General features: G+C 32.8%; 2 protein-coding genes and 1 long non-coding RNA gene across 4 annotated transcripts; 2 read left to right on the top strand and 1 right to left on the bottom strand.

The window, feature by feature from the left end:
• Positions 1–915: 915 nt before the first annotated feature.
• Positions 916–9,960, top strand: LOC132731281 (uncharacterized). Its single transcript, XR_009625860.1, has 2 exons — positions 916–1,875; positions 9,725–9,960. It is a non-coding gene; the product is annotated as an uncharacterized LOC132731281 (long non-coding RNA).
• An 8,859-nt stretch (positions 9,961–18,819) lies between these two features.
• Positions 18,820–31,477, top strand: LOC132731282 (uncharacterized). Its single transcript, XM_060717435.1, has 6 exons — positions 18,820–18,975; positions 19,468–19,578; positions 22,352–22,646; positions 30,552–30,718; positions 31,079–31,156; positions 31,345–31,477. The coding sequence occupies exons 1-6, from the start codon at positions 18,915–18,917 to the stop codon at positions 31,350–31,352; spliced, it is 720 nt and encodes a 239-aa protein (XP_060573418.1). The 5' UTR covers positions 18,820–18,914; the 3' UTR covers positions 31,353–31,477.
• Positions 31,478–34,312: 2,835 nt separating this feature from the next.
• On the bottom strand, positions 34,313–59,361 carry LOC132731279 (GPI ethanolamine phosphate transferase 1-like). Of its 2 annotated transcripts, none has more exons than XM_060717434.1 (27): positions 59,234–59,361; positions 55,953–56,214; positions 55,326–55,447; positions 53,218–53,316; positions 52,348–52,451; positions 51,696–51,820; positions 50,948–51,078; positions 50,441–50,560; positions 49,986–50,026; positions 49,668–49,727; positions 49,108–49,256; positions 48,341–48,362; positions 47,869–48,005; positions 47,067–47,242; positions 46,379–46,451; positions 45,736–45,829; positions 45,229–45,321; positions 44,321–44,412; positions 43,917–43,964; positions 43,094–43,163; positions 42,633–42,741; positions 41,918–42,020; positions 41,050–41,290; positions 40,459–40,607; positions 36,943–37,018; positions 36,006–36,122; positions 34,313–35,562 (listed from the first exon to the last, which is right to left on the bottom strand). In XM_060717434.1, exons 2-27 carry the CDS (start codon positions 56,177–56,179, stop codon positions 35,416–35,418), a joined length of 2,925 nt encoding a protein of 974 aa, XP_060573417.1. In that variant the 5' UTR covers positions 56,180–56,214; positions 59,234–59,361; the 3' UTR covers positions 34,313–35,415. The 2 variants fall into 2 exon arrangements, with proteins under 2 accessions (XP_060573417.1, XP_060573416.1); XM_060717433.1 differs by lacking the exon at positions 40,459–40,607 and adding an exon at positions 39,130–39,278 and having other exon boundaries at positions 59,234–59,357.
• Between the last annotated feature and the right edge of the window lie 12,728 nt (positions 59,362–72,089).

The following is a 72,089-nucleotide window of genomic DNA, read 5'->3' on the forward strand; positions in this document are numbered from 1 at the left end:
AGGGGTCGTATCGCATTGTCGCGTTGTCGTTTCGCATTGTCGAGTGTCGTGGTATGCACTTCTACCAACCTCGACACTCGACAATGCGAAGTGACAATGCGACAACGCGAAGTGACATCGCGACAACGCGAAGTGACATCGCGACAACGCGAAGCGACGCTCGACAATGCGAAGCGACACTCGACAACGCGAAGCGAAATTTCTTAAATGTCGCCCTTTTTTACCGCGACATTTCTTGGCGACAGTGCGACATATCGTTTGACACTGTCGAGCGTCGCTTCGCATTGTCGCATATCGCTTCGCGTTGTCGAGCGTCGCTTCGCATTGTCGCGATGTCACTTCGCATTGTCGTGTGTCTACCCTTAGACGCGACGGACGACATTCTAAATGGCACGATAAGGACACCGTAGATTTTCTTTTCTTTTTTTCATGCATTAATAGGACTAGTTTTTGTAGAATTCTTTTTTCATTTTCGGAATTTGATACAACGTGTTTTACATTAAGGGTTGTGGTAATATGTATATTCTCTACCATGTTGTACAATGTTAAAAATTATGGAATATGCTACTATTTTGTATTTCATAACTTGTGGCACAATCAGATGTACATGTATCTTTCTGTTATTGTATTGTGTATTTGGGCCGATGGCCTAGAATTACATTGCAATAAACTTGATAAGCTTGATAGTGTTAAACAACAGGTTTATCGTGAACAAAATATATCGAACTTATTAAGGGTTACAAACCCTAATTTAGAATAATATGGTTTTCTTCAGGCAGGCACTTCATAACTTCCCCGTGGTCGAGTGGTTTACACGCTCGCTTAGAACATGTGACGATATCAACAATGCATGTATACATATATTAAACGTATTAAAACAGGTAGTTAGATATGCTAAACTTATATAAATCAGCACTGAAAATAAATCGTTATTCATGTTCTAAATTTAAAAAAGGAAGTTTCCCAGTATGGATTTCCTAGTGAAAGTGAGTGGATATATAAAGAGAATCTTCTGGACAAAGAGATCATACCTCTCTCAGCTGTTAAAAAGTTAACAATTATTTATTGAACGAGTTATTGTGAATCAATTCATAAAAAAATGAATCAACAAAACATCGTGTACTGCTCTAAAGTGAGCGAACATGATGAAGCATTTGGTGAGGATGTTGAAGCATCTGGTGATAATGTTGAAGAATGTGTTGGTGACATTGAAGAATATGGTGGTGATGTTGGGGAAGTTATTGATGAGGTATTGGAACGTCGTAGACAGTCTCATCGTCGTATTTCTATACAACTTCAACACATAGGTGACACGCTTGTGAAGGATTACGAAGAAAGGAAGGCGGCTAATAAGATGATACCATTCATCAGCGATGCTATTGTAGAAATATTTAAGATGTTGAACAATAGTTCTGTATTGAATCTATACAGAGACTATTTCGTGTGACTTTTATGACTGAAGTTTGCCCCGGATTGATTTCTAAATTATCGAAAACCAAAATCGACAATTAAGTTGCCCAAGGAAAAGAATCAGCGCCACGGACGATTGTGTACAGAATGATTGAAACGGGAGACCAAATATGTAAAAGGGAATAATTTTAGGGAGATCGAATATGATTACATGATGGACATTACGCAAGTTTAGTGGTGTGAGGAGGAGAAAAACATTTTTGATTTGACATAACAATGTTTTGGATGACATAATGCGGCTGTTTTCCTTGTGTACAAAATGGTAAAAAAGAAAACAGTTATGCTAACTTGACACTACCTGGAAAAGAATGCGAGTTGCAAGAAGACAATTGAATTGCTATGATAATTGAGAGAACCATGACTGACGAAAGAGAGAAAAGATATGTGAGAGGAAATGATTTACTAGTATGTGTTATGGCAAACTTTGGTGACATTATTTTATTGTAACGCCAGAGTAAACATTTTAATACAATATTGTACAAAACCTGAACTGATCAGAACAGTGTGTTTTATATAACGGTAATTATTTTGACAATACAATAGCTATATTTATATTTTGGAATATTTTTTGAATAGTTTTGATGTGTGTATGTGATTTGATTTTATATTCATATTGTAAATAAATAAAACAAAGATAATAGACTTCGTATATTTATCATTGTCAAATTTTTATACCTTGATAACACAGTACTTATTTATGTACATTTAACATGGTATGTACATTTATCATCATATTTCCCCTAACTACAAGTCGCCTAACCTAATAACATTATTTAAGAATTGATTGTATAACACAGCTGTTCAAACCGTGGCCAGTTGATTGGTAAAATAGTACATTGAGAAACAGTGTCTAATAATAAAAATGATAAAAGCAAAAATGTTTGTAAGATCTTAAGCATCGAAGAAAGACATTGATCAGCTAGCGGTAACTATTTCAAGTTCACGATAACGGTCAGATTGGTCTGATAGGGTCAGCGCTTGTCTTGATTAAACTTGTCCTGATAACTGTTAGCATGTCCTTATAACTGTCAGCTTGTCCTAAAACCTGCTTATCAATACCTCCATTCTACCAAATAAACAAAAGAGGAATAAAAAAAGGACAATGAATCGAATTTACCAGTCCAGTTATTGAGTAAAGATGGCTTTCAGATTCAAAGTGAATGTGACCTTGGCCATTTGATTTAAAGATACTTACATAATAAGGTCCGTTCAATCTATAAAGTTAAGATAGTAAATCAAATGCTCGGCAATTAGATTAGACACCCACATATACTTTTTAAACCGCTCTTTTCTTCAAGGTATAAATGTTTATATAAACAAGGAAATGTTTAAGGTCTTGTCATTTAAACCATATGACAATTGATTTCGTGATTGATTTATCTATATTAACTGCGAATATTGAATGTGTTTTGTGGGGATTTTGTTTTGTGTTTTTGTTTTTTTTTTCTAATGTTTGTTTTGTAATTGAGGTTGTTGAGACGTAAATGTTAACAATCATAAGATATATTCTATATTAATATGTTTAAACAAGATTATATCAGATATTTTTATAATCTATGTCTCAATTGCCTACAATATACAGATACGTAATTTGACCATGTTTAGTTTAATAAATGCGATAAAGACTTCAGTAAGGAGATACGTCTATGTCATAATTAAAGTCCCAATTAATGAAAATTTTGCAATTGAAATTCCGCTAATTTACCAAAGGGAAAGATTTTATACTCATGATTTCTCTATGTAACATCTACTTTGCAAATTAATTCCTAGTCTTTATTCCTTTAATTTATATAATTATGACCCCACTGGACAGATTTGTATACTACTCCTTCCCCGCTCCTCCGGCCAGAACGCTGCCACACACAGACACTTGAGGTGTCGAGCTCCAAACACGTTTAAATCCAAATAAAATGATATTTGTCAAGCAATCCCAGCATATACACTTATATATCATTAAAACTTACTATACGTTGTTTCGAAAAATAAACATATTCCTACGTCTATAATATACGTATCATATTACCGTATTTTACATGGCATTAAACATGGCTTTTGGGATACCTTGCTCCGCACGCGCGCAAAACAACAACAACAGCAACAAAACAACAAACAAACAATAATGCACGAAAGGAAGTTATCTCCATGTGAAGGGTAGCCTAAATAATGACACAACATGACAAGGCAAAAATTTAAGATAAAATTTTGATAAAAGGTTAATGGGTTAATGATCAACTGCTGATAAAAAAGAGAAAGAGAAGACTCCATATTTGAAATCGAAAATTTAACGGGAAAAGTTTATGAACATGTTACCCTAAATTTAATTCAAAATTGTAATCATTGTGACATTTGTAATTTGATCTTGAGAACTAATGTTTTGATTTGGGGCTCTAGTTTTGTTGTTGTTGCTTTTGTTGCTGTTGTTATTTTTGATGTTCATACTTTTGTCTTGAAAAGGGATTCCTCGATCGGTAGTTTTTATTTGTTTAGGTCGTCATGATTGTTTTGTGTTTTCTCAATATTTGCTTTAAATAAAACCAAACACTTCATTTGAATAATTCAGGACAGATCAAAAAGATTTAATGAAATATTTACAAACACCGTTAATCGCCTTGTTAATGAAAAAGAGCATGTTGCTTTCTTATAGCTTTGTCTGCTAATGTTGAAGTTGAATCCACAAAAGACCCGCGGCCGGAAAAAACACATTAACAATTATAAATTGTAATAACTTCTAAAATTTCCCCATAGTGATAAAGAAATTTATCTTTATTTGTTTAACCCCTTTTTTGATTATACGTAACAAGCTTTGTTTTTTATTTCCACCTGACAATAATACTCTTACTTATTATTCGGTGAGTCTTTGCTTTGAATTAACTTCTAAGGGTGTCAGGTAGTACAGGTAGCTCATGGTAGATCTGAATGCTTCTCCCGTTAGTCCAGGAAGTTTGAAGCACGATTTAGTCATGAACCAATTTCTCGTGGATATAAACTAACGGAATTTGTTCCGGTTTATATAATTTTTTCCGGTTTACATAATTTGTTCCGGTTTATATTAATACATATCTGTTTTCGACAAAAAGTCTGAGTTCAAGTTTAAATTGACTAGTTGCCAGCAATTATAATTTGTAATACGACACTCTACGAGTACTTGTAGCATATCAGAAGTTGTTGTTTTACAATCTAAATAAAATCTGTACAATATAAACACTTGAGCAAAATCGTGCTAATGCGATAAAACCAAACTATTGATCAACATTAAAGCTTTTTTAATACTTTCCCTAATAAATTTATTAAAGAAGCGTCATACTTTGACTAAAGAACTATCCAATATCAATTTCAAAAAATTGTCAAATTGTACTTGACTGGCCAACACTATAAAGTTTGGTACTACCATAGGTTGTGCTTAACCCTTAGCCCTTAACCCTTAGCCAAATGAGAATGACCACACTAGTATTTGCTAACAACTTGGTATTAGGCAAGCCAATGAGTATTTTAGCTTTTTGTCAGGCAGTAATCTTTTTGACATTCATAATGCTTCGTTTAATTTCGAGAAAAAATGATAAAATTGGAAGTAATTTAACATGTCGACATTTTCAGCAGATGGTAATTTATCCAGCAGGCAATGAGGAGTACAAGTCTGTACAGGTCATTTATACATGTATAGACAAATTATCAATATTGTAAATTTCTGGTATCAACTTGTTAAAAACAGCGGCGTTTGAAAATTGTATGAACTAGGAATAAAAGAACATATCTATCACTATAAGTGCGCATATTTTCCTAATAACATCGGTATTTTCACAACTAAATTCCGGCCACACAAAAGCAAAACATTAAGCACAGATCTATAAAACACTCTTTTTGTGGTTAATTTCTGAAAAGTACAAACATTACAACGTATATTATGGCAAAGCTCCAATTTTAACAGCATTTATATAAAGATATATGATACGTATAGTTGTCAACATGTTAATAAAGTATATGAATATTAGATTGTATTCAAAAGTTGAACTGCATATAGGTTAAGCAGTGCTGTTTGTTATTACGTCCCTTGAGAGACATGTCTACAAAAAACTGCAGACTCGGTTCATTGGAGATTATGAAAGATGTAACATATATCACATTCCCTCTATGGCATCTTTGGCACCGACTTAAGTGATCAACACAAATTACTAAAAAAACTAGTAGAACCAATGATCCCGAAGGACCAGAAAAAATAACAACAATGAAGTACGGACGAGCCATAGTGTTCGTTTTAATGATAGTGATAAAAACGACCACTATCAATATGTAATACATTTATAATGTTACCATTTTAATCAAAGTTTAATCAATATAAGAAATATTCAACGTTGTTTACAGGAATATAATTTGACATCGTTTTTTTTAAAGTTGTTGATTTGTTAACAATTGTAATGGTTCAGGTTAAAGTTTATTCTCTAAAGTTAATCAAAGAAAAGCCATTCAATTTTGTAAATGACTTGCCTTAAGACATATCTCTCCAAAAATGTAACACAAGCATTAGTCACACGCTTTGATAGGAACGTTACTTTGTGCTTTGTTTTCTTATGTCATAGTTTCTTCTGATGAGAACCTTGTCTTGTATCAAATCGCCTTTGTCTTGTTTTGTATCAGAAAGTCCTTGCTTTGTATCAGGTAGTATTTGCCTTGTTCTATATATCAGCTAGATATTGTCTTGTATCTGATAGTCTTTGTCTTGTTTTGTAGTAAATAGTCCTTGCTTTTCATTGCATCGGACAATCCTTGCCTTGTCTTGCTTCAGAAAGTTCTTGACTAGTTTTCTTTCAGATGCACATTCAATACCATCTGCCTTGGTTAGGATGCATATCCTTTCGAAGGATTGAGTTTTATCGTCTTCTTTATACCGGTCAGTCTGAAGAAAGTAAAATGCTACCTTTAAAATCGAGTTTTACAAGGTATTGAATTGTCAACCAGGAAATAATATGATAGCCTAACATTAAGATATGCATTAAAGAATAATTTTTGTAGCAGCTTTTAGTAATAATAGCTTTGCTACAAACAATGTTAAGTATTTATGATATAAAATGACAAAACTTATTTTTAGGTGATTGATATTGTATATCAGTAATAAACTTGACAGTCAAATTGAAACACTTAATACACCGACCTAATTTGATATGAATATCTCAAACTTTATCGACTGTAAAGAAAAATAATGAATATCCTGCATAGAAATGGCAAATGGCAATTTAGTCAGGTATCGAATGATTAGAATTTACTGAAAAGAATAGTTAAATACCTTGATTTCAAACGAAACATTCCCTATATTTATGCAGTAGTAACATTCCGTTCAATATACAGAGGAAGATCTGACGTGCAGGCGTTTTAAACTTCAAGTCTGTTGTCACCACCGCTGTCCACTTAGATTCATGCTGTTTTTGCACGTTGTCGCCGATAAAACGCAGTCGAGCGGCCACTTCCCTCTCGACATTACTCATGTCATGTAGGGTGTCCTTTTGATAAATTAATCCATCCATGTCTTTTCTGAAGCGATCCACGTTTATCAATTTCATTTAGCTATTATAATATAAGTTTTGTACTGAAAGAACTGGAGTTTATAGATCTCATTAAACAAATTGTATGACTTCTTCAAAGGGTTTGATTTTAAGTCTGAAGCAGATACTCCATTTCAAACGATTTTTATAAAACAGGTTTATCTCAAGGATAAAAATAGATAAACGCCACGGTTTTTTCCGAACTGATAATAATTGTCTATATTTACATTTTCATTAATAGAATAAATTACTTCACACTGCACGCGCTTGCTCATTGTACAAGACATTTACGCATGTATTAGATTTTAGTTTTTGTTTGTGACACTTATTTTGAGATTAATTGATCGAACGTTATCATATTTAGGGCAAGTTTTATTTGTATGTTAAATGATCTAATTATAGCAGAATCTAGTTATTCAAAGGACTGATAATCAAACCATGTCAACATGGTATGACCGCTTTTTGACACTCTACTTGCTGTACAAAAACATCAAAACATTTGAGAACATCTCTATGAGCGACAATAATACATTCAGAACTGTCAAAACAATATTGTCTTTTTGCTAGGTTAGAATACGGACATAATAAACAACTTTTTGTGGTACAAAATTAGAAATTTAATATAAATTCGGATATATTGGTCATTAGTGTTTGAATATTTTGTCACATGTGATTCTTTATCAATTAGGTCAATGATATCCAAAATTTATGTACTACAAGAAAATCCTAATGGTTTTTCTGTTCTAAAATAAAACTAGCACGTCATTAAGCTTCAATAAACGTTTATGCAAATGTTAGTTAGCAACAATCTCTAATTTTAGATTATCAGATTATGCATTACAACAATCTTCTTTGAAATTTACGTTAATCTATATTAATATGTTCCTGTAGTGCATTCTATAAGGGTCGTTCTTTGTTTTGGAATCATGTGCATTAAATATTGATTGGAGCTTTTGTTTTCATTATTGCGTTGAACATGTAAAAGATATTAATCAACTAGGAAGTTTCCTTATTAGATCCTTGTCACCTGATATTCTATTATACGTATTAATGTCTATTATGTCATGATCCAATAAATAAGCTATTACATGTAACATACAAAATTCCCCTTCAACTGCAGATCAATTCTTGGACTTTTATTATAATGCGTTTAAAATTTCGCGTTTAAATTTCTTCATAATCTATTTATAGCATATGTACACAGAAACTGGTGCGTTAATTTGTTGCTGATATTTCACATCTCAGTCTTACGTAATTAATGTTTAGCAGGCGATTTCAATGTCAATGTTGCCTGCTTGTTTTCAGTTTATATCGCCAATTTTTGTATGTTTAGTTTTGTGCAAATTTTCTCCTATAAATTGTTACTAGGTAACTAAAGAACATGTCATAGTGATTTCATCTTTGGTTAGGTAGTTTTGCAAAATGTCCAAAACGTACTCGTTACAGAGTCATCTTTATCTTAAATTGAATATTGAATCATCACATGGAGACGGTTTGTTATGACTAACGTTATTCTCCTAACCTTGAATAAGCTTTTGTTTTTATATTCTTCTTAGTCATCTTACTGGCAGAATTCCATCACTGTACTGATTAAGATTTCAAAACAAAAACAAATACTAGTATAACAACTACTACGAAGTTTAAAAAGTGTTGAACATGTGACAATATCAACAATGCATGTATACATATATTAAACGTATTAAAACAGGTAGTTTATATAAATCAGCACTGAAAATAAACCGTTATGCATGTTCTAAATATAAAAAAGGAAGTTTACCAAATTGGATTTCCCAGTGAAAGTAAGTGGATATATAAAGAGAATCTTCTGAACAAAGAGATCATACCTTTCTCAGCTGTTAAAAAGTTAACAATTATTTATTGAAAGAGTTATTGTGAAACAATTCATACAAAAATGAATCAACAAAACATTGTGTACTGCTCTAAAGTGAGCGAAACTGATGAAGCATTTGGTGAGGATGTTGAAGCATCTGGTGATAATGTTGAAGAATGTGTTGGTGACATTGAAGAATATGCTGGTGATGTTGGGGAAGTTATTGATGAGGTATCGGAACGTCGTAGACAGTCTCATCGTCGTATTTCTATACAACTTCAACACATAGGTGACACGCTTGTGAAGGATTACGAAGAAAGGAAGGCGGCTAAAAAGATGATACCATTCATCAGCGATGCCATTGTAGAAATATTTAATATGTTGAACAATAGTTCTGTAATGAATCTATACAGAGAATATATTTCTTGTGATTTTTATGACTGAAGTTTGCCGCAGATTGAGTTATAAATTATCGAAAGCCAAAATCGACAATTAAGCTGCCCAAGGGAAAGAATCAGCGCCACGGACGATTGTGTACAGAATGATTGGAACGGGAGACTAAATATGTAAAAGGGAATAATTTTAGGGAGATCGAATATGATTACCTGATGGACAATACGCAAATTTTGGGGAGGAGAAAAACACCTTTTTGATTTGAAATCATTTCTAAGATCTTTACCAGCATAATAAGCGTTACAGTGTTCTGGATGACATTATGTTGCTGTTTTCCTTGTGTACAAAATGGTAAAAAAGAAAACATTTATGCTAATTTGACACTAACTGGAAAAAGATGCGAGATGCAAGAAAACAATTGAATTAATATGATAACTGAGAGGAATTTGACTGACGAAAGAGAGAAAAAGATATGTGAGAGGAAATGATTTACTAGTATGTGTTATGGCAAACTTTGGTGACATTATTTTATTGTAACGCAAGAGTAAACATTTTAATACAATATTGTACGAAACCTGAACTGATCAGAACAGTGTGTTTTATATAACGGTAATTATTTTGACAATACAATAACTATATTTAACATTTTAGAATATTTAATGAATAGTTTTGATGTGTGTATGTGATTTGATTTAATATTCATTTGTAAATAAATAAAACAAAGATAATAGACTTCGTATATTTATCATTGTCAAATTTTTATACCTTGATAGCACAGTACTTATGTATGTACATTTAACATGGTGCGTGTTTCATCATATTTCCCCTAACTTCAAGTCGCCTTACCTAATACCACTATAATAGAATTGATTGTATAACACAGCTGTTCAGAACGCGGCCAGTTGATTGGCAAATTACTACATTGAGTAACAGTTTGTCTAATAATATATAATAATAAAATCAAAAATGTTTGTAAGATCATAAGCATCGAAGAAAGACATTGATCAGCTAGCGGTAACTATTTCAAGTTCACGATAACGGTCAGATTGACCTGATAGGGTCGCGCTTGTCTTGATTAAACTTGTCCTGATAAGGGTTAGCGCTTACCCTTATTAAATTTGCCCTGAAAACGGTTAGCATGTTCTTATAACAGTCAGTTTGTCCTAAAACCTGCTTACCAATACCTTCATTCTAGAGGAATAAAAAAGGACAATGAATCGAATTTACCAGTCCAGTTATTGAGTAAAGATGGCTTTCAGATTCAAAGTGAATGTGACCTTGGCCATTTGATCTTAAGAGACTTACATTATAAGGTTCGTTCAATCTATAAAGTTAAGATAGTAAATCAAATGGTCGGTAATTAGATAGACACCCACATATGATTTTTTTAAACCGCTCTTTTCTTCAAGGGGGGTATAATAATGACAATGCAGTTTAACATAATCAATATATAAACAAGGAAATGTTTAAGTTTTTGAAATTGCGTCTTGTCATTTAAACTTAATTAACCATATGACAATTGATTTCGTGATTGATTTATCTATATTAACTGCGTATATTGAATGTGTTTTGTGGGGATTTTGTTTTGTGTTTTTGTTTTTTTTCTAATGTTTGTTTTGTTATTGAGGTTGTTGAGACGTAAATGTTAACAATCATAAGATATATTCTATATTAATATGTTTAAACAAGATTATATCAGATATTTTTATAATCTATGTCTCAATTGCCTACAATATACTGATACGTAATTTGACCATGTTTAGTTTAATAAATGCGATACTAAGACTTCAGTAAGGAGATACGTCTATGTCATAATGAAAGTCCAATTAAATGAAATTATTGCAATTCTGTTATCCAGTCAATTACATAAGTAAATGAGTGCCGCGATAATTCTTCATATCCCTTAATGTTTGTTATTAGCACAAATGTTGTAAATTAATTCCTTTCGATAACACGTTCCCGATGTATTTCAAATTATCAGTAATACGCCTTGATTCTCTTAAGTATTAATACATGTACCCTGCAAAATTATTTCCAATAGATCTTTTTTCCCTATAAAAATGTTTATAATTTGCCCAGATAGCTTATACGAATGTACGCCTTCCCAATACCTCTTCTCCTTACGAACATTAAAAATTAGAACGCAGCCACCCAGCAACACTTTGACGGACGAGCTTCCGAAACACGTTTATTAATATCGAAATAAATTATTTATGTCAATCAATCCCAGCGTATACACTTTATATCATTAAAAATTACTCTACGTTGTTTTTGAAAAATAAACATATTTCTACGTCTATAATATATGTACCATATTACCGATATTATTTTAAATGGAATTAAAAATGGCTTTTTGGGAAACCTTGCTCCGCGCGCCGCGCAAAACAACAACAACAACAAATATTGCACGAAAGGAAGTTATCTCCATGCTAAGGTTACCTAATCAATGACACAACATGACAAGGCAAAAAATTTAAGATAAAATATTGATAAAAGGTTAATGGGTTAATGATCAACTGCTAATGGAAAAAGAGATAGAGAAGGCTCCATATTTGAAATCGAAATTTTTAACGGGAAAAATTTAATGAACATTGTAATTATTGTTAAAATATTTATAATTTTGATCTTGAGAATTTAATGTTTTGATTTTGGGTTCTAGTTTGTATCAGAGTTTGTTGTTGTGTTAGTTGTATATGTGTTGTTGTTTATTGAATGTTACATTTTGATCCTCATGAATATGTACTTCTTCGATCTGGTAGTTTATTTATGACTGGCAGGAATGAAGACTCCGCTTATCCCTATTTTGAGCACCGCGCTATAGTACAAACCAAATATGGGCTTGCGAACCAAGACAACTATGGATCTCCAGAACCACCTGCGCATCGCGCCAGTCTGATCAAGGATCCACTTTCAACTGTATCGACTAATTACAAGCCCTCTTACCCAAGCTAGAGAAAACAGATATGCGTAACACTCAGCAGATCTGCTGATCAGCACCGCGAGCTCTTAGCAGTGGGTTTTTGAACTCCATGCTGGTCGCAAAACCCATTAGTGTGTTTTTGTCTTAGACGCGGCTCATTTTAAAGTTGTCTGTGTGCTAAAAAAATTGCAGATATCTTCTTTTCACAGAAATTATCATAAAATGATGGTGCAAAATGACCTCATTGAAAATAAGCGTTTAAACAGTATGTGAGAAGTTAGCAGTGAACAGTGAGCAAAGCAAAAATGCATTTTTATTTATATAGGGAAGTCAATGATCTGCTGTAATGCTCAGCTGTTTTGGGCATCTAGCAGGGCATTCCTAAATATAGTGTAAAATGCTCTGCTGCAATACTCAGCTGTCTTGGCAATCTAGCAGAGCATTCCTAGCTTTAGTGAAAAAATGCTCTGCTGTGGTACGCTCAGCTAGCTAGGCAATCTAGCAGTGCGTTACTAAATATAGTGTTAAAATGCTCTGCTTGAATGCTTAGCTGGCTAGGCAATCTAGCAGGGCATTACTAAATATAGTAAAAAAAATGCTCTGCTGGAATGCTAAGCTGGCTAGGCAATCTAGCAGGGCATTACTAAATATAGTGTAAAATGCTCTGCTGGAATGCTAAGCTGGCTAGGCAATCTAGCAAGGCATTACTAAATACCGGTAAAGTGTAAAAGTGCTCTGCTGGCTAGGCAATCTAGCAGGGCATTACTAAATATAATGTACAAATGCGATTCTGGAATGCTAAGATGGCTAGGCAATCTAGCAGAGCATTCCTAGTTATAGTGAAAAAATGATCTGCTGGAATGCTAAGCTGGCTAGGCAATCTAGCAGGGTGTTACTAAATATAGGGTAAAAATGCTCTGCTGGAATGCTAGGCTGGGTAGGCAATCTAGCAGGGCATTACTAAATATAGTGTAAAAATGCTCTGGTGGAATGCTAAGCTGGCTAGGCAATCTAAATGTAGTGAAAAAATGCTCTGCTGGAATGCTAAGCTGGCTAAGCAATCTAGCAGGGCATTCCTAAATAAAGTGTAAAAATGCTCTGGTTGAATGCTCAGCTGGCTAGGCAATCTAGCAGTGCATTACTAAATATAGAGTAAAAAATGTTCTGCTGGAAAGCTAAGCTTGCTAGGCAATCTAGCGGGGCATTCCTAAATATAGTGTTAAAATGCTCTGCTGGAATGCTTAGCTGGCTAGGCAATCTAGCAGGGCATTACTAAATATAGTAAAAAAATGCTCTGCTGGAATGCTAAGCAGGCTAGGCAATCTAGCAGTGCATTACTAGATATAGTGTAAAAATGCTCTGCTGGAATGTTAAGCTGGCTAGGTAATCAAGCAGGACATTACAAAATATAGTGTTAAAATGCTCTGCAGGAATGCTCAGCTGGCTAGGCACTATAGCGGGCATTCCTTAATATAGAGAAAAAATGCTCTGGTGGAATGCTCAGCTGGCTAGGCAATCTAGCAGGGCATTACTATATATAGTGTAAAAATGCTCTGGTGGAATGCTAAGCTGGCTAGGCAATCTAGCAGGGCATTACTAAATATAGTGTAAAATGCTCTGCTTGAATGCTAAGCTGGCTAGGCAATCTAGCAGGGCATTCTTAAATATAGTGAAAAAATGCTCTACTGGAATGATAAGCTGGCTAGGCAATCTAGCGGGGCATTACTAAATATAATGAAAAAATATTCTGCTGGAATACTCAGCTGTCTTGGCAATCTAGCAGAGCATTACTAAATATAGTGTAAAAATGCCTTGCTGGAATGCTAAGCTGGCTAGGCAACCTAGCAGAACATTCTGAAAAATAGTGTGAAAATGCTGTGTTGGATAAGCGATCTTGCGGTGCATTCTGAATTATAGTATTGATAAGCTCTGCTGGAATGCTCACCTGGCAGACTGATTCTGAGTTCCAGGATTTATTGTTGTCAACGTTTTATTGACATTTTCGACTTCTAGGCACTTCTGAGGTACTCGCAGACTTTCAGAAATTTTTGGTGCCAATCGAAATAATGATATTTCTGACTTCTAAGGACCTTTAAAGAACTATTTTATTGTCCTGCGACTTTTTGATGGACACTCGCAGACTTTCAGGAATTCTGGTGCCAATACAAAAAAATGTACTGATATTGACAATTAAGACTTCTAGGGACCCTCAAGAGTCCATTATGTTGGTCTGCGACTGATTCTCGGACACTCGCAGACTTTCAGGAATGGTTGGTGCCAATGGAAATAATCATATTTTTGACTTCAAGGGACCTTTAAGAGTCCATTTCATTGGCCTGCAGCGTATTTTTGGACACTCGCAGACTTTCAGTAAGGTTTGGTGCCATTAGAGTTGATGGCAATTTTACTTCTAGGGACCCGCCAGAGTCCATTTTTAAGGTCTGCGACTGATTCCGGGACATTCGCAGACTTTCAGGAATCTGTGGTGCCAATGGAGATAATGACATTTTTTACTTCTAGCGACCCAACATACTTCATTTCGCTGGTCTGCGACTGATTTTGGGACACTCGCAGACTTTCAGGAAAGTTTGGTGCCATTAGAGATGATGGCAATTTTTACTTCTAGGGACCCGCCAGAGTCCATTTTTATGGTCTGCGACTGATTCTGGGACATTCGCAGACTTTCAGGAATCTGTGGTGCCAATGGAGATAATGACATTGTTGACTTCTAGCGACCCACCAGAGTTCATTTCGCTGGTCTGCGACTGATTTTGGGACACTCGCAGACTTTCAGGAATTTTGATGCCAATGGAGATAATGATATTTCTGACTTCTAGGGAACCGCCAGAGTACATTTCTTGGGTCTGCGACTGATTCTTTGAGACTCGCAGACTTTCCGTATGTTTAGTGCCATTGCAGATCATGACATTTTTTACTTTTAAGGACCCTTAGTCATAAGCAGAGCATTTTTACTCTAGAATGTCATTATCTGCATTAGCACCAAAAATTCCTGAAAGTCTGCAAGTGCCCAATAATCAGTCGCAGACCAACGAAATAGACTCTGGATGGTCAAAAAATGTCAACAGTGTAATTATCTCTATTGGCACCAAAAATTCCTGAAAGTCTGTGAGTGCCTTAGAATCAGTCGCAGACCAAAAAAATGGATTCAGGAAGGTCCCACTAAGTCAGAAATATCATTTTCTGCATTGACACCAAAATTCCTGAAAGTCTGCGAGTGACTCAGAATCAGTCGCAGACCAACGAAATAGACTCAGGAGGGTCCTTTTGAAGTAAAAATGTCATTATCTCCATTGGTACCAAAAATTTCTGAAAGTCTGCGAGTGTTCCAGAAACATTCGCAGACCAACGAAATGGACTCTGGATGGTCCTAAAAATTCACAAATGTCATTACCTGTATTAACACCAAAAATTCCTGAAAGTCTGCGATCGTCCCAGAATCAGTAGGAGACCAAAGAAATAGACACTTGAGGGTCCCGTAGAAGTCAAAAATGTCATTATCTGCATTTGCACTTAATATTTCAGAAAATCTACGAGTGCCAAATAATCAGTTGCAGACCAACGAAGTTTATACTAAGCCAGCTGAGCATACCAGCAGAGAATTTTTCGCACTACATTTTGGAACGCTCCGCTAGATTGCTTAGCCACCTGAGCTTACCAGCAGAGCATTTTTACACTATATTTAGGAATGCTCTGCTGGATTGCCTAGCCAGCTGAGCAATTTTACACTATATTTAGGAATGCCCTGCTAGAATTCCTAGCCAGAGGAGCAATTCAGCAGAGCATTTTTACACTATATTTAGGAATGCCCTGCTAGATTGCCTAGCCAGCTGAGCATACCAGTAGATCATGTTTACACTATATTTTGGAATGCCCCACTAGATTGCTTAGCCAGCTGAGCATAACAGCAGAGCATTTTACACTATATTTTGGAATGCCCCGCTAGATTGCCTAGCCAGCTGAGTATAACAGCAGATCATTTTTACACTATATTTTGGAATGCCCTGCTAGATTACTTAGCCAGCTAAGCATAACAGCAGAGCATTTTTACACTATATTTAGGAATGCCCTGCTAGATTGCCTAGCCAGCTGAGCATACCAGCAGATCATTTTGTACACTATATGTTGGAATGCCCCGCTTGATTGCTCAGCCAGCTGACCATACCAGGAGAGCATTTTTTGCACTATATTTTGGAATGCCCTGCTAGATTGCTTTGCCAGCTGAGCATACCAGCAGAGAATTTTTACGCTATATTTAGGAATGGCCTGCTAGATTGCTTAGCCAGCTGAGCATAACAGCAAAGCATTTCTACACTTTATTTTGGAATGCTCTGCTAGATTGCTTACCCAGCTGAGCATAACAGCAGATCATTGATTTCCCTATATAAATCGTAATGCCTTTTTGCTTAGCTCACTGTTAACTGCTACCTTCTCACATACGTTTAAACACGTAATACCAATTTTCAGTTTATTTCTGAGTATATTTTATAAATATAATCTTATTCATTATTTTTCAATATAAAGTACTCCAGTGTAACTATGTAAGAATTTTATGTTGTATGCCTTTTGACCTCAGTGAAGATTCCTGAACATCTCTCACAATTTATCCATAGTGCTTCATGAATAAGTTTATTGAAGAACAAAAATTAGTCACTCCGTTCTTATATACGGAAATGAGATAGACCATAGAAGTAAAACTTCCGTGTTATGTTATATTCTATTTTTAGAATATTATGAATATGCGCCACAACCTTCTCCAATTACGGTCTTTTTGCAAAGTCATTACTGAAATATAAGTGCGTTGAAATGCCTTGATTTAGAAACGAAACATAACTAGGCCAAGGCCATGGTTTTTTTTTTAGATTTTTTTAGGAAACCTTGATAATTGATATACACGACGTAGTACAGTTGCGCCACACCGTATTACCGGTGCCAGTGGTAACAGATTGCTGCAGTGATAACAGAAATCTAAAATTTACTGATTATTGCTGGTAGATTATAAACTTTGTCGGTATATTTGTATAATGCAAATAAGGTCATTTTCTTTGCTATATACCTACTTTTTATTGACTGGAAATACTATTATGTAATTTCCCCCTTTCATGAAATATTTTGAGCGGTTTAAAAATGACAGCTTCAGAAAAATCCGTGAAAATTGTTATATTTTTTGTTCAAAAATATCTCAATTTTGAATTAAATAAAGATATTTCACATAAACAATCATTACTTTTGGCCGCGTATGCATAATATATTCCCAGTGTGTCTTTTCTAAAATGCTATCGTTGACAGAAACGCTTGTGGCTGACATTCTGACAGAAAATTAAGATCACTCTTCTACTGCACCTTTTCATATCCACAATTAAGACTTCATCCTATCATTTGTAGTATTTTTTTACGACAGAAAAACTATTTATAGGATAGGTGATTCAAAAAAACTTTTGACACAAAACAAGATACACAACGACCAAATTGAGCTATACATATAAATTTGAGAACATTTACTTTCATTTGTATGTATGTAAGTTAGCCTTATTTGTTATCATATTCACTGTTGAGATTATAGACATAGGTTTTTTTTTTAAATATTTTCATGTAATATAAAATCTCATTGAATTGATGGACCATGTGTCATTAAAAAGTGTTTTTTCGACGCACACCTATCGCATTGATACTTTTTTTCATTTTTTTTCAGTCTAATTTACGATTAGAAAGTAAACATGTAAACAATTGTAAGTAAATGCTCAATGGTTACTTTGTCGTATTTTCGTGTTTTCGTATGGCGCCCTGCGGAGCGAACATACGACATGGCACAAACCAGTCACCATTAATATAGTTTTCAAACGTCCACCCAAATTGATTTCACTTCTTTCATCCCCTCGGAGCGTGCACGTCGCGGGAAGGCACAAGGCATCGGAAGAAGAAATGACAGCTTGGCTGATTCATCAACGAGGACACACTGACAGGTTAAAATCACAGCGACTGTTGTGTTACATATAGGGCAGGTCTTGAGACCAAACTACCCTTGGCCCATAGGGGCGTTAAGCTTCTATCGTCGTCAGCAACTCAGCTGCCGATATCCTGACAAATGCCGAGGGGAGCAGCCCCTAACAAAGTAGGCACTGACGACGAGGAAAGTGTAATAGGGTGCATGAGCCCCTAGAACAGAGAATGACGGCTTGAATGGCATGTCTTTAGCTGGCATGACAGACCTTTTCGAGTAACCTCTTTATCGTATTGTATCAGGTTACTGTATTTTTAAGTTATTGTAAGCTGTAATACATGGATTTACTTTCGGCTTTGAAAATTGCACCATTTTGTGCTTTAAAATTAAGTCTTAAAGTGCATGACTGGTGACTGGTGACTGAATTAGCAACTATTAACTATGGATTCTTTACAAAGTATAAATACATTGTAGATTTTCATCTTAGTTTGTTTGTTTTTTGCTGTTGTTTTTTTGTAAATTCATCGTTTGATACATTTTTTTAATAGAACGATTAGCTCCTGTTGGCCCTGAAACAACCTTTTGATAATATGTCAATTTTGCTTATTCCAATAATGTTCTAGAAAAAACCCATATGAAATAGGCAACAGAATTATAATAATTGACCATAATTTCAGAATCTGCTGTTTGAACTTTATGCGTGTGTGAATGTGATGTTTAACTGACATTTGAAACATGCTTTGACCAAAATTACATACAGTATATAAAGGAAAAGTGGGGAGAAGTATTTCACCAAATTGTTTAACAATGGATAAGGTGCACGTGCTGTCATTGTGTATATTTCTCGTGTATATGACTGGAGCATCCGGTAAGTCTTTTAGTTCTTCGTCTGCTTAATTTGAGTAATGGATTTGCCAAGATTTTTATCTTATGAGAGTCCATTTGAAGTGTAATGAATTTTAATATCATATTATTAAAATTGAGATACCAACTGCAAAGGGCCAGAAATGTAGCCTGACCTGGCTCGATACTTGCGACAAAGGTAAGTTACTTCCGGCTCCATCAGGTTTGGAAACATTTTAGTTGATGTTAAATATAAAACACTACCTAACAATTTCTAGCGATTTTTTTCGGGACATTTATTCATGAATATTTGAGTGTGAACATATTAAAAAGCGACGCAACACGCATGCAGACTTATTCTTGCATGTTTATATAAACTTAAAATTCGTTAAAAATATAATACATCCGACGGCGGAAGTTTCTTTGTTCAATGTGTTTTTAATAATAAAAAAGCTACATAGTTTTAATTATACATGTTTATGCAGATAATTCTAAAGAACACGTGTTTTCTGTATAGGTACGGATTTGTGCAGCTCATACCCGTGTCTCAACAGCGGCACGTGTACAGAAGACAACAATGGTTATGTATGCGAGTGTCGGAACGGGTATTCAGGCGAACATTGTGAAGGTACTAAATGTTTTTATTCATGTACATGTACATTACGCTTATCGTATAATCTAAAAAAAGCTAAAGAATATTTTAGAAGAACTTTATGCATGTCAAAAGAAAATTTTGACTTGGTAACGAGTAAGTGAAACGCACATCAATTTAAACTCTTGCGCCAGCGTGGTTTGGTGGTAATTTCTTGCGCCAGCGTAGTTTAGTGGCAATTTCTTGCGCCAGTGTAGTTTGGTGGTAATTTCTTGCGCCAGTGTAGTTTGGTGGTAATTTCTTGCGCCAGCGTAGTTTGGTGGTAATTTCTTGCGCCAGCGTAGTTTGGTGGTAATTTCTTGCGCCAGCGTAGTTTGGTGGTATTGTAACACTTTCATAACGCCAATCGGAACTCTTCCACGATTATTTACAATAATCACGGACTTAATGCGGATTGAAAGTAGTTCAACCACGTGATTTTAGATGTAAAGTCAATTTGAGTAAACCTTTGTTTGAAAAAATATAGCTGAAAATCATTATCAATATAGAAACGCACACTGATGTAGAATTATAACCAAGTCCGACTTTATGTCAACAGGTTGGCATTTTGGTCTTTCGGGTTTTATAACCATAATAACAAGTATACACGTAATGGACTGTTTACTTTTAAATTTATAAGTTAACATGATTTAGGCGCACTTATTTAACTTACGTATATAAATATCATGTAATACTTTTTTTTTGTAATCCTGCATATAATAAGTTTCTATGTATTTTCACGCTCTTCATCTCTGGAGGAAAAAAGTATCTATCTACTTCCGGGTTGATATCGGTTACGATAAAACTCGTATGAGATCCTCAAAGTACACAAGGCTTTTTAATTCATTCATGTTAAATAACATATCCCGGAAACTCAATGCTAATGGCATAATTGGCATGATAATTATCATAATAACCTATAATTAGAATAGTACATTTTTAATTACATTCTGACACTGAGTGTGAAAATAAGTTATATTATGTTAATTACTTTTGCAATTCATGTGTTGGCTGGACTGTACTGTTTAACCTGAACTATTTTAGTCAGTATCCCTACGCCTGTGATTCATCAGTCTGCAACCGTAAATCGGAGGAAAATTACCTCGTTTTTGTATTTTCTGATCGCAGATCAGGAAATACAATGCTGACATTTGATCTCTGACACAGAATTTCACGACAATCCTAACAACAAGTAGTTCTAAAAACAGCTTAAAGCTAGCGATATTAAAGAAAGAAATACTTTTATTTTGTTACAACTATGCAACAAATTACAACGCTTTCAAAGTTAAAAAGTAGCGTTGGCTTATAGAATTGTCAATAAATGCACTATCACAAATTACGCGGATGAATATCATTTTAATCAATGAAAATGCTATCTTTAGGGATGTCGATAACGGAATACTTCAGAGCGTAGTACACAAATAAATCTGACTGTCGAGTAGTGGAATATATACATTTTAAGTGTCTTTTTTTAGGTAGAAAGCCACGCAAGGATAAATTATGGCTGTCATAAAAAAATGACCATAAATGATTTTTTGATGCAATTTTAGTTATTCAAAATTCCGTATGTATCAAACTCAAACTGTTATAGTAAAAAATCAAAACGCAGTCGCTGCATCTCGGTGTCCTGTAAGATGAATTAAAATATATAAAATAAACAGATATACAGTACGATTTAGTTTGCAAAGATCAGAAAATACCACAGAGCTTGCAGCCCTTTGATTTTAAATCTTCAACGGTTTTGAAATTCATTTACGCAGTTAAATTAAATCAACGACATAAATACACGCAGGTAAAAAGGTCAAAAACTGCTTGTAAAGCAGTGAAAAATGTCAAATTACTGCAATCATTTTTATCATGAGTTGACAATTTGATTAACATTTCATTACAGGCTAACCTTTACAAGTACTTAGTGGCGACATATAGGATCACTTATCCGTCGTCTGTCTGCCTGTCTGTCACAAAACTTGTCTGGATTACTTCTCAGATACTACTGGTGCAATTTCTTCCAAACTTTACAGGAATAATCAGTACCAAGTCTAGTTGTAAATGTCGTCGGCATTTTCCGGTTCAGTGATTTTTGTCAGAGTAATGTCCCTTCAATGATTTTATTGGACTACTACTGCCACTGAAGCAATTTCAATGAAACTTAACAGGATTGATCTGTAGCTCAAGTGCTTGCGCATATTACACGGGTTTCCATTTAAAAGATTTTTGGCAGAGTTATGGCCCCTCATTAAAAAAGTGTTGTTTTTTTTGTGTTGACAACTACTTGTTTTGACTTCCCTTCAGAAACTAGTGCATTTTCATCAAAACTTTACAGGAATAATCAATACTATGTCTAGTTGTGTATCTCATCAAATGTTTTCGATTTTATGATTATTGTCAGAGTAATGTCCCTTTAACGATTTAAATTTTTAAAATTTATCCGGACTACCTTTCTTATACTACTGAATCAATACAGGATAGATTGGTAGCTCAACTACACTAGCTCAACTACTTGCACATATTACACGTGTTTACCGGTTGAAGCATTTTCAGCCGAGTTATGGGCCTTGAATAAAAATGTATTTTGTCCTGTTAATGATGCTTGGGTCTCCTGCTACAAAGTAGAGCTCTGCAACATGCAATTGACTATCATAAGGCGACACATTTCATCACCAATGACCCTTGTCTTGTAAACACATGTTCTAGCGCAACTAACTACAACGATTTTCCGTCCTATATTATATAGTTTATTGTCCTATCTACATTTTTTTCCTTATTCAAGATGGTGGCATTATTGAAGTTGAGGAGGGCTCTTCTAACGAACGGGCTCAGTTCGAAACGAATCAGCCAAAACTGTACAATCAGTGCTTACGTCCTCTGAACAACTTGAAGTTTTCAGTAAGGACCGAAAGGGACGCTCACATTCTACTGCAGACGACAACAGATGTCTTCGAAACGTCAGATGATAATTACGTCATATATATCGCCGGATGGGGAGGCAGCCGAACTGAAATTTATCACAGCGGGAGATCGGAAAGGGTTGATATCGAAGGTTTATTAAGCGATTATGAATTCAGGTAATGAATTATATATCTTAATCCTGCTGCAGTAATCAGAGGGATCGAAATGGCGTCATGTACGCTTCCTAGGGCTTATATGTAGACTCCCTCTTATATTTCTATATCAAATCACATTTCGTTTAGCAAAATGCATGCAAAATCGGCAACCTTTCTATCTGTGACCCTCTCTGAAAAATTATTTAAATTTGAAATATGCATTAGCTCTTGACGGACTTTTACAAACACCTCTGGTGAAAACATCCCACTCGCCTGTTTAACCCTTAACATGCTGAATATTTTAAATCAACTTGTCCCACTTCCATTTTTGAAACTGTTCATTATCAATTTTAGGGATATCAATTTGAATATTTAAAGTTTGTCAGCCAACAGTATAGAGCCTGGTCAGACTGCACGGATGTGCAGGCTGGCCTGGCTCTATACTGTTGGCAAAGGCTTAACGCTTTCGGTTAGAGCACTTTCAGGGTTAAAACAAGTAAATGAATGGTATCAAGACATTCTAGATATGTCTACTGTAAAAAGGGATTTTATTTTGCTTTATGTTCATCTTCGGTCGAGACTGAATGATTGATACATTAAACAATTTTTCATCCATTTTAATTCTTGTTTGGAATATATGCAGTCCGGAAAAGATTAATATAGCTGGTAAATTATAATATAATATGATATGATATGATATGATATAATATAACAATAATCTTCCATAGATTTAATTTCATATATGATTTGATCATACAATTTTAGCAATAACATTTATTTACGAAAATAACAGATTCTTGATGTTGATCTAATGATTTAAAGTGAATTGGTCTATAATGGCGGGGTTGTAATACATTAAATAGTTACTTCGATAGTATTTTGTATTACACATTACAACAAACTACGAAATAATATTTAAGACTGATTTTAAGAAAATATGAATGCTAGAGGCATTTTATAGTACAAGTAATATCTTGAGTGTTTTAACCTAATATGGGTATACTGAAGACGATGAGGGTGGATACCAAGAAAATAAAATTGACCTTCACCTTCAAAAGGTCAATTTAAAATGGCCGCTTAAAAAAACTAAAATAGGTCATTAAAACTATGATACAATATGATGCAATTAATTATTCTTGTCAAAATCAAATGATTATTCAATATGATCTGATTTAATGAGATTGGCCACCAAATATAACGATTATAAGCCTAATGGCTCAATTAACAGTTATTTACAGTACTGTTTTACTAGCGCGTTAAGGTATAAGACTAAGATTGAAAAAAATCACTTTTTATGTTTTGTTTACTTGACTTATATTTAACAATAAACTCAAATTCAAATCCTTCTTTATAAATATTACCAAAAAATAAATATTTCGTAATAACAAATTTATATTTCGTAATTACGAAATAATACTTCGTAATAACGAATCAATATTTCGTAATTAAGATTTTATATTTCGTTAAAATGAAATAATATTTCTAATTGGGAATTATTATCTCGTAAAAACAAATTTAATTCCGGGAGAAAGTGTGGAAAATGTCACTTCAGGTGTTCCGTAATTTTCAAAATTATTTGTAGCAATCTTTGTAGCAATTTTTTTAAGTTGTTCATTTTGTTTTCATATATTTTGCACTTATTATGGTATTTATGGTTTAAAATTATTATTGAAAGATTATTTTGAAATGTCAAAAATACCATTCCAATGCCATAAACACAACACAAACCAAGACAAAAAGTGTTTTAAAAATATACTGCACCCCTCCCCCAAAAGAAAAAAACAACAAAAAAAACCCAAAAAACAGTAGGTCTTAAAAAAGGCAACAGTAGAAATCGAACCATAGACCTCTCACACATCAGTCAATCACGTAACCGGCTGTGCTACTGCGGATAACGTTTACATTTTTAGCAGATATGACTTTCAATAACGTTAGTTTTATAGTTTTTTATTTTATGCTTTTCAGTGGATTACTGATTTATCCGTGAAAATTATATTTGATAATTTCACAGTGAAAATTATCAAAATATAATTTCACACTTTCCAATGACGAAACTACTTTCTTAAGATTTTCCCCATGTGGTAACTCAATTTTATTTTTGCTACGCCACTCGTGGGACTACTGTTTTTAAAGCCCACTCGATAAAATAAAATTTCATCTTACACACAAACAAACAAATATCTTTATATTCTAACGAAATCGGAGTGGAATGTAATATTTCAATGAGTGCTGTATTGTATTCATAATTGACAGGTAAATAAAATAAGACTATACAAAATAAGCAATTAGGCTGCGTATACAAACAAATAAAATATTGTTGTTCCAACATGCAAAAGCGGGATTAAGTATGCGCAAAATCACCACAAAATCTTTTTAAAGGCGACATGTGACACATTATAAGATTTATCTATAAAATAAAATATTAAGAATTTTCTCCAGAAACTAACTTAAGACATAATAATTACATAATTACACGTATTAAAAAAAATGAAATAATAAGGCAGTACAAAATTTTAAGAATATAAGCTTGTAATATGTTTATCCTTCTTAAAACATTATCAGGGTCAAACATTTTTGTAACCCAAATATCTACGACATTATGGCTCTATCTCAATCTATGAAAGTAGTTTTCTGTCTATATTCTGTACCCCAGGTTTATATATAAAAATGTGTTAATTGAGTGTTGAGCAAACTAGGTAAAAAATATCCAACTTACAAATTTACAATCATACTTTTTAAATGGTTACAAAAACGTTTCTGTCCCATTCTTTTATAAAATGTGTCACTTGCTGAAATGTTGAAATTAAAAAAAGAGCCGTTTTCAGCACATTGTGAACATTACACTTGTATGCTGCATGTAAGTTTTTTGTGTGTTGTTTTGTTTGTATTTGTTGTTTTCCGCCGAAAATAATATCTGCATAATTCATTTTTTAGATTCGATTATAACTACATTAAGGTATAAGATGGATAATCGATAATATTAAAAAGTCGACTTAAACTTAGAAGTGTATACTTTATCACATTCTTAACAAAAATACAGAAAACAACAAATGTTTACCATCTTGTTTAGAAATAAGTGACGATTTAATTTGAAATTTAAAGTTAAAGTTAAAAACAACAACAACAATAACAACACCATATTTTCATCGAGTCATAAAATGTCTAAAGCATGGATATTGCTACGTGTGCTTGCTATACCATGGCAGCTCTCGAAAATTTTGGAATTCAGTCACAGTTTTGAAAAAATTCTACAAGAACATTATCACATCATTCGATATACATTAGAATTCCGGCTACCCTCCAATCAATTTCCAGGATTTCTTAAAGTAATAGCAATGTTATCTATAAAAATATTACTTAAATCGAGTAATATTTTCTTTGACCATATATAAAAGTCACGTGGGTTGGCTACATAGTAGAGGTGTTAAAATATAATTGTAATACACCCTTTGTTAGCCATTGAAATAGTATTTAATGTATAAAGGACTTTCAAAAATGGTTATTATTCAGAGCGGGCGCTATGGTGCAGTGGTAACACTGTCTGTCAACAAATCAAGGGGTCGTGAGTTCGATCCCCCGCTACTCCACTACAAGACTGATAAAACCAGGACATCCACACAGCATGACGGCAACGATAGATACAAGAGAAGACCTTAACGGAACAGGAAACAAGTACCAAAAGTACAAGACCGAAGACGACGACCGATAACAGAAGGAAGAACGGACACAAGAACTGACACCAAGCGAACAGAGACATGGACCGATAACAGATGAACTGACAACAAAACAACGGAGACGAGGATTAATAACAGAAAAATAGAGACTAGTACCGATCACAGAAGCAATGATAACAAGAAAAACGGAGACCAAGACTGATTACAGAAAATACAGACGAGAACCGATGACAGAAGAACTGCCAACAAACGAACAGAAACGTCGACCGATAACAGAAGAACAGGGAGTGACAGGGACCGATAACATAAGAACTGACAACAAGCGAACAGAGACAAGGAACAATAACAGAAGAACAGTGACAGGGACCGATAACAGAAGAACTGCAAACAAACGAACAGAGACAAGGAACAATAACAGAAGAACAGTGACAGGGACCGATAACAGAAGAACTGCCAACAAACGAACAGAGACGAGGACCAATAACAGAAGAACAGTGACAGGGACCGATTACAGAAGAACTGACAACAAGACATCGGAGACAAGAATTAATAACAGAAAAATAGAGACAATGACCGATAACAGAATAACAGACAGGAAGCGATGACAAAAGAATTAACAAGAAAACGGAGACCAAGACTCATTACAGAAAAATAGAGACGAGAACCGATGACAGAAGAACGCAGAAGAATGAAGACGAGAACTGATAATACAAGAACGAAGACGGCGACCGATAACATAAAAGCAGAGAAAGGACCGATAACAGAACATCAGACAACAAAAGAACTGAGACCAGGACCGATTACAGAAGAACGAAGATCACGACCAATAACAGAAGAACAAGAGAACTGCGACGAGAACTTACAGTAGAACGAAAGTCACGACCAATAACGAAGAACTGACAACAGAGAAATGCGACGAGAACCGATAACAGAAGAACGAAGACTACAGCCGATAACAGAAAAACGAACACCAAAACCCAAGAGTACTCAAGAAAGGTGCCTTTAATTAATGTATATTTTGCATGCACACGTTTTAACCCCCTCACATACGCACGCTGTGCAAATATAAGTAGGAATCTGAGTAGCCACTCTATATGCTTGCATAAAGTGAAAGATAAAATACATAAAACTCTATATCTAGCAAAAAAGGCAGGGAAGAGTGTAGTGTTCGCTGCGTAAACCCTAAATATAGCGATGGTTCAAAGGAGTAGGGACTTTCTAGAAATTTGATCTCTTACATTCTAGTCTCTTATGTTTAAATGCCTTATTTGTTATTATCTTATTTATCTAATTTGTTTTTAACATGCTTTGTGTCAAATTTCAGGCTTTTCCTTTCCTTAAAAGTTTTATTTGATATATCATCCATTTCTGATAAAGAAATTTGGCGGCCATTTTAGTAGTCATTTTAAATGGCCATTTCAATGGTCAAGATCAAGTTTTTCAATTTGGTATCCACCTTTATCGGATTCAGCAAACCTTAAATAGGTAAAATACACCAAGATACCACTTGTATATGGAACAGAATTAATGCATTTATTCTATCTTGCTTGATGACATTGGAACTTGCATTATGCTTAATTTCATCTTGCTTGATGACATTGGAACTTGCATTATGCTTGATTCCATCTTGCTTGATGACATTGGAACTTGCATTATGCTTAATTCTATCTTGCTACATGACATTAGAACTTGCATTATGCTTGATTCCATCTTGCTTTATGATATTTAAACTTTGCATTATGCTGGTTTCCATTTTTCGTTATTTCATTCAAACATTTCGTAGTCACCAATTCTTTCATTGAGTGATAACTAATAAACTGGAACAAGCCATTTGGAATACTAAAATGTTAACGTCATATACCTTTATGCATAAGCTACCTTTCTTCATGCTCTATACAAACCATTTACGGTTTAGTTTTTTTGTATTACTTTTATGTATAAGTCAATTAAAATTAACTATTTAATGTTCCCTGATGGATTTTTTAAAATATGACTTATAGCTCGCATGGCGTGATTACTATTAGCTTTCGCTTATATCCATTATGCAGTGTTTATGCTTAATAAAGCTCGGTGTCTGAGGCTTTGTGGATAATGTTTGATCATCTTACATTATGATAAACAATTAAAACTATGTACTGTTAAGGGGCGAGAACTCTGTTATCGATGTCAACGGAATTGTTTCCACGATTCGCCTATCATCGGAATTTTCCGTATAGATACCGCGTACATGTATATATAAATACGTACTAAGCGTTTAATACATACATTGCAGTTGAAAGAATATAAATACAAGTAGTAAAGGATTATGCAATATAATTTTATATATGTATACAGTCTAATAGAAAAAAATATGCTCGTAAAAAGTGATGCAATGGGGCAGTTACACGTACAGTCAGTGGCGGTTTCAGGCCATGGCTTAAGGGCTGCACCTACCCCCAAATATACGTGGAATATATACGTGTCAGTTTCATGCAATAGTCTTCTTAGTGTACTCCCTTACCAAAACATATTATGCTGTCATCAAATTGTCTAGCACCTGCCTAGGTACTGCGAAGGTCGTATCTAATGACTTGGACATTAAAAAGCAAAAATTATTGGCCTTTTAACTTAATAAATGTCTCAGAGTCACTAGTAGTGGCAAATAGGTATGTAACGCATTAAAATATACATGTATAATAAGGAAAGAAGGAAGTTGTTTATTTTTGTAACACGTGCATAGTCAATTACAAATGAGCCGCGTCACGACAAAACCAACAAAATGGGTTTGCGACCAGCATGGATTCAGACCAGCCTGCGCGTCCGCGCAGTCTGATCAGGATCCAGGCTGTTCGCTACCAGTTTCTCTACTTGTAAAAGAGTTGGAAAGCGAACAGCATGGATCCTGATCAGACTGTGCGGACGCGCAGGCTGGTCTGGATCCATGTTGGTCGCAAACCCATTATGTTTGTTTTGTCGTGACGCGGCTCAAATGTTGGGCATATGTGTGTCTGATTATAGATCAGACATCCCGCACACACCACCACATTCGACTCATTAGCCTGTGCAACCAGCTATACGACACACCACATTCACATACATTTGTGCTATTGGTCAGTCCCCAACTAACACTGTTCTGTATACGCCCCTATATAAAGTGGACGTAACTTTGTACTCCACGTGCCAAAATACGGGATCATCCGGAAAATAACGGGATGTACCGACAAAGCGACACCTGCTGTCATAATATGAACACAAATTATTGCAACTCGCATTATGCTTACTGCCAACTGCTTAGTGCGTACTGTCACATGCGACTATAATATCGCTATCGTTGTCATCTTCGTTGTCGATGCGCAGTGATCATGTATTGCATTATATTTGTAATCAGTGAATATATTGAAGCATATGAATGCTAAGACGCATCAAATTCGCCAATTATTGATCAAAATTAATAGTTTATTTTGACATAATGTCAACAATATAAGTGGCAGATTTATAGCAAATTAAAGATACAACTACCATGTTACATATAGTTATAAAGAATGTTATCTTAAACACCAAACATAATACGTTGTCCTTAAAAAAAGATGCAATTAAACATATAGCATATTAAAATATGTGAGTTTGATGGTTTAGTAGGGAACACACAAGGTTGCAATTACATGAAAGTGCATTCAGTAATCATAAGGCATGATTGAATTCAGCAAAACGCAGGATTTCATTGTCATAAAGAAGTATAGAAGCAAGCATAATGTAAGTTCCGATATCATAAAGCAAGATGGAATAAATGCATTAATTCTGTTCCATACTTGTACTACAAAATGCTTCTTATGCATCTTATAGAGAGCCAAACTCTCAAAATCAGTCCTGTCTATTATAATTATTAGTTTGTTTCATGACAGTAATATATTAGTATTCGTGGTATAAATGTTCATACTAAATCACTTACAACTTTATCAACATTTTATTTTCTAAGACTATCCAAATGATGCATTCCAATTGCTTTTATCAATATTTGAAATACATATGGAAAATGTGTCCATTGTAGGCCAATCCGCTGTTAACTAATTAAGAATTTCTTGTCCTTTGCTTGAAATATTGGAAAGACGAAAGCAGGAATAAGTGTACAAAAAATACTGTCAGAAAATATTGACCGAAATATTATAAATATGAGGTCAAATGACTTTACTGTGTTATGCTAATGCTCGTATTTTAAAGTTTAGATGAAGTTATTTTAAGATCTATATACATGTAAGTTTCATGCATATCACAGGGATTTCTGGGTTTCTTGGAATAAAACTACCATTGCTGTTGGACGAGGAAACGTTGTTGGAACCGATGGTTTTATCTCCTTTACAGAGACTCCGTCACTAATGGAAATCAAGGGCGTGAGCTTCGGGACTGCATGGTACACGGATGCTAGCTGGAGATTTCCAAAAGGTATTGACGTCACATTAAACTTAGTAAATGATTGGCTACTACTAAGATTTTCTAAATTTGAAATAAATCCAACGAACAAATGTTAAATGTTTGTCATAAGAATAAATACAAAGTGCATTGTTTACATTCTGTATATCAAACTGCATTCGGTTAACATTAATATATAAACTATTTACTTTCTGTTTACAATAATTTTGAAAGTAATCCTGGGGTCGGCGAGGCGTAATGTCTCTCTGACAACTGATCCCTTTTATTGAGTCCATTGATAAACTGTCTCACCCCTCTGATTAGGAGTGAACAAATTGGTAATTGAGGAAAAGCCATCAATTTTGATACAAAAAATGTATTTTAAAATTTCAGGCCTAAACGAGTGTGACGTTAACCCATGCAGTCATTGTGAAGTGTGTGTCGACGGAATAAATAAATACACATGCGTCGGTTAGTATAACAATTCTATAAATAGTTCTTATAAATGCACGAAAATCTCGTGTTTTGGGAAAAAAAAACGAAATTTACTGGCAACTGTTTTGTTTTTTTCCTCTTGGTCTTTGATCTTGATCTTTCGTGTGATCTTTTGCCATGGTTAACACTAAAGGGAAATGTAAATTATTTCTTTTCTTTTTCAGAGAATTAAAGATGTACAAGATGGAATAATTTTCGTCCTACCTTGTTGTTCCACAACCGCAAATACATGTATATACACAAAAAAACAACATTAATTATATAACTTCTTGTGGAATAAAAGTGAATGTACCATTACATGTTTATGCATGTGTAGTGTATTTTAGGGTTGTTTGAATAATAGTAGACAGGAGCAGTATTGTGACCGTTTTGTCTCAGAAAACCGAAACATTAATTATTCATAAAGATGATCAAGTATTTCTATAAATATACCGCACATTTCAAAGTTTGGAAAAACAATGCTTTTTTTTTCTTGTATGTAGCTAAGCCGTGTTTGTTACGTTCATTAACACCATATTTCTTTGCAAACAAAACAGAGGCAAATCATTAACACCATATTTCTTTGTAAACAAAACAGAGGCTCGCCTCCATAGACACAAATGTCGACTTTATTTAACGTATATTTATAATTTTCAATACAACCAATCTTTGCAAGCCAGGATACATAAGAACTTAAAATTTGGAACAATTTCACTAGCACCATCGCGCTAATATCTGCACATAACCAAAAGTCAGCGTCTAACCCCGGGTTGCCTGAATTATCAAGCAACGTTTTAACAATTGAGTGCAGGGCAGAAGATGAAGATATTCATCACGTGACCAAACTTAGAAAGTATTGTCTATTTATTTTTTTTTTATTCTTTGGAAGCTGACAATGTATTTAAACAAACATCGGATGTCAGTATTCTGTTATTGTAAGTCTTGTGATTTGAACCAGAAGCTATGTTGGGGAACAGACTAACCGACAAACTTATTCCGTCAAGCTCAGTAGAAAATGAGAATCACTTGGCACAACCTTTAAGGTGAATTCTAACTGGTGCTGTGGACTATTAGAAATGTAACACTCATGAATAGACAACTCGAGTCTCATCGATTCTATTGTTTTGTTTTATTGCTCCCGAGTGATCTCCCCTGCTCATGAGTTTTCAGAATGTCGTACGAATTGTGATAGTAAGCTAACACTTTGTAAATATTCCTTTGCGAATAATGAATATATTATTTCTCTCTTTTTGTGAAGACAACCTTGTTTAAACATTAATTTTGATATTTTACTTATTCGTTTGATTCCACCGCATCACGGACAATTCCGGTAATCATCGGCCTATGTTGGTCTTTTCCGGTAATCGTCGGTCATTTTCGGTCTAAGTACTGCAACTGATCGTTTTTTCCAATTTATTAATTTATAATCACTCGGAATATATTTTACAAGAAGTAAAGAAAATTCCCCCCCCCCCACCACCGTTTCTAACAAAACCTTGTTATGAAACCAATATTGAATGGAAGTAAGTTGCAAACAATTGCTGACTTAAAAGGATTTTATGAATGAACTTGAAACAATCGTGTTTTATATCATTTTTATTGAATTGTATAAAAAGTCATTAATTATCGTGCTACTGCGTGTCCAAAAAAAAGAACAGTTAAATTGCAAGATGAAAATTCATTTTCTAATAATACTATAGAAGGCAAAAACATACAAACAGTTATTTAAAACAGAAAATATTATCTTTATTGACAATTATGTTGTTTTGTCATTTTATGGCTTACAATTATGCCTTAATAAAACAGTTCTGTACCTTTAATAAAATAATAACAAGCATACCATTTTTTTAAATACATGGAACATCATGTAAACTTCAAATACATGGAGTACATGTAAACTTCAAATACATGGAATATCATGTAAAGTTTTAATACATGGAGCATTATGTAAAGTTTCAATACGTGTAAAATCATGTAAACTTCAAATACATGGAACATCATGTAACATATAAAATACATGGGATATCATGTAAAGAATAAAATACATGGGCTATCATGTAAAGTATAAAATACATGGAACATCATGTAAAGTATAAAATACATGGAGCATCATGTAAATTATAAAATACATGGAACGTCATGTAAAGTATAAAATACATGGAGCATTATGTAATGTATGAAATACATGGAACATCATGTTAAGTATAAAACACATGGAACTTCATGAAAACTTCATATACATGGAACTTCATGTAAAGTATAAAATACTTGGGACATTATGTATATGCTTTAAATACATGGAACATCATGTACAGTGTAAACTACATGGAAAATCACGTATTTAAAAATATATAGTCCATGGAAAATCATATCATGTATACAATACAAAAAAAAACGTGTTCAATTTTAGATCCACGAGTATGCATGTAAGCGAAAAAATACATGACAAATCATGTATACAATAATATGAGGTCATGTAAACAACAACAAAAAAATCAACGGAAGCCAATGCCTTTTGAAACAATACCTAGATATTGCCCTTAAAATATGCATATTTTTAACACTAAAATCTGACATAAGTAAGACCTGGTGAGGCGATAATAAGCGAAAGTTATAGACAGAACAAAATAAATCTTTGCACAAAAATTTAAAAAAAAAATGTTTGCATATTTTAGGTGCAACATGTCTGATTCTGTAATTTCTATAGTGCATAGTAAGGTATCCTGGAGTTTATCATAAGAAAGTAAAAATGCTGACGAGTTTGAGGACTGGTTTAAACTGGAACTACTCAATTATCTAGTAAATAGTAAATTAGAAAAAAATATACATGTATTAGCAGAAAAAATAAATGTTAGAAATACTATACTGACTTCATCGTATATACAATAAATTAAAATAAAAAGAAAATGAATTTCAAAAAAGCACGAAAATCACGTGCTATTTCGACAGTATTACCGGCGCAATCACTCAGAACAACGACACTTTAAGATGGGCTCATCAAATAACTAGAAAAACTTATAATAATTGTCTTACAGACATACAATGCTCATCTTTGGGTAAAAATACTTTTATTGCACAAATCTATTGAAATTTAATTCTTCTAGAAATCTGCATGATTACTGGTCAAGTTAATTTGGTACTTTTTTTAAAAAAAAAATGTCAGTTTTCTTTTAAAATGACACTGTATTTACCGAAAGCGTGTAGAGTTAAAAACGTAACATATCGTCCCTTTTTTACATTGAAAAATAGATTGTAAAGGAATTATCAGTATTTTCAAAAATCAAATTGGCGCATCATATATCTTTAGATAATTATAGGCATATCAAATCAATTTATAATTATAATAATAAAATGATTGTCATGCAGCCCAGTAGGGTCAATACCCTAAAAGCTTTCCAGTTTAATTGTCATAAAGCCCGGCCATTTTTATAAATTTAAGTTTAATGTCTCCGACCACGTTTCTTAAGGCCTGTTTCAAATCTCTGACTTTTCATTAGTCAATATACAATTAGCGCTGTCTTCTGACCAATTAAATACCCGGGATCCGAGTTTCGAGCTTAAGAACATTCTTTGTAACCTTTGACCGATATGCCTATCAGTTCTACTGTTCCTTAACATGTTTAATCCAACTGGACATGAAGCAAATTCATTTCTGCCGAGATTTTTTATGGTTCAAAACTTATTAATATCAGTACAATGTGGAACCAAGAAATTAAACATTCTCCCAGCAAGGCATGAACATAAATGTTGCTATTTAGAAACTTTGCTTGTTTTGGATGAACACGTTCATGGACAGTAGCTCCTTTAGGCATACTACCGCAGACGCCCTCAAGTAAATCAACTTTAGAATTTACATAACCAACACATGATAATATATTACTTGTAAATCTGGTTTATAAATAATATAATTTTGAGCTTATGTCGACATTATGGCACGACCAAATCTACAAAAGCATTATCACACATTAGAAAATAAAATGTTTTAAAATTGTAAAACGAAATAACTTTGCGAATTTCACAAGATAGCAAAGTCGAATTAGACTGTGACAAAATTGACAAAAAATATATGATAAAACAGAACGATTTATTCACCGACAGAAAGTTATTTCTCTTATCACATTTTAAGAAATCATACTTTCCAGGTACCCAGCCTAAAGCCGAGTTGCTTGCGTAAGTGTCTCCAGTATTTTTCTTTAATGTTTCAGTATAAATTAATTATAAGGTGTCCTGATATTTCTAAGTTGATCTGTAATATCCTATAATATCTTAATAGTCGTCAACAAATGAACTGTCCCGAATGAAAGACACATAAACATTGAAATTCCTCCTCCAATTAGAAAATGGCTCACTGATTGACCAATGACGGTCCACGTCCCAGTGTTTGTTACCAAACAAAACAGCAGCTGAAATATAAAGTATATTGATAAGTATACCAAATGATTTCTGTAGGTCCCGTCAGCTATATAAAATATGTTTTTTCCGAGGATTGCGGGTTCAAATCCCGGTAATACGAGTACTGCGATTTCATACTCTGTGTCATTTAGATAATTTAGTTGTCGTCTGCTATATAGCAAATAATGTAGAGCCTTCTGCTGCAGAAAATGAGTTGTTAAATAATTCTTAAAGTAATGAAGAATAATTTTTTAAAAGAAAATGTGGTATTGTCTGCTTGGGAAATGTAATGTCGTCTGCTTATGAAAAAAGGTTTTCTGAAATAATGTAGTGTCGTCTGCTATAGAAAATAGTTCCTTCATAAAACTTTACGTGTGTGGTCCCTCGGAAGCATTAATTACAGCCAAATTACACAAAATTATAATTATTTATATAATGCAATTGTTATACTTACTATGTTCATAAATCCACACATCATGAATACCACCAAACTGAAATTTCTAATTGAAGTAAAAGTTATCACATTAATGGCTCGAAGGAAGCAAGCGGCGACCATCCCTGGCATCATGAGCTGAAAAAAATAGAGCAAAATGTCAATCATTGTAACCAAATCAATATCTTAATCCTTGGCAGAAATGACCACCACCTTAAGACTATAGGCAAATAGCACGAACAAGATTCATTTGATAGCTCAAAGATCAAAGTCAAAAGTAGGTGTTTGAAAAAAAAATAGGTTGTATAATAAATGCCCGGTTCATAACTTTGCGATTTCAAAAAGATTTTTAGGAGTTTTACACGAAATTTTCACAAGCCTAATATAATTTGTCGCATGCAAAGTATTACCTAGTCATTGATAAAATTTTGATATAACACTTCGTCGTGAGACACTCTTGATGCTTACAATACCGGTATGAGTAGTCTCCATGTTATAGTCCAAACCAAGGTCAAAGGTTATTAAAAGTGCGTGTACTCTCTATATATCAAGTATATATACGTGGTATGTTAATTGAGTATGAATGTCAGACACCTAAAGCAGAACTTATCCAAATGAGTTGATTCAAGATGACAAGTATTTGACATTCAGCAGTAATATTGTTAATATCTACAATTTAACGCCCCACATCATGCATCAAACGTGCACAATTGTTTTTAACTTCCTCATCAAAAGCTTAGAGACTGATTGGTTTTGATAAAAAATCCATAAAAACAAAACAAACAAACAAACACCAAATTGCAAGTGAACAACAACGTAATTTACATCTAATACATTTATGATCCACATGAAATATGCTAGACTAATAAAACATTTTTAAAATATGAAAAAATAGCGCTTTCACCGTAAAGTTACGGGGCGGAAATATGGGGATTTAAATGATGGGTTATATAATTACCTTGAAGATCATAAGAGGTCCCATTCTTGGTGGATTGGACACGGTTATAAAACAGAAAACATCCTGCACGTCAAAACTTGAAGTAAAAACACATTCAAACATATCAACTATTAACATAGTCTGGTTAAATAGTATTAAAGTAAAAACATATTAAAACATATCAACTATTAATACAGTGTCCTTAAATAGTTTGAAAGGAATAATAATAAGACATGAGTTAAAATTTTAGATAAAAAACTTGGAATTTATTTACTTATTTTTTAGTAAACTATCAAAAAAAATTGCAAGGAGTTGTCAAGCCGTAAAATGTGTTAATATTATTACATGACAATATATTTTATATAAATGGCGGTATTTTCATTTTGAAATACAATTAATAGGTCAACATAAATTAAAATGAGTAACTAAATGTCCTTTACCTCCAAAAAATAAATATGTATATGTAAAAAAGATAAAAAACAAATAATATAAAATAATCAACAGCCTAACCCATATTAAAAGATCATTATCTTCTAATATAAACTAAAGTGAATGTATCCTATTATATAACCAAATGCTGATTCTGGTATTAAGATTCTTGCTAAATGTGCTCTGATATTTATTGTGCTCCGATTTATTAAGCAAATATAGCATCATTGAAAATGCATTATCGTTAAATATTGCACCGATAAGAAGTACCAGTCTACAGTAATCGCGGCTGGACGATTACATGCAAAGCATTTCTTTAGCTATGCAATAATATGTTATACCCATAAGTAGAATATATTTATTACCTTTCTTGAGTATTTTAAGACAGAAGATATATGAGAATTACATTTTAAAAGATACTTTTGTTATTAAGAATGATTAGCGTTATCAGGAAGTGTCGTTAGTTTATATACATACATGTTTACTTCATTATTTCATTGTTTTCACACATGCTACTATATAACTGTTGTTAATTTATGCTCATAATCCCATTGTATTTCTATATATATATTTATGCTCATTATCTTATTTTATTTCCACACACATATTTATGCCCATTATTTCATCATATTTCCACATATAAATTTATGCTCATTATTTCATCATTTTTCCCACATATATATTTATGCTCATTATTTCATTATATTTTTACATAGATATTTATACTCATTACCTCATAACATTGCCCAAAAATACCTTTGCTTATTATCTCATTATATTTTCACATAGATATATATGCTCATGATCTCATTATACTTCCACATATACATTTATGCTTATTATCTCATTATATTTCCATGTATATATTTATGTTCATTATCTCATTATATTTCACAATAGTTATTAATTTATGCCCATTATCTCATTATGTTTCCACATATATATTTTTGCTCGTTATTTCATTATATTTCCACATAGATATTTATGCTCATTATCGTAATTAATTTCCACATAATTTTTATGCTCATGATGTCATTATATTTCCACATAGATATTTATACTTATTATCTCATTTTATTTCAACATAGAAATTTATGCTCATTATCTCATTATATTCCACATACATATTTTGGCTTATTATTTCATTTTATCTCACTATACATATTTATGCTCATTATGCTCATCACAATGAACTATTATTATTTATTCTCATTTTTATCTAAGGTTCCCCCAGATCACTGCATACTCTTTCACTCTTTCTTTCACACTTTTCTATTAAGTCACAGTGTTTCTTAACTCCCTAGCCATTTAACATTTCATAAACTGCTGGAACAAAAGTATAGTTTAACACCCTTTTCATTGTTATCCATGCTTGTTTGCCCTTTGTTTATAATAATTGTCTGTAGATGTTTTCCATTGTTTAAGTATGATCTACATGACGTGTATCTATTAACGTCTCCACACACCTATATTTATGCTCATTACTTTTCACCCCACGCATTTTCATGACCCTTACTTCTTTTATGTTCCCCTCCTATTTATGCTCATTGCTATTAAATGCCCACCACAATAACTTACGAGTACTATTTTGTTTGCCACCGATCCCTGTTTTTTGCTTATTATGTTCTCATATCTGCATACCTTTTTATGCTCATTACTTTTTAATGTAACCCTATCCCTATTTATGCTCATTACTTTCTAAAGTTACCTCCCTTAACTATTTATGCTCATTTCTTTTAATTTTACCAAATATTCTCATTAATTCTAATATCCCCATACCTATTTATGCTCATGATATTTCCTGCTCCGTATAAGCCGGCAAACATACATAATAAATAACACATAACTCTTCTTAGATCTCCAGTAGTTATCTCCCTTTTACATCTTGTCTCGTTTTCATTTCCTTTTGTAAAATCTAGATTCTGCCACTGTAAAAAGTCATAAAAAGGCGGATACAACATAAAAAAGCGAACATAAAATATAACAGAATGATTGATATAATACCACTTGAATATACGTTATCACAGACCCTGTGGCAGTAACCATGCAATATATAAAATTAAGACATGCTGTGCCCAAACTATCGTATCTTACTGATAAACATATATATGCTTTTGTATGGCTTAAATTAGCATTGAAAGTTGGCATTAAAGCAAAACTACATCTATATAAACATAAGTGTTTTATGAACTAACCTAAATATGTGTTGATAGTTTCCTTATATGGAAAAAAGGGTAAAGAGTCTGACGGGACTCGAACCCACAATGAGAGGAGCAAAAGCAACCGAATCAGCGACATTGGCCACGGAGGCGCAGATCAACTGTCTTTTATGACAATTTCATATAAAGATACTAACAATATTGGGCACAGCATGTCTTTTGTCTCCAAACCGCTGTTTCTCTACATAGGTGTACCATAATTGTGTTAGCTTTGTGCATGCGTATTAATAAAGACATGTTCTTCCAAGCACGTTTAAATACTTACTACTCTAATATTTCATATATTATTTACAAATATTTTTGTTACTCAGGTTATATGGCCTAAATTGTTTTAAGCCTTTATGATCCGAGCTGTAACTAATAACCGTTCATTTAAAATAAAGCACGATTCAGTTTGTTTTTTTTTTTGGGGGGGGGGGGGGGGGAGAAAATATTTCATAAATAGACAGTAGTCGTTTACAAATGTATATGAAATATTTGATTTTCCAATGAAAATCGATGCTACAAGTACATGTAAAAAAGTGAAATTTTAAGAGTTCGCATTAATACATTTATGTACATATATCTGATTGTTTATAAAGATTTTGAAGCCTGACCTAATTGAATTAGTTATAAGTTAGGCACGGGTTATAAATGGCAATTATTCAACTTATCAAACTTCATTACATAGAATTTGATATGCTTCACAATATTTTTTTTTATATTTTTTGCTTTTGAATAAAAAAGCCAAAAAAAAAACCATACAAATTGTATCGTAAATTTTGCGTCAGTCGTGTTTACAGATGGTGTAAACATCACCATTGTCCAATCAGAATCTACGTTACAAACGAGTAGTAAGTAGTATTTATAAGCTCTATGATACAAAGGTGATTCCCCCAACATTTGTTACCTATTTATGTTTGGGATATGGCCGGTTCCAAACACCATTCCCATGCCGAATAAAATAAAATAAAGTGCTTGTCCAAGATCCCCCGACGTTAATACCCGTTGACACAGACTTTGGTTTTCCACTGCTTTGGTAAAATCAATTCTCTGCCACTGTAAATTTATATTTTCTTTACCCAATAACAATCATCACGGAAGATATATGACACAATACAAACAATCTGACGTCATACTATGAATATTTTTCATCAAATATCGAAAATAAGATTTTTAAGAATTGTACGCTCAAACCTGTTAAAAAAGGTCATCCGAAGGAAGCACCATACATGACCTTTAAAGACAAGTGGTCTTTATTCGGAGTTTATTCTGTTCTATATTTATCATTTAAGGTTTGTCAAAGAATGATCTTAACGTGGTGGTCTTTTTTCGGAGGTGGTCTTTAACACAGATTTGACTGTATTAGTTTGTACATTTTGAGGTCTGAAAATCATATGGTTGCAATTATAAGTTGGTTGCAAGTCCAACGAAATCTGAAAAAGACGTCACATGACACGTCAATATTGATGACGTCATTAATAACAAGATATAATCCTACCTCTGTTACAGCCGGCTGAAACATGAGATAATCGTTAGATTTTGTATGCTTGTGATGTTTCACGTTCACGTGACCGTTTGCTGCACTTTTGCCATTTGTTGTTGTTTTATTTGGAACCCTGTTGGTTGAGTCGTTGGATGTCCTTGGTAAAAAGATTGGTTGCGACTTCGTCAGATTTCTCTCAACTTCGACATAAAGATAGTGGTTCCATACAAGACAAATATAACAAAGAGTCTCCTGCCTGAAATGCAAAACAAGACAAAAACATATATGAGCATATACGTCATGACAAAACCAACATAATGGGTTTGTGACCAGCATGGATCCAGACCAGCCCGCGTATCCGCGCAGACTGATCCGGATCTATGCTGTTCGCTGTCAGTTTTCGTACTTGTAATAGTGTTTGTAAGCGAACAGCATGGATCCTGATCAGACTGTGCGGATGCGCAGACTGGTCTGGATCCATGCTGATTGCAAACCCATTATGTTGGTTTTGTCGTGACGCGGCTCATATAAACTTTACATAACAGCCAATTAAACAACGTGTACCAAACAAGAGCTGTCAGTAGGACAACGTGCTCGATATACATCGAAAATTTAAAAAAGTCATAATTCTGTCAACATCCATGTAAGAGTTATGGGCCTTAGACAGTGAATTACCGTCATGCTCTCAATCATCTTAAGGTTCCTTTAGTAGTTTTGGAGATACCAACACCCATGCAAAATGTAACATTGAAACTCGAAATAAAGCATGTAATGTAAAAAAGTATAGAGAGACTGAAACAAATTGTATTTCATTGAAACTTGAAGTAACACACGAACAGTGAAAAGTATCGTGAGCTTAAAAATGTACGCTTAAATACTTTACCCGATGCTGAGAAGAATAAACGGGGCTACATAACCGAATGCCATGGATGTAAGGCGGCTTTGAATGTCCGTGTTAACGAAAAATGGTTCACACAATGAAATGACTGAAAATACACAAACATTTACGTTCCAGTACAACTAAGCTGAAAGGGGCAAATTTTTCTGTTGATAGCACAATATGACTGGATGGGGTATATGTATAATAATAAAACACATGTCTACAGCATAATTTATTAGTGAAGCTAAGCTATTGAGGTTGACATAATTCACAATACAGACACGAGCTATCTTCATTGACAACAACAAATTGCAAAAACAAAACACTTAAAGCACTATTCATCTGATTTTCTATAATAATTTAGAAGCAATGTTATCTTAATACCTCAAACTTTATACTAGTTTAATTTAAAAAAAACAACTTCTTTTTACTGATTTTGTTTGATTGGATTTTACGTCACACCGACACAGTATAGGTCATATGGCGACGTTCCAGCTTTACTGGTGGAGGAAGACCTCAGGTGCCCTTTAGTGCATTATTTCAGGCACGAACGCGTACATGAGTAGAACCACCGAATTTATTAACATGTTTTAAATCATATATTAGTTAAGGTCCTGGCATTAAATAAAATATAAGAAATTGAAAATATTAATGATATACTAGACCGATGAGTAGTATGAAACATTCTAATTTCTAAATGCCATTCAGAGACACTTACAGAAAATAATCCAGCTTGGGATTTGAACGCTTAGAGGCGTCCGTATGTTGTTTTCTGTCAGGTAGGAGGAATATGTCAAAATGCCGGTTGCCAGGGCAATTTTAAGGATCTGTAAAATATATATAAACGTCTTAAATATATCAACATCGTTATATAAATCAATACTTCGTTAATCAATAATTATTGTAAAATCTAACATATTAATGATATTAACAAATGCTTCGCAAAGATCAATTTTCATGAAACTGTGCAAACAACAAAACAAAAATAAAACCAAAACATAATTGTCACATAGAGAAAATGATTCTTCTTTAAGAAGACGTACAGCATCTTACTGCCTCCCACACATCCACATCCTAAAGCCCCAATCCCCATATTAACCCTCTTCTAAACGGTTAGGCTGAAATCGACAGTTAGCCATTAATTGACCTACTTCAAAAAATACAAAACCAAATTATTACCTGAAAAATGGCATAGCGTTTCCCGAACTGTCTAAATAGGCGCCCGGTTACTGCAGAAAATTCTAAATGGCTGAAAATAAAAAAATAAAATGTTATGCTGTTTGTAGAAATTCTACTATAAAATGTTTCTAGACAATGTAGGACTGTTTCTAAAAAATTTAGTCTCGTTTCTAGAAATTCTACTATAAATTGTTTCTAGACAATGTAGAACTGTTTTTAGAAAGTTTAGTCTCGTTTCTAGAAATCCTACTATAAAATGTTTCTAGACAATGTAGAACTATTTCTAGAAAGTTTAGTCTCGTTTCTAGAAATCCTAATTTTGTTTCTAGAAACTCAGGACTTGTTTCTAGAAATTCTAGTGTTGTTTCTAGAAATTCAAGACTTGTATGTTTCTAGAAATTCAAGACTTTTTTTCTAATTTCTAATGTTGTTTCGAGAAATTAAACACAAAATCATCCTTCTACAATTTCAAAGTAGTCTGTCACTTACAGAGAATTTGATAGTACAGAAAAACCGGCTAGTTTGACTGACTGCCGAGATATGACCAAACATGTATTAAAATGGGCGTAAAACAGACAGACTGACAGACAGACAGACAAACACTTGTTTAGAATTGTTTTAAATGGTCATGCGATTAAAAGTCATAAATTGATTGGCCCCGAAAATGTCCACGAGCAAAAGGCGTACAAACATTGAAGTTGGAGATTGTTAGCTGAATGCATTTTTTATGAATTATTGTGTTATATGGACGGAGTTCTTTGTAATCAATTATAATACATGTAAATCTAATTGTTTACTAAGTACTAGTATATGATTTACTTACTAATGGTAGAGTGCACATGCTATTGTCGATAAAACAGCACTGAAAATCCTGAAATTATAGAGTACCCAACTGATGTGAATAATACACTGAAACTGCAAAATCTATAAAAACAGTCTGTTACATTTTTCTTTAATTTCTTTAAATACGTGTATGTATATAGAAAAGCGAATAAGATCAAATAATCGCATAGGAATATAATATATAATTACACAATTACATTGGATTTAACAGCAGAAAATACAATTAGCAAGAAATAGTCAAGTACTGGTACTTGCGCGCGTGCTCTGCAAAATATGATTTCAAGACTGACTGCACGCACAATTTTCGGAAAAGAAACGAAACAATAAGTTAAAATGCAGGTCTCGTATAAGAAATACTTACACCAAAGTATAAGAAACACTTACACCAAATTATAATGAAGCTCCCGATCACCTAAAGGCTTAGCGACAAGAGCTGCGAGCCCGATGGAAGAAAACAACCACTGATTCCTGAGAGTCTGCAAAGAATATGTAAAGAACATGTATAAAGCGCAGTAGTTACTGTTAGAAAAATATTTTTCTTAAGTTGAATATAAAGGTGAGATAAAACTTATTGTCGTGGTATAAGAAACAAATGTTTACCTGAAACCCCACCCGGTCATCACATGTTACATCGTAGACACTTCGCACAATACCCTTAATAATAATAACACCCTGCAGAATCCAGACTAGCCAGTGTTAAAATGATTTCCTACGTGCTAGGGCTAGAGGAAGCAATCTACCCATTCCGTTTTATAACAGAGGATCGAATCCATGAACTCTCATGATAAGCGGCAGACACTTTGTCACAAGTTAATGATTTAACATATTTTTCATGGCGTTTCTTAAGCATTTTTTGTACTGAATGTATATTTTACAAAGTTTAAAATCAAAGCACTGAAAGTACCGGAAACAAGTGAAAGCTAAATGAGCTATTTTAGTATTATTAATAGCCTCGTAAATAAAATCCGAAAAGTTCCGTAAGCAGTCGTCTGGGATAAAAGCCCTGATGAGAAAAAACTTCACAGGGAATCGCATTTCCTTGCTATAAACATAATATATCTACCTGTTTTTTTTAAAAACCAAATACATCCTATTGCAATAAATGTCATTTGCATTAAATTAAGACTGTAGAAATTATTTCAGTATTAATACGCGCGAGTTACACCTGAATTGGACGTTCAATGATTTTGTGAAAAATCACTCTATTTGGAATGTTCATCATGTTTGAAATATGTAATCTAAATAAACTGTGCCCTGGCTTTGCTAGTTGAAATTTTATATTTATACATTACCTTGTCTATATCTGATTTGTTGCCATAGATTGAAATAATAGAAAATATTGCTATAGCAAGCCCGAGAATAAATCGGTAATGCATCGCAGCAACCTGTGAAAGTAAAATGAAACTTTCGTGAGCAAAACAGTACATACACACTAGAATATCGGTAATATCATTTCCCCAGTGACCTTCAGTGACCTTCACCTTGGCCCGACCTTGTCATATCTAAATTGTTGACAATTTTGTGTTCCTGCATATAACTGAAAATGTCTATAACGATTTCTTCTCAGTTAAGTTATTTATTCTGTAGTAGATAGTACTGTTCTGGTGAAAAATATACTTTTATCTCAGTACATGTATTTAGAAATCTCTGATACTGGTTGGAATATAGCTGGAAGCCTCTAAGTTCACCATGCAAAGAAAAACTATGCTTTTTATTGCCGGATTTTGATTCTATTTTAAATTTATTTTCGGTGAAAGAAACTTGTCAAAAACAAATATTTTTACTTTATATATACTTACTATGGATATAATACCTATAACACACAGGCTTGCTACCGGAAGTAAATGCTTCTGTCGTTTTATGATTGGAAATATATTGCCTATTTCATACCACCTGAAAAAATAATGTTTTTAATTAATTCCAAAAAATGAGCTTTGTAATTTTGCTGCATTTAAAAAGAAAATAAAATAAACAATTATTTTTCTTTGCAATCCATTTTTTAGTTTCCTATTTAATTGTCGACAGGTAGCAGGCAGTGTAAACAATGCCAAATGCTCGTTCATTGAAATATGACAATAAAAGTGCATTGGCATGATACCCCGCTCACTCAAATTGGCAATACTTTATATACTTACATACTTTTACTCAATGCCATGAAAGAGTGAAACATTTCAAAGTCCAGACGTCAATGTCCACATTTACATATCTTATGTGCCTTTCAATGCATTTATTCATGCACGAGTGGACACCAAAGTGAAACAAGCAAAATGTTAAGCTTCATTACATGAAATAATCCAAATGCTCTTGGCGGAAACCAAATTATTTGAAGTCAGCGACCTAAGCTACTTGGCTATAGTACTAGTATTTATTATGTAATAATAATGAACAAGTTGAAACAACCTTTAAGTATAAGATTAGCTTTTAAACGACGGATAAACTTACTTGATTGCTGCTGCTGTCCAAATTGGTATGGGAAGTAGGAAATGTATACATTGTGTCAAAGGTGTTGATTGTGCTGAAATAGTAATACATGTAGTTTATGTTAACATAAAGTAACTATAATTAACATGTCGAAATGCATTTAGTATCTGTGTTGCCCTATATTTGTCTGACATAGTGTAAAATCCACTGTAATAGAGTGATTTTTACACCAAGATATATGCAAAGAAAGTTCAAACAAGTAGCACTTCGCGCTTACGTATTCTGCTGTAGGGCAAAAAAGCAATAACGAAAGAATATAATAATATAACAGTATATTTAACAACTTCATTAACAATCTGATATAATCTTAATGACTGACTATAAATTTAGAATAGTATTTCAGTGAAAAGCAGTTACAAGAAAATGCACACATTTAGAATATGTAGACTTTTTGTTTCATTTGCCTTAATTCATAATCTAACATCTGAACATGTAAAAAGCATAATTTAGTAACACTATATATATTAATAATAATAAAAATATACCAAAAGTAAGTAAAATCAACAGTCAAAATTAACTTGCTTATTACATTTATAGCGCGTGACTTAAGTATACCGCATATGACGTCACCTCAAAATGTGTACAATATTCACGGCCATGTAATACAGCCATTTATTGAAGATCCGGAAAAGAGGAAGGGTTATCTTACCATAGAGGAAAATTAGGTCAAACACTGCTATAGCGACTGCACATTGGATGATGATATGTTTAGTGTTGGTCATGACAGGGGTGGTAACTCTTATATCTTCCCAGTTCTCATGTTGTTGTATCAACACCAAGGCACAAAAACAAAACCAGCCGATCATACTGCTAAATGTTGCCAACCTAAAAATAAATGTAATCAAATCTTAACATGATTATTTTTTGTAATGAAAGTGTCCTGTTTTGAATAGGGTACGGTTCGTTTAAAATTCATGGCATTTCAATGCCAAAATACAAAAGAAAAACCTGCCGACAGTACATATACCCGTCAGGTTGCACGGATGAGTATGCTGGAATGGCTCTATACTGGTGGGCAAGGCTGATCACTTTCAGTTCTAAGAGGTTAAGTGCTAAATCTTTGATGTGCAGTTGAAGAAAAACTACCGTAACCTAATTGTTATAATTCTTGAAATACTATTGCTTTTGTCTGTTACCGGTACTTTATTATCTTTTATTCCATATTATTAGTTAATCTTTTGATTGTGTGTTTTACTGCTGCTTGTTCATTCATTCACTTGAGAGACCGGTGACACTTTCGTTCATCCATATCAAAGGCATCGTCATCTATTGCCTGTGAATAGTCAAACACGACTATTGTGTGTTTCCGGCAAATGAAATCAAGTAAGGAAAGGAAAACCAGATATATTTACTGATCTAAGAAACAACATCAAAATTAAAATAAATTCTGCATCATAAACAAAATTTTTAATACACAAACATAGCCGCTTGAAAACAAAATTGGTACGTACCACAATGGATTTTTACTATATAGTTTATAGTGACGTATGCCCTTGACAGCTAGGTCGATCTTTTGTTTGGTGACAGCGATGGCTGAGGCAAAGTTTCCAGACTCTTTCAATGATTGTATGTCCGTGTGCAATGATTTCTGGGGAAAAAAGATGCAATATTATTAGTGTAAACATTTTTATATCAGAATACGGGCTAGATAAGAATTGTATTGGCCATACCGTGTCAAGAATTAATTTTAAAAATATTAATTTTATTGGTCATTGTCATAAGGACATTTTTCTGTACTCAAGCATTGTCTGTTCAAATATGTAGGATGAATTAGAATCGGCCATGATTTTTCATTTACAAAACTCAACAAACAACAACATTAAATACTCAAATTCAACAAGTCACGTGTAAGATAACATGAACAATGCGATACGTTGTTGGAAATCAAGGGCGCCAAGTGATAATATTTGAACACATACTTACTATCATGGAAGGCGCCAATGGTCTGTAAATTAAAAAAAAGAAAATTATATAAAAGTTATGGTTAATATCATGTTGTCATAAATTATTTTCATTTAATTGGGAGTTTGTTTCATTATTTACTGTTTTATTAACAAAAGCAACCGGTAAAACATAACAAAGATGCTGCACTTTCTTATAACAATATTTACTTGTATGGTATATTTATACAAATTAACACCATGTACACAAATATTAATAATTGCTTAATGAACGAAATAATTCCCCGTTACCTTCCCTTTTTTCGTACATTTCGTACAAATTACCTTAAAGGTTAAACTCATTCAGGGTTTAAGACCATATTACAAAACGTTAAAATAATTCTTTGGTGTAGAAGTATTCATCTGTCCAAGATTGAAGGTTAAGTTTACAGAAAGAAGATGCAAAAACTCTCTTTGAAATTCCTAAGATAAACAGACCAGATAACTATATATACACAGACAAAGCAAAATACACGTCAGCTGCGCAAATACTTATTAGTATTTCTTTAGGCCTTTGAGTGACTGTACATTGTGATTCAATCTTTCTCAGCGAAAAATCTGCCAATAATTATATACATGTAACTACATGGGTCATCTGTGGCCAAGTGAATAAGGTTGTTGACTTCAAATCACTTACCCCTAACCGAAGGGCAAACTGAGGTCTTCCTCCACCAGTAAAGCTGGAAAGTCGCCAATGAACTTTAATGTGGCAGTGTGACCCCAAAACGAATTTATAGAACCCAAACTTACCTATATGATCGAAAAGTAAATGCAAAAGGTCCTTTGTGAGTATATTTCTCTATGGCTTGATAGTTCTCGAGAAGCTGTTTAAGATTGGCATACAAAATTCCAAACTCATCTTCTGCAGGAACATCAAAGAATCCACCGGGGAAAGGATACTGGAAAGTTAAAGCCATCTTACTCAAATATAAAAAGAAATAAAAAAGAAAATATGTGCTTGGGAATTGTCTATAATTTGCGTGGTTTTAGCAACACTGCAAAAAGAAAAGAAAAAAAATACTAAGATGAAATACAAAGCCGTATTTCAGTATACATTTTTGTTGAATTATTTTCAACTTCTTAGTATCCCTGCAAAGGACAACCCATGATGCGGGAATATACGTGACTATTTTGGTTGTCTGCTGACATTCTCTCAACAACAACAACAACAACAACAACAACAACAAAAATATTAATAATAGGAAAAAGAGAAGAAAAGTCAATTTTCTTCGAGGCAAAAAACAACAAATTTAAATAGCCTCGCTTCATTAACGGACGAATTTTATTATAAACTAAATATTAGTACTCACGACTGCATTTCTTGGAAATGTTATGCCAATTGTTGCTGCCATAAGAGGTGCTAAACTTGGCTGTAAAAAAGAAAGAGAAAAAACTATAAAGACTAGATAGGGGAGATTCGATTTGTAATTGGGAACATTGTTGTTCAGAATAATTTGTCAAAAGAGTCAAACTACCGACTGAAAATTAAGTCTCTCATAAAATTATTGGATATTTTTTTTTAAATATGTAACTTCTAACTTCAACATAAGATTTTTTAAAATGATTATTCATTTATAAATATGAAACATTTATAAAACAAATGTAAGTATATCAAGTAATCGACTGACCTGTTCCAGGTTGGCTCTTTTCCATCTTGTCAATGACCATTCTAAAAATAGATATGTTACAATGTATTCGGATTTTTTTTTCGTTTTTTTTGTGCATTCAGTAACAGTAATATAAATAAGTCTTGATTTTTTTTGTAAATTAAATCGTTAAAAAAAGGTTTTGACCGGTGATAAATGCCATATAACCTCTTCTAATATCAAAGGTTATATATAAACGTACAACTCTTTATAATGAGCTATACAAAATGACAAAAATCTAGTTAGTAATAAATGATAAATATTATATGCTAATGTATTTTTCAGTCGTTTCTTAATAATATCATGTCTTTGTATATAAATGCATAATAGAAAATATAGACATTGTGCATTCTAGTTTTATTTAATTCAGACCATATTCTTAATTTTAGCCTTTTATATGTCAAAGCAAGCATGCTGAATATATGGGAAAAACAAACCTTGGGAGAGCGTATCATCATATCTATTCAGATTATCCTCTGGTTGGGCTTTCCGGATACCTGCTCCCCAAACTAGTAACGGGCAGTGGATTTCGTCCGGCATACCATCGCCATGTGCTCCTGCAGAATACAGTCATACTTGTAAAATCGGCATTGGTCGTCCAAAATTAATCGTTTTTCGCTTTAAACATTTGCTGTACACATTTTCCTTTTATGCTACATTTTATAACAATGTAAGATTGTTTGAGTATTGTTTGTTTTTACCATTACTGACAAGTGTTTTTTCAGGAGGAACGTACATATGGAGCATAACGTCCCACCAAAAGACTACTTCCTGTGTGACTTAAGCCAGAAATTAAACCAGCGCGGATTGCGGAAGATAAAAAAGAATCTCACAACGGGTTGCTTGTTGGTATTTCCAGCTAGGTCAATATTCATATTTTTATGTGAGCAAAATTTATCGCTTAAAATCAAAACATACAAGCAATTTTATTTTATTTTACCAACCCCAGTTTGTCATTCCGTGATCTGATGTAAACACGTAAGCAGTCTTGCCGTCATGGCCGAAAAAGTCCTCAAATTTGCCCACTATGTCTTTCACACCTTCATCCAGAAAACTAACGTGCGTCAGATATTCTCTGCAAAACAACGAAACAAAATATCGTAATTAACAGTTTAATTATGTTATCTCTGACCAAACATATTCCTATACATTATCAACAACAACAACAACAACAACAAAATATACTGTTTTTACTTTTTAGTAAAACGTTGCATCCTATACACTTTATACATTAACTATATCGACCAATGATCAATATATTAAACACTATAAAATTGAATCCTAGATATGTTTGATTAAGATTATTAATACATCAAGTAAAAAAGGAGCATTGCTGTAAAACAGTTAAGGAACAGACATACAGAGTTAATCATTATAAGATTATTGGTTATTTCATTTGGAAAACTGAGACGGATTTAATTCATGACCCCTCAATTTGTGTACGTTTTTCTTTTATTTTATTTATTTCGATAGCTCTACTATTACAATATGTGCTATAGACTATAGTTCTGATTGTATTGTATACATGACGTCTTTACTTATACTGTGACTTCCTAATGTATTCATTTAGAGGAAATTTACAGAACAATGAATGAAAAATTCAAAAATTCAAAATGAAAATTTTGCTTGTGTCTCCCTTTAACACGACCGCCAACAACAATAACATCATTAAAATTATTGAAATATACAAACTTTGAATTGGGCCTGACTATGTAGCCGGCGTGATCGATTCCACCAAGGTGGAGAAAAAACAACACTTTATCTTTGTTCATTTTCTCCTTCAAACTAGCATCCGTTTTTGCTCCGTTAAGGAAGTTCTGAAAATATAGAAACAATCGTGAGCGATGGTGATGCTTCGCAGTAGAAATCTTTACTCATGAGTTTCTTTTCCGCCGAAGCCAACATAAGATCTTCACCCTAGTATACTTCTGTCGTAAAAATATTATTTGGACATTACAAACATTTATGAATATATATTCGCACAAATGTTGCTATACTTAATTCAAATACAAAGCATAAACCATTTTCAACTTTAAATATAATTGTTTACCGTAATAAACAAAAAAAACATCCGCGCAGTCTGATCAGGATCCACGCTGTTCGCTTTCAGTTTTTCTACTTGTAATAGGGTTTGTAGGCGAACAGCATGGATCCTGTTCAGACTGCGCGGATGCGCAGGCTGGTCTGGATCCATGCTGGTCGCAAACGCTCTATGTTGGTTTTGTCATGACGCGGCTCATATTATACTCAGTGCTGATGGAACACAAGTCAATTACGGCTTATAAACCGGTTGATGGACATTGTAAGAACTAAAAAGACAAATGTCCTATTAAAAATCACGTACCGTTACTTCATCAAATACCCAGCTGTCCATATCTTTAGGGTTAATACCGGATAAATATTTTCTTTGACCGGGATATTGTTCCGAAAATATTCTGTCAGGATGATCTGAAATAAAAATCGAAATACATATTAACTATACCTAACCTATTCCTTTTCCTATTGCAATTCTCCCCGAATATTTCATCATCATCATCATCATCATCATCATCATCATCATCATCATCATCATCATCATCATCATCATAAATCAATCAAAATCATCACTATCACCAGTCATCAGCAGACGTCATCACCATTATTATCACAAAAACAAATCATCATGATCAATCAATCAATCAATCAATCATCATAATGCATCAATCATCACACTTTAAATCAGCATCATAATCTTCATCAAAAACAAGTCAAGAATATGTCATTGATTCCCTCACAAGGATTCAGATTCAGAATATTAATTTATGTTATTGTCTGTAAATAGATTTGAAGTGATAACAATAATTTAGCCAGTTAAGATTAAAGCTGCACGCATCATGACGAGCCCATAAATTAAAAAAAATCAAATTAAAACATATACATTTAAAAAAGGCATAGATTCAGTTAAGAAATATTCATGAATCTGAAAACACTTTGCAGGTTTAAACAAAATATGACTGGAAAAAAGTTCTATACCGTTACTAACGGTATTTTACTAACGGAATTTTATGTTACTGAGTGTGATACATTTTCAATAAAATCTGCAATTGTGTCTTGAAATAGCTTAAAAATTCATTAATTTACGCCTAACAATATTTCCAAACATGTTCTCAAATTTTATACGATTTAGGTATTAATACAACATTTTTTTTTATATTCTTATTGTATATATACCTACCGGTTGATACTTTTTCCAAAAATTTCGGTGTGTCCCAGGTCCAGGTGTAAGTTGTTTCTTGAAATATAGTATCAAAGTTTATAGCACCTCCGCCAATATCTACAATGAAGATAATAAAAAATTAACTATTGTAAAAGTGAAAAATAATTTTTAGTACAGTAGACTGGGAAATATTCGCGATATTTTTATTTTTGCTAATATTCGCGAATTGATTACATCGTGAACTTAATAATTTCGCGTAAATTTATATACATTCTGTTACGGAGATACAAAATTTTGAAAATAATACTAGTTACATGTATTCCTGATTAAATAATTTCTTGAAACAACAGTGACAACTTCATAATAAAAGAGTGTGATTTATTAATGGCATCATTATTACAAAATACACATTTATTTATGGCATTCAATGCATTTGACGCAATCTTTATCCTAAAAAAATCATACGGGCAAAACAACAATTAAATTGTGAACATTATAGTTATGTAAAATTTCTTTTCGGTTTGAGTTTTTGCTTCTCTATTTGTAATTCTTTTTGTGACGTCAATGCCAAGAATGGATAATTTAGAATATAGATAAAACGTCTTAGTACTCTTTTTCTACCAAGCTTAATTAGAAAGAGGTGTAACAAGTTCACGAACTGTTGAAATGAACAAAATTAGCACATTGGACCTCCTCAGAAATAACAGCATGAAAGGATGTAAGCTTCATTTGGCCGTCAGTTATTGGTAAAATATTTGTATTATGTATCTAGATAAAATCAATCATAATAAAAACATACCTAATTCAAATGCGACTAAATCAAATTTCGTGTTAATAATAAAATCATCAGATTTATTATCCCAAAACTAAATCAAATACAATATTTTCATTTCATTCACGTTTAATGCATGTATTGATCGTTTAAGCAAACAAAAATTGCATTTTAGAATACATCACGACTTTGATATAAAAAATTCTACTACCTTGAATGATATGGTAATATTTAAGTTAAGAAATAAAGAAAATAAGCTCGTTTGAAAAGCTAATTGTATAAGTGGTAATAATGTTCGCATCTGAACGTAAAGACTGTGAGTTTGAAGGTTTGAACTCTACATGGCTCTCATCCTTGTTTGCCTATAGTTCGAGTTTGATTCAGATACTAAATAATTTTCTTGATTTTCAAGTTTCTGTTTAAAAATTCTTGCAATATTTAACAGTGACCTTGTTAACTTTAACAATTTTCAACAGTTTTCGTCTAAAATCTTGCCATATTTGACAGTGTCCCATCTTATCTCTAGCGTGATCGACAGATCCCCTCTTTATTCTATCAATATTCAACAGTGGTCGGTTAACATTTACAATATTCAACAGTTTCCGTACTTATTCTAGAAATATTTGACGGTGTCCCGTCTTCAAGTACTAATCGACCCTAAGCAATATTTAACAGTGATCGGGTAAATTTTTCTTGCATATCAGACTGGCGTTTCCGTTAGTTTTACCCGTGCTTGTAACGTTACATCTGGCATCGGGGGTGTCAGATGAAAGTTTTCGCGTGAATATTCGACATTTTCCTTCTTTACAACTTTACTAGCAATATTCAACAAAACAATTTCTGTCTTAACTGTTTGAACATTGAATATTTGACAGCGTCCTTCCCAACAATTACTATAATAATGATTTTCGACAGTTTCCATCTGACTTTAGCAATATTCGACAGTTTTAGTCACAATTTACGACAGACGAACGTATTAACTCTAGCAATATCCAAAATCTGCGCCTTAAGTCTATCATTATTCGACAGTTCCTTCTTTACTTTATTTCATTGTTATCGAAAATGTTAATTTGCTATTTACTCTGCTTTAAAAGGCGACTTTTATTCATATTTGTTCTTTCGAATTTTCATTGCTGATTAAATGGTAAAAATTGGCAATATCTTGGAACGTGTAATTACTGTAAAAAACTGCAATTTTTTACCAATTATATTAACTATACATTTATATATACTATTTTGATATGAGATATTTCTTGTTTACGCTTCTGCGCCAGTCCTTTACCAAAGTAGACAATATGTAAATATAATTTATAAAATCACGGTATGTATTTGTTTTAAGGTGTATTCTGTTTACCTTTGGCAACCGAAGTAGGGTCTTCATAAAATCCTGCCGTCATGGCAACGTGGCCCGGTCTTGTGGCAGTGGGAATCCCTGCCGTAGACACACCCCATGTCCCTTCCTTTTCGGCTATATTTCTGTAACAGTAACAGAAGTATTTGTTTAAGAAACAAATATGATAAGATGAGTTCAATACTAAAGTACGTGCACTTGCATGTTAGAGCTTCCGGATGTTGTTTTTCCCGCCCTTTTTATGACTATGAATCGATTTATGTTTTACACTTCCTGACTCTAAATAAATATTATAATTTTGATTATTTTTAAAATTAGACTTAATAAGACTTATATTTCTTTAAAATAAAACTTATCTTAAATGTAACAAAAAACAAGAATTGAAAGCAGAAGTCCAACTAAAGCATTTTCCCCAGTAATAGTATATTTTGATTTACAGAAAAGGCGATGTGCGACCCTTGCATTGCCTTTAATATAAGATAAATTATATAATTTTTTTTCCTGTGAATGAAAAAGTGGAACCATTGTGACCAAACAAACAGTCTTGTATTTCGCCCAGTGATAATCTACATTGCGATAGTACATTACAAAAAAACATAAATGGTTACCAAATTATTACTAGAACTATACCTCAAATAAGGGGCTGGTGTCGTCCCATCAGGTTGTAACATAAGGGTTTTGTCGGCCCTGAGTCCATCAGCAACTATGAATATTAGACGTTTCGCCGGCGGCGGTCGTGAGGAAGCATGCTGTTGCTGACCGCCTATGAGGTGTGTCGTGAAATAAATATCAAATATACTGATAAAAACAATGCCTTGGACCAAAAATCCAGCGGTTATAATCATCCATGTCGACATAGCCTGAAGTCAAGTCCAATGTTTGAACCCTTGCCCTGAAGTAAAATAAAATAAGAAGTTGTTTTAGTTTTTCAGAAAAGGTAACAAATTTCAGTCAATGATTAAGACCGTACAACCTATCATGCCCGTCTCTAGATATGTGTTAACCATGGTTATATAATTATATACCAATGGTTATACAAACGCTCATATTATTAGTAACACAAATTTGAGTTGTTGATACCCGGCCGTGGGCGTATATAACCCAAACTTAGTTATAGTTATATAACAAAGGCCAAACAATTATGGTGGTGGTGGTGGTAGTTTAGTCTCCGGATCACGGCATGGAGTCGCACTGAATTTACCAGAGCACAGCTCAGCCACCGCATCGTTCCTGTGTAAGTTGCCAAGTCGTTCATTTACCAGTACTAGTTGCCTTCACTCTCGCAAGGAACTAATAACTTCTGTATATGCAGAGCAGAGGTACAGTGTGAATGACTGTAGAAAATATTTCATCATTAATCACAACGAAAGTGGCCTAGACCGTCCGGGAATAGAATCGAATGGAATTATCATTATGTTCAACGGGAGGTCACAATCACTGACAAGACCAATTGTCTAAATAGTGCTTTTGACGTAATACTGCACAATTACAGATAAGTTTTTCTCTCTTTAGAAAGAACAAACCTGTATTTTAAAATGTTTGAATGGTTTTAGCGCATGATATACATGCTTATCACCGTAAGGTAACAATATGTAAACAAAGTAATATTTCTACTTTCATACAAAATAATTTATCAATATAACTTTACTAATTGCCAAAGAAAATAACAAAAACACATAACATGAACAAAAGATGATTCAGTTAACTGGCCAATTAGTAATTTTTTGAAACCTATAACGGGACATCAAACAATAAGAAAATAAAATAAATAAAATTCTGAGGCATAATTGGCCTTTAACTTGATCTGAAAAACCAAGCATTTAACTGCATGCTCAGAAGTAATACTTGAATAGACAAGCGGATCGTGTTCGTAAAATTAATATCTGATTATTACAAAATCAATATTTTGTCAAAAGCTTAAATAGTCCCATATATTGATATTTATATATTCAATGTCAATATGTTTTCTACCGTGAATATGCATGTGAACCTGCTGATCTGTATGGTATTTTTTCTACTTCCTTGCCCAACACCAGCTGTTATTCAATTAAGATAATAGGATTATTCAATGACTGCTGTTGTGTTCTGACCCTTCCGTATATTAGTAAGCCTTTTTCCGGTTAAATACACACCGACTTTTGCTTTTAATAAATTGTATCTCTTGTGATATTATTATACTATGATCGAAGTCGTATAAAATAAACTCATACTAATATTAATGAAAGAATTATTTGGGCAATTTAATTGCAACACAGCACTACATATACACACAATATATTTTAACGAATAACGTTTCGGGAAAAAATATTGTATTTAAAAAAAATACGATTTTATAAACCAGTTAATGGCCATAAGTGGTATATCTAAACTAATATATCTTATCATGCTTAAAGGAAGGACAATTATTGTTAATGTTGCTATAGCATGTTGCCCTTTTAATTTCAAACAATATTCTTAAATAGTATTCAAAAAGCAGTGAAATATTATAAAAATAAAACATCGAAACCAATCGGCTTAAGAAATGCCAACATTATAAATAAAAGTAGGGGGGGAAGCACTTGTTTTAATGTACCAGAAATGGACAAGTATCACTGCTGCCTAAAAACATATTACATATTCATCAAAAATCTTTAAATTTAATCATTTCCGCTATAGTATGTGTAAATTTATTACTCTCTTTCCATTCGCTGCTTAATATCGTAAGTACCATAAACTATCGGTTATGTAAACAGTATATCAATATATATCATGACTAAGTAGGCGAACCGTACCAACACTTGATGCATGCAAATCGTTCAATGATGGGCGAACAATTTGAATATTTAAAATGTATTTAATGTGAATATTTTAACTTACTTACTAGTGCGAGTTCACGCACGTGAGGTGAATTCGTAAATGCACTCAAATTGAAAATCGCAGCGGTATCTTCTGAAAATGGGATGTATGTCTGGGATATGTATGTATAGATAATCACTCAGCAATTTTTGAAATTATTTCTTTAAACAGTGTGAAGCAGTTATGTCTGAAAGTATGTCCTGAACTGAGTGGGATTAGTGTCCGAAAGTATGTATTTGACCAGAGCGGTATAGTGTCCGAAAGTTTGCCTTTGACTAGTGCCAATACATGTCGGAAAGTATATGCCGTAAATAATGTGCAGATAAACCGAAAGTATGCATTGAATAGTCCGGATCAGTGTCCGAAAGTTTGCCCTGAACTGTGAAAATAAGACACCAAAAGCTTGATCTGACCAATGCAGGCCAGTGTTTAAAGTATGTCATTTGACAGTGTGGACCGGCTGCCGAAAGTATGCAATAACTGTGCAGCTAAATGTTAAACAGAGCGAATTAGTGTCCAAAAATATGCGTTCAACAATGCTGATCAATAGCATAGTGTCCGATAGCATGCCCTAAACAATGCGGGTCAAAATCTGAAATAATACTAGTACCCTGAACAGTGCGGATCAGAGTTCGGAATTAAGTATTAAGTGCGGAGCAGACAATATCCAAAAGTTTGCTCATGAACAATGCCTATTAGTGTCCGAAAGTACACATTTTAACAGTAAAGGTCAGTGTCTAAAACTATGCCGTGGAATTAGTAAGGTGTAGATAAATGATAATCAGAAAGGATACGCCAAAAGTATGCTCTAGATATGACGGTCAATATTAAAAAGTATGCACCGAATTCGAAGAATGTAGAACTCTGTCCGAATGTAATCCCCGGAACAGTGAGGAAATGCAGTGTTCGAAAGTACATGTATGTCCATAAACTAAGAACACTTGTTTATAGGTAAACGGGATACTAGCAATTAATATACTTTCATATACTATCATATTTCAATTCTACTAAAGGCGTTCTTATAGAAATTGTTTTTGTAAAATAGCTTAATTACTGTTGAAATTAAGAACACTTACACGAGATTAAAATCTGTCTTTGATATTCTAATTAATTAAATCCAATAAGTTATCACAGTCACTGACGTTGATTCTTTCATACTTGAATGATTGCCTTTTTTTCCTTACTAGTAAACCATACAGTATGGATTTGGTCACATGACGTACTGTATTGATATTTCAATACCTTAAGTATTCAGCTCTTAATAAAAGTGTCTATTTCTAAATGTATCATAAAATCAGTATAAAAAGTCAATAATGGATAGTAAATCATTTGCGTTGTTTAATATATGGCGGGTAACACACTCAAAATATCATCAAGTGTTTAAACTAAGCCAGACACGTTTAAACAATTGCCGAAAAGTTCTCAAAATTTTCAAAATCCAACGACATATAGGCTCAATCGTGGGTAAAGGATTGTCTTAAACAAAAACACAGTATTGTTGAATTTTTAATTCGTTGAAATAAAAAAGATAACTTCCACGAACAGTTTATATCACAATTCATTTCATTTCTATATATCAGCATATTTTCACATTTCAATATTGTGTATAAAATTATAGCATTTTTTAGATCGAGAATCGATCGGCTTATTGGTTTTTACGTAATATTTGTTTTAAAAATAAGAAAGAAAATTAAAAGTAGATTTTATTGTTAAAGTGTAAAGACATCTATTGCAATATAAATATATCCAGAAGGCACGGCATCGCTCGTCTTTTGTGTACGCAATTAAACAAACAGGCTTTCTTTCAAGTTATATACCATAGCATAATATTGATTTATCTGTCCTGGATAATACCCGTATTGTTGATACCCGGTATGTAGATTATCATTGATCGGGTATAGCTGTTTTTGAATAGGAAAGTCGGGTCAATAGAATTTGACGCGACTTGTTAAAAGCAACACTGCATTCATATTTCTTGTACTAGAATTTATTTATGAAGTTCATATATTTATACAAAAAAGGTAATGGATAACATTGACGAAGAAGAAGATTTCATTCAATATATATCCTGGCATGCACCTTTTCTCTACACCTCTGAGAAGGCAGGCCTCTCAATTATTTTCTTAATTAATAAAAACAAAAGCTTAAAAGTATTCACGCAATTATGAATGAATATACATTGAATGTTTTATCCTTAAAAATGAAATGAAATTAATTTTCCCCCACAATTATGATAACAATGGTAATATCAGGTTAATTGAGTTGTCAATGTCAAAACTTTTTTATATACACTGTACATCAGATAAAGTAATGTTGAAGGACCTTCTCTTAATAATTTACCTGATTAGAAAAAAGCACACAATAAAGCAAGAATGGGTGTGTAGGTTTTAAAAGAGTTCATATCGTACGGTTAACAACTTGATCAAAATGAAGACTATATCATACCCACGCACGGTTAACAACTTGATCAGTTTATACCCACTTAAGGTTCACAACTTGATCAGTATTAAGATTTTATCATACCAAGGCACGGTTAACAACTTGATCAGTATTAAGATTTTATCATACCAAGGCACGGTTAACAACTTGATCAGTTCATACCCACATAAGGTTCACAACTTGATCAGTATTAAGATTTTATCATACCAAGGCACGGTTAACAACTTGATCAGAATTAGATTTTACCATACTCGAGCACTGTTTACTACTTTGATAAGTATAAAAATGCCAATACCAATGTATGTATGGAAGTTAAAGCTTAATGAGGGTCCATCCGCCCTTTCGGGCACAAAATGCAGCTTGCGCTGTCGAGTACGGACCCCGGACATGTCACCAGTCATGTCCTTAAAGAGTTAATTTTGAAGCACAAAATGGTGATAATTTACCTCCATGCAATTTCCACGGAGTATTAGCCAAAGATATGAATTTTGAGCCAAAAGTAGGTCACTGTACGGCGGTCAATGAGAACCTAAATGTACAGTAACCTGTGACAATAGGAAAGGTAGGTGTTTAGCCATGAAAAGGGCTGTTGGTGCCAGCTATAGGCCTGCCTTACAAGCCGTCTATCTGTACTAGGGGCTCACGCACCCTAGTACACCATCCTCGTCGTCTCAGCCTACTTTGTAGGGCCACTCTCCTCGGCATTAGTCAGGACATCGGCAGCTGGTCCGCAGAAGTGACGAAGTAGGAGTTCCTTAGTTACCGCCCACGGTTGAAGGCAAAATTTAAGTTGTCTACCAGCCAAGTTGTAAATCTTCTGCCGATGCCCTGTGCCTTCTCAGCGACGTGCACGCTCCGAGGGGAAGTGAGAAGTGCCAATACCAACATGAATACTCCTTTTTATATAATACCCAAACACGGTTTAGTACTTAATCAATATGAAGTTTTTACTACACCTAGTACCCACACAGTTAACAAATTGATCATGTGAAGAATTAAATGTACACGCAACGTGATAAAAAAATTACTATTCTAATTGATATCGATTTTTCACAAAAAAGCCCCTTAAGCATATTTATGATTAGAGTATCAATTACATCATACGTTTTGAATGAAATTTTAAAAATATTTTCATAAAATTTGCGATTTAGATTTAATCTATAATGTAATGTCTTCAGTGCTATTTTGTAGATACATGTAAAAGTTACACATAAAATGTGTACATATGAATTATACTTATGTAATAGATCTCCATATGAAGTACTTATTCACAACGCAGTGTTGTATGAGTGTATCGTGTATCGTGTATCAAAATGATATTCAATTGATAAAGTAGTATTATATATCTATTAAGCGAAAATTGTATACCCGGTATGTGATTTACTAGACCGCTTTTAACAAAGGAGCCGGTAGGTATGTAAAATAATAGCATATATATGTAAATGTGTTACTTTCTGAACGTTACTTTCTGAACAGCAAAGTCGAGAGTTTAGTTGTATTCAAAATTAATTTTTTTAAAAAAACGTGTTTGAGGCTATAAAATGCTACGAAAACAATTTTTATTACCCAAGGATACATTCTACCCCAGACTTTCGACTGAAATTTAAATTGTTATCAATTGTAATCTGAAAACTTTTATTATTCATATTAAGAAATAAGATATCTTTGACCAAATCAAAGTCAAAAATTATGTCGCGTTCAATATACATGTTAATCCTTTTTGAAAACAAATTGGTATGTTTGTAAAGAAATTTAAAGAATTGATTTATACATCTCTCGGTATAATTGCATTCTTTTATTAAAGTGTAAAGTATTTCGATTGATCTCAAGTTACGCCGGTGCGTGTCATGGTCAATGGTCATATGGTCATTTGGTGGCGCACCAGGTTTCTACGTGTGTGGAAGATCCTTGTTGAGGGCACTCTAATATAGCATTTCATGTATATACTTGTTTAAGTCGAACCAACCAACTTCAGTTGACCTTTGCAACTCCTCAGTAAAATATTACAAGAATGATTATAGATACCATGGTAAGACAAACGACTTATAATTTGACTTGACCGTAAATTATATCAGGTAAAATTATATGGACCGGGTAACAAGAACGATCGTTTACTTATAAGCACATTATCTTAGGTAAGGTGAGATACCTGGATATTACGAACGACTATATTAAAACGAATCTTAGTTTCCTCTCGCAGTTGGATATTACGAATGGCCTTACATTACTGATCCCATTTGCCCCTATACACTATTTCAGGTATGGAAAGATGTCTGGATTTGGAAAAAAATACCTAACTTAGGTTGACTTTACTAGCTCTCCCTTTGCATCATCGAATTCCGGATAAGGCGAACGGCACACTTTGAAATAATAATAGCTTCATTATATCTAGGAGTGAATGCGAATAATGAATGTGAATCAATGTCATTGACCTTATTTACCAATAGATCACGGAGATCCATAAATAGAACAGTTCTATGTAAAAGGCTATTTTATAATGATTTTCCTAGATTTGTTATTTTTTTCAACGATTTTTTTCCGTTTTTCTTGTTCTGCAACATATGATACACTCCTACTTTGTAGGCAGGTTACAAATATAATGTAAATTGGTGTTATTTTATCATCTATTCGAAGATGTTTTCTATGCATGGAAGTCTCATACAGGAAAATAATTTCAATGTTAACTTAGTTACCAATATATATCTATAGATATTGTATTTATTGATATGAGCGGTCCAAAACTGAAAATTTGTTGTTGTTGTTGTTGTTGTTTTTGTTTTTTTTAAAGAACATTAATGAATAAAGGACTAACGAGCAGAATTACCTCTTCAAAATAATTGTATAATATGACTTTAAATGTACGTGACTTGTCGGTATGGAATACATAGTATTAGCATTATCTCTCACTAAAATTGTCTATATAATTTGATAATTTCAAGTACAGATTTTTCCGAGTTTAGTTCGTGACCCGGGAAAAAGCTTTGTAAGCCCAATCCATATATAACTTTACGTTTCGTAAAAATAAGTTTTCTTTTTTTATTTAATGTTTTTCTCCTTTTAATTTTAAACCACTTGAAAGTTTTACCCAAATGAGAATTTAAAAAAAAAATATGCTTTTAAAATTTTAAAAGTGAAAAAAAAATTTTTTTCCCTTTCCTTTAACGGGCCAAAACAAAAACACAGCTATTTAAAAAAAAAATTCCTTTTTTTCAATTTTTTTAATTGACCCAAAAAAAGTTTGGGGGCGGGAATTTACCTTTAAAAGATCCAAATTTTTACTCTTAAAAAAAGGCACCCAAACCCCGTCATAACGTTAAATAAAAAGATTGGGTCTTATTTGTATTTGGGCCCATTTTTTTTTTTTTTTTTTCAGTAATATGACACGGGCTGCTTGTGTGACTTGTTAAAAATATTTTTGGCCGCTTTAAAATTTAAAAGGTTTTTTCAAGGGGCGGGTTTGGGGAATTCAAAACAAGCCCTAGTAGATATTGAATGAAAAATGTACATAATTTTAAGTCTAAAAATGTATTGATAATGATAAAAATGTTTTATACATGTACGAGTTCATACAGGACTTTTTAAAAATTTTTTACTGGGTTTTTAAATTTTTAATTTTTAAAATTTTATTTAAAAAATTTTCCCTTTTTTGTTTAAAAAAAGGGGAATTTTTCAACATTTGAAAATAATTAAATAAGCAGCGTTTATTTTTTTTTGTTTGGAAATTAAAAATTAATTTTTACAAAAATTTTATTATTAATAAATTTCAGTGTAATTTCTGCAATATTTGAAGCTAATTATATACGCAGCTTGTTTCTTTTTAAGATTGGATTAATCATTTTACAAAATTTTTTAAATTTTTATTAAACAAATGATTCTGGGTTTTTTTTTTTCCTCCCGTTTTTTGAAGGGGCAGGAAATTAATTTTTTTCCAGTTTGAACACCCGAAACTCTACCCCCAAAAACATTTATCGAAACATGAAAAAAGTTTCATTAAACAAATATCGTCAAGCACTTTTGAAAAACAAAAATAGTAAGCAAACCATGCTTTGTCAAGTCTTTTAAAATCTACAGAAGAATTGATTATCTAATAGAATTCCGTAAATATTTACTCAACTGTTTGTAACCTAACTATGGCGCTATTGTGTTAAACACTATGTGAAATTTCTAGATTTAATGCAGTTTCTTGCCTATATGCGGGCAAGGGAGATAATTTTCAAGCCTGTATTCGGTTTTAATTAAAATAAATTCACATTTGAAATTAAGTATATATAGGGTTTGTACAGTTGTATATTATATTTAGTAACAAAAACGATTCAGTAACTAAGATGGATTTGTATATCAATTTAGTAAAAAATGGGTTCATACACTCGTTCACGCTTCAAACCCAAAATATATAGAATTTATACAGAAATTCATGCTTAGACTTTAAGATGAGTCATTTTAGAATTCGTATTTTAATTTAGTTACTTAAATCAGGATTATTTCAAAAATTTGAAAGACCCTGCTAAGATGCATCTAAATATAAACAAAGAGATCGACTTTCTGTAAAAACCATTTAGTTTTGGAACTTTGGAAATGTTCAAATTAAATTACCTATATAGCTTTTGAATAACACATAAATGCTCTAAGTACTCATATTTTAAATGTGTATATCTCCTGAACTAAAACTTGAAATTGCATGATATTTTATTCACCATTTTCTGTATTGTTGTTGTTTGTTTTTAAATAATGAAATATGAGACTTTTCACTTTTTACAGCTACCAAACAGCAGCACTAAGTTAACACCTGCCGATGGGAGTATTAAACCATCTAGTAAATGAAAGACCCTCGCGAGAAATGAAAGCATGAAGAAAAAAATAAAATGAAGATAATTATATACTTACGGAAATATTCACCATACGGGAATATCCGAAATACGGGAATATCCACAATACGTACGGGACTAACCCAAAAACGGGAACATCCGAAATACGGGAATATCCGAAAGTTGCATCTGCTTCCGACTACAATTATTGTGGCAGGATTTCGCCGTATGTATGACAGTTTTACACCGGTTCCCCTTTTAGCCTAAAACTGGGACAAAAAATTGGAAAAAGGGAAAACATTTCTCCAAAAAAGATATTTAATCCCTTTCAAAAAGTTTTGTTTGATTTGAAATAGTGATACTTTTTTCGAAATAAACTGGTCAATCTTTACGCAATCCTTCTTATTGATTGTTCTTCAAACAATCATGTAACATGTGTGCAAAAACACACAAGCATTCTACAAAACTTTAATTCATAGGGAATCTAACAAGCTGTCGCCAAGTAACATATTTAATGACATAAAGGAACATAAAAGAACTTGATTGTCTTTCAACAGCTTTTGTTTTTTCGTTACTGTTAACTTTTTACAATTAACTTTTACGGTAATATAAACTTTCAAAAACCGTTACATTTGAATACAAAAGCTATACTTGGTTACAGCATCTACAATTCATTCAAAATATTTGAATAAAACATTCTATAATATAATGTAAATATTGCTCGGAAATCTTTGAAAGCTTCTTTCTGTAAGAACTACTTGTTGATAAAAATCCATGGCAATAAATTATCACCGTGGGTAAGCAACTTTGGACATGTGACCACAAAAGTCAACGTACACGGCCAAAATAGCTCGGCTGAGGTGAGTTTTTTAGTGATTATTTTTCTGTCCAGCCGATTTATATTATGCTACATAGCCTACCGACCGCGGCAGTTCCGATGCTTTCTAAAAATGTATTTAGTTTCGTCTAACGTTTTGTATTTTATGAGAACATTCAAACAATGTTTGCAAATTGTCGATGACAACGTACACACTATTGTGTAAAAATGTTGATGAAAACTTAATAAACGATACGCATGTCAGTTCTAAGTAAAATTTCAGGTCTTAAAATTTTTAAGAGAATGTTTTAATGAAAAAAGAACTGGTTTCCTGCTGTCATTTTTTGTATTTATTTAAAAATTGACCAACTTACAGAAATATCAACATACACATACAGTCTAGAAAATGTCAACGTACACACTCACAATTCAGTTTGATAGTTGTCTGAACATATAAAGGCTGCAACTTCGGAGTAGGTGGCTTTTTCTAACAAAAAGTTTTTTTTTTTTTTTTTTTTTTGTTTTTTTTTTCAGGCCCCACATGGGGTAACCCCATTTATTCGCTTCGTCATATAACCATTTGTGGGTCGAAGCACATCCCACAGTGGTTTTACAATTATTTGTTTTCATGCATATGAACGGTTATACCAGATGTGGAACCAATGTAATGAAAGAAAAAAAACAACAATTTCAAAAAAAAATCAAAAAGAAAACACACGCACACGCACACGCACACACACACACACACACACACACACAAAATAACAACAACAACAACAAAAACACAAAGAGACAGGGACGACACATGCATTCATACTCGCACTCATAACGTTTTTTTTTAAGAAATAGTTTCAAAAGCATCAACAGTATATTAAAATCTAAAGCATGCTATTTTGGCTTGAATTATTTCTTAATTACTTTAAACTCAAAAACAGTACTTTCAGTGTAGAAATAATATTTTCTCAGCTGACATTTTTTCTTTTTTTAAAATATAAAAATAAAGTTTCTAAAAAGACTCCCAAACATTTTCAAATTTCGGTAATCTATTATTTATGATTGCTACCTCTTTATCAGTCTTGAGCTTTGTGTTATAAAGTTTTTGGCTGCAATCATTGATAATGAAAGATCAAGCATTTTACACTGATAAATATACATTTTAAAGTATACTAAAAATAAGTTTTTTTTGCGTTAGATAAATCATCCTTTGCATTATAGCCAAACATCATTTCTTTTATACCCAAAGATAAAAAAGGTGCTTCATTTATTTTAAGAATTCCTTTATAAATTTTTGACAATGGACACATCCAGAATAGATGCTCAATGCTTTCAACATCATTACTACAAAAAGAACATAAAGGACTTTCTTTATACTTAATTTTGTATAAAAGATGATTGGTTCCAATAATCCTGTAAAAAAATTTCTTGTTTGTGGAACATTGCAACTTAGCCATTTTGTAATTCTAAAAGGCATTTCGAATATAATTTTCCATTCGTTTTCACTAAAAGCTTAAATTTAAGGTTATTTGTCCATTTTTTCGATACTTGTTGGCTTTGATTTGTTTTATTTAATATATTATAGAAAGGTTTTGCTCCATTTATGTCTGATATAATATCTTTAAAGTATAGCGGTATGTCTGGGCCAATGCTTTTCTGTTGGATGTTATAGATTATATTATATTTATTTAAAATTGCTTTACTGATAGAATCATGCCGTTGAAAATTAAGATATTAGATTGGACATTGTATCTTTTTATAAATTCATTAAAAGATAAAAACTTTCCATTCAGATTATAAGGTGTTCTATGTTTACAAACTCCAGCATCGAACCATGATTTTAAATATACGCTTTTTGAACCAATTAATATGTTATTGTTATAAAAATAAAGGATGTTTTCCGGAAAGAATGATTTTTCGATTGGAATTAATTCAATATAGCGTGAAAATGCTGTAAAAAGTGTCCTTCCAAAAAAGATTAGTTTGTTTCTTTTTGCAAGTTTATCAAAATAATGGTTTCCGCAGTGAAAAAACTTTTGCATATCTATTTTGTCGTAAAGAATACTTTTCCAACTAGCATTTGAGATTTTTCTTTTAAACCATGTTATTTTTAATGACATGATAAAGGCAGAAATATTTATCATCTGCAAGCCGCCCTCATCATAGTTTTTTACAATAACGGAAGACTTAATTTACATTTCCTTGCCAAATAAAGTCATAAAACATTTTATTTAATACACTGATTACATTTTCAGAAGGGTTTGGTAGTGAAATGAATAAATGATTAAGAGATGAAATCAAAAGAGATTTAATGACAGCAATTTTACCTATTGGTGTGAGAATTCTTCTTTTCCAAATTTTGAAATAACCTTTCGGATATTTTCTATTCTTTCGCTATAATTTAAATCTATTATTTTACTTAAGTCAACATGAAAATTTTATGCCTAACATTTTAAATTGATGTTGATTCCAAGACAATTTCCATCTTGTTTTTATACTGTTTTTGAGAATATTTCATTTTTCCTATCCACACAACCTTAGTTTTATCAAAATTAACATTAAGTCCGATAGTTGTGCAAAATCTGACAAGATTTTCCAAAGATTATTTAAAGACGCACTTGATCCATCTAAAATCATTGTTGTGTCATCTGCAAATTGTGACAATTTATGTTCTACATTGTTAATGTTTATTCCTTTAATAATCTTATCATTTTCTTATTTTTAAAGCTAGAAACTTCAGCACATAATATAAAAATATAACATGAAAGAGGATCTTTGTCGGCAGCCTCTACCTATTTTTACAAAATTTGATAAAAACCCACATTGATTAACAGCAGAAGTTGCATCCTTATATAAAATAATCAAACCATTTTTTATAGACGGACCAAAGTTAAAAAAAAGACAGAGTATTCTGTACAAATGACCAAGAGAGTGAATCAAAAGCTTTTTCAAAATCTATTAAAAGGAAAAGTCCAGGAATGTTTATTTTCTTCAGTATACTGCATGATATCATAGATAAGACGGGGGTTTTCTCCAATATATCTTCCTTTGATGAAACCTGTTTGATCTTTATTTATTAGTTTATCTAGAGTAAGTTTTATTCGATTTCGCTATGCAAACCTGCAGCAATTTTGTATACGGTATTTAGAAGTGTTATAGGTCTCCAATTTTCACGAATTGTTTAGGTTTATTTTTCTTTTGGAATACATGTTATTACACCTTGTGTTTTGGGTCACTGACAATTTATTTTGAAGTATAAGCATCATTTTGATAGCTCTTACCACAAAAGGAACCTAAATTTTTCCAGAATACCTTATAAAAATCTGCCACTAAAGCCTGATGTCCCCGGGCTTTTATTATTTGCCATATTTTTGTAAAAACTTTACTAGCTTCTTTCATAATTTATATAGCCTTCTAATACATTGGATTCCGATTCACTTAAAAACCGGTGCATCTATATTTTCCACAAATTGTTAAAAATTGATCATTTGCATCATATGCTGATTTTTTTTCTGAAAAGAGTTCTATAAAATCTTCAATTTCTTTTAATATTAACTTTTGATCATTAAGAATACTACCGTCGTCTTTTTTGAATCTTATGTTATAGTCTTAGTTATGTAACTATGTTTTTCTTAAACCGCAAAAAAAAATTTTTTTTTTTTTGAAGGTTTTTCTCCTTCTAAAGTCCATTTTGCTCGTGACCTTATAAGATAACCCTTGAAGCTGAATATTATTAAGTTCTTTTAAATTATTTTGCAAATTCTTGCAATCGGTTAAGTTTATTCGTCTGACAAGTTTGATTCGATTTCATGTTTTCATTTATTATTCTTTTTCTTCATTTTCTTTCTTTTTTCTTAAAGATAACTGCTGTAAGATATAGCTGTCCCTCTCGTTCCATTAAAAGTGTTTCTAAAAACAACTGATCGTTTATCGTAAACTGAATTCATCATTTGGTATTTCGATATATTTCAAGGTTTATATATAGGTTTAAAGCATACTGTTTTTTAATATCAACTATTTTTGTCTGTATTTTATTCAAAATAATCTATATCTTTTTAAAAGGGAATTATTATTTGTTTCCATAGACCTTTTTTCCGTGTATAAAGTCATTAAACTTTATCTTCATTATAACAATTGAATGATCTGACTGATAGCTTTGTCTCAATTTTAATATTTTCTACATGAGGGAAAATTGTTTCAGTTACCAGGAAAAAAATCAAGGCGTGCTTGTTGGAGTGGAGTCGGTTTACGCCAAGTGTATCTGTTCAGATTTTGGAAAAAAATTCTCTGAATGGATCAACAAGATTTCGCTGATCAATATTTTTGTAATATAAAAATTTCTAGCTTTAATATTATTTACAAATTTATAGTTGTAATAATCTTTTGTCAGGATCTAGAACTAAGTTAAAATCTCCACACAGGATATAAGAATCGTTTCCTATTTCTGTCAATGATATCAAACAGTTCACTGTAAAAAATTGGTTGATCTGTATTTGGACCGTTAAAGATTTATAAGGGTTAATCTTTTTCCTCAATTGTTAAGTCTAAAACAATAAAGTTTCCTTTGTTATCAATATGTTTGCTATGAATATTATATTCAATATTTTTATTAAAAAGAATTGCAACTCCCCGTGAATTGGATGTCCCTTGGCTCAGGAAACATTCACTATTCCATTCACAGTATATATTTTTATTCATATTTAACGTTAAGTGTGTATCTTGTAGACAGTAAATACTGCAATTTTTCTGCTTCAAAAATCTAAATAACTCGATTCTCTTTTTTTGACCGTTAAGACCCCTACAATTCAAAGATAGGATATTTAGGCTACTTGAATTCATCTAAAACGTATATTTGAAAAAGAAAAAAATACATGCTTCAAGGAAGGTAATGTGAACAAAACACAAAAATTCAATAAATCATTCATACATACATAAACAGTTACAGACACACACACACATATATACAAAATAAACACAGAAAGGACAATTGTTCCCAGTATAAAACTTGAGAAAAATAAATAAATCACTTATAGACTGGATATATTTTTCATTTTGTATAAATGCAAAAATGTGAGAGTAAAATGAACCCAGATGGCTGGACTATTCTTCTTTTTCTTCTATATATAAACGGGAGACGCTCAAAATCCCCTTGATCATAATCCCCTTGGTTGATAAACGACATAGTGATCGAAATCCCCTCAACAGAAATGACAGGGTTATCATAATCCCCTTGGCAAAAATAAAGGGGTGGTCATAATCCCCTCAGTGGGTAGTCAAAATCCCCTCAAATAATGTGAAATGGTTGGGAAATTTCTTTTCTTATTTTTCTTTTTAGTTCAATGAATTTAAGAACCAACTGCTTCAAGAATTGCTGAAAAAAAAGAGAAAAGCATACAAACAATTAAAAGGTGTATGTTTGTCACAGCCAGTTAATAATGACACCCTTTATTGATGTTATTATTGCTGAGAAAATTGTAAAATACAAACAAATAAATGATAGTTGATTATAATTAATCATTGCAATTATAGTTATATGTAACAAACAATCAATTAATCTTTGCAATGATAAACACCTTTAAAGGCAAATTTGTTGCACACTAGCTTTAGATCTTTCCAGATAATAACTTAAAATGAGGCTATTAATTGCAGTTTGCTATCTAAAATTACTTCATCTTTGTTTTACTTAACTGCAATCCCTTGAAGACTTCTTGGGTGCTCTGGGACAGATTATCAGAATAAAATAATGTCGGTGCTATGTAAATTCTGTGAATGTGCTAACATATGTAAAATGTGCTGTCAGAAAATAAATAAGAGTGAAATATTATGTCTGGTTTTATATTTTATATTAACATGAAAATGACAACATTGGAGTATTTA

This window comes from Ruditapes philippinarum, unplaced genomic scaffold, assembly GCF_026571515.1.
Source record: "Ruditapes philippinarum isolate M1 unplaced genomic scaffold, ASM2657151v2 ctg1304_1_1_1_1, whole genome shotgun sequence".
Lineage (NCBI taxonomy): Eukaryota > Metazoa > Mollusca > Bivalvia > Venerida > Veneridae > Ruditapes > Ruditapes philippinarum.

Bases quoted from the DNA above. Each gene is read 5' to 3' on its own strand.
- LOC132731282 (XM_060717435.1), top strand. From the start codon at position 18,915: ATGGATAAGGTGCACGTGCTGTCATTGTGTATATTTCTCGTGTATATG. The intron at 19,579-22,351 runs GTACTAAATGTT...TCCTTATTCAAG, and splicing joins TTCAGGCGAACATTGTGAAG to ATGGTGGCATTATTGAAGTT. The intron at 30,719-31,078 runs GTATTGACGTCA...TTAAAATTTCAG, and splicing joins TAGCTGGAGATTTCCAAAAG to GCCTAAACGAGTGTGACGTT.
- LOC132731279 (XM_060717434.1), bottom strand. From the start codon at position 56,179: ATGTCGACATGGATGATTATAACCGCTGGATTTTTGGTCCAAGGCATT. The intron at 49,728-49,985 runs GTCAGTCGATTA...TCTTTTTTACAG, and splicing joins AAAGAGCCAACCTGGAACAG to CCAAGTTTAGCACCTCTTAT. The intron at 45,830-46,378 runs GTAAGTTTATCC...TTATTTTTTCAG, and splicing joins TGGACAGCAGCAGCAATCAA to GTGGTATGAAATAGGCAATA.